Here is a 72089-nt window from a genome sequence, read left to right on the forward strand (position 1 = left end):
ACATTGAATATTTTTAAGGAGCGGTAGATCGATTCTTGTTAGAGAAGGGAATCAAAGGCTATCGGGATCATTGGGAATGTGGAATTCAAAACACAAACAGATCAGCTATGATCTTATTGAATGGCGGAGCAGGCTCAAGGGGCCGAATGGCCTACTTCTGCTCCTATTTCGTATGCTCGTATGCTATAACTATGCTGTGCCCTAGTCAGACACACCCCTGGATGTTATGCCCAGCTTTGGCTGTCAACAATCACAACAACTTGCATTTATATAAACTTTGTGTTGTGCCTTTATTGTTAAAAAAAAATCCCAAGGTGCTTGATAAAGGCGTAATTAAAGGAAAAGTTGAGTGAGATAGAGAAGCAGAGGGCTCTACTGAAGGAGTTGCAGACCCAGGCTGAATAAGCTACCATCAATTGGGGAAAGCGAGGGGGGGGGGAATGGACATGAGGTCGGAGTCAGTGCAATGAAGGATTCAGGGGGTGCATGTTAGACTGGAGGAAATTACAGACAACAGGAAAGGTGAAGCCATGAAGGGTTTTAAATTTGAGACATTGAAGGACAGAGAGCCAATATAGATCAGCTGCAAACACTGTTCTCTAGCCACCAACTCCATCCCATTCCCTGGCAACTGTTTGAAGCTGAACCAGACTTTTGTAATCTTGGTGTTGTACTTGACCCAAAGATAAGCTTCCGACCAAATAGCTATGCCAACAAAGCCATCTACTTCCATCCCCATAATCTCAGCCGTCTCAGGTACACCTCAACTGGTCAGCTGCTGAAATCCTGATCCATGCCCTTTGTTTATATCTATTCTAATGCACTCCTGGCTGGTCTCCCACATTCTACCTCCATAAACATGAGGCCATCCAAAACTCTACTTCCTGTGTCCTAACCTACATCAAGTCCCATTCACCCATTCCAACCCCCTGCCCCCCCAACCCTGTGTTCACTAAACTACACTGGCTCCTGATCTGAGAACGCTCCAATTTTAAAATTTTCACCCTTGTTTTCAATACCTCTATGCCCTCACCACTCCCTATCCCTGTAACCACATTCAGTCCTACAACCCTCCAAGATCTCTACATTCCTCCAATTTAGCCTCCAGCACACCCTTATTTTAATGTCAATGGGCAGCTATGCTTTCAGCTATCTAGACCCTAAGCTCTGAAATCCCCTACCTAAACCTGTCAAGCTTACTCCCATCCTTTAAGATGCTCCTTAAAACCTACCTCTTGTTGAAGCTTTCACAGATTCACAGAATTGTTATGGTGAAGAAGGAGGCCATTTGGCCCATCATGTCTGCACCGGCTCTCTGGATGAGCAACTTGTCTGGTACCATTCCCTCACCTTCTCCCCATATCCCTGACCATTGTTCCATTTCAAATAACAGCCTAATTCCCTTTTCAATGCTTCAGTTGAACCTACCTTCACCACATTCTCAGGCAGAGCATCCCCTAACCACTCGCTGCATAAAAACGTTTCTCCTCAAATCACTTTCCCTTCTTTTACCAATTACTTGAAATCTGTGCCCCCTCATTCTCAACCCTTTCACGAGTAGGAACAGTTTCTCCGTATCTACTCTGTTCAGACCCCTCGTAATTTTGAATCCCTCTATCCCTCTCAGCCTTCTTTTCTCCAAGGAAACCATTCCTAACTTCTCCAATCCAGCTTCATAACTGAAGTTCCTCATCCCTGGAGCTGTTCTCATGAATCCTTTCTGCATTTTCTCCAGTGCCTTCACATCCTTCCTAAAATGCAGTGCCCAGAACTGATACTGCAGCTGAAGATCATCTGTCCGAACGTCTCCTTAGGTGCCTCAGTGTCAAAGTTTGTTTGAGAACCCTCTTGTGTAGTGCCTGGGAATGTTTTATTAAGTTAAAGGTGTATTTTAAATAAAAGTTATAACAGTCTAATCCAAAACATGAAACGATTGAATCATGAGAAAAGTGAAAAGTGCAATGAGGTGAATTCCCTTGAAACCTCTGTCCCTCCAATGCTGTAACTTCAGTGGAAAATTGTTGGAATTACCATTCATTCTTTCCCACAATGAATTTATTCAAGTTTATCACAGTAAGTACAATGTGAACACAAACTGTACTTTTATGTGTCCGTGATCAGCTTATTCTGCAGTGACCATCTTTCTCCAGTGCTTAAAGCAGTGACATAGCCACTACTTTTCCCAGATTCCAGCATTTTCTGTTTTTGTTTCAGGTTTCCAGCATCTGCAGTATTTTGCTTTTATCCTATCAGTTAATGTTGACACAAGGCAGAAATGCCTTTTTGACAAGACCTAGCAATCTTCAAGATACAATAAAAATACACCTGTCAAATTGCATAAAAACATTCAATGGTCTACCATCATCACCTGAACCATGCATTAAAAAATAACAAAGTCCTTATGTTGATCATAAATTCTCATCTTCAAAGTTAAGATTGTTTGCAATCTATTCAGCACCAGGGATGAGTTTCAGTTCCCCTTTATCTGATTTTAATTCGTTTTTTTTTGCATTTTGGGTAAGGATTGGTGCTATTATCCCAACTGCAATGTGCTCATCCTTGTACCTGACCTTCACAAATTGGAGTCCTTAATAACTATGGCTGACAATTTCCTTAATATCACAGGCAGTGAGTCGATGAGGTTTACCTGCACCTAGGTCATTACTCATCCACATCCTTACGAAGTACCAGGTTCCTGTTGGTGGCCTCTCTATCAATCTATTCTTGCTTAATTCCATTACCATTGCCATCTCTTGCCAGTATCTATTGCTGCCTTGCACATTTACCCCAATTCTAAACTCCCCTGCATAGTTAGTTTCAATCCACGATAGGACTCACCCATTCTGTCCAATTGCTTAAATCCCAGGGAGTTCATTCTCATCACCAAATCTCTGAAGCAGCCAGTATGAAATGCTTACAGTCTATTGCAGACCCCTATGTAAACACATAACTACTTTGAGATCTTAGCTGCCCCACAGGACCTGTCTGAGTCTCTGATTCCTTCCAGCACTGCATCCTAGTCTCCAGCTCCCCCAAGCACTCCATTATGAAATCCTTGAAGTCTATCCTGTGTTGGACATGCTCAGAGAGTGCCCCAGTTCCCATTTTTGTCAGCGAGATACTTCCTGTTTTTGAGTTTCCTACTAATCTTACTCTGTGCACAAGTGATTAACATATTTGACCAGAAAATTCTAGCTATTTAATCATTGAAATTTGCAACACAAAAGATGATTCAGCCGATCAAGTTCTTACTGGTCGTAAAAGAGCTAATCAGCCTAATCCCGCTTTCTAGCTCTTGGTCAATAACCCTGTAGCTAATAGGACTTCAAGTGCATATCCAGCACTTTTTTAATATGGTGAGAGTTTCTGCCTCTACCACCCTTACAAGGCAGTGAGTTCCAGAGCCCCATCATCCCCTGGGTGTAAAGACTTTCCCCCAGCACCCTTCTACCAAATACTTTAAATCCAGGCACCCTGGTTATTGAACTCTGCTTAGGGAAATAAGTCCTCCCTTTCCAACCTATCTAGGCCCCTCATAATTTTATCTACCTCAATTAAATCTCTCCTCAGCCGCCTTTCTTCTAAAGAAATCAACCCCAGTCTACTCAATTTTCCTTCATAGCTAAAATTCTCCATTCCTGGCAACATCCTCGTAAACCTCTGCAACTCTCTAATGTGATCCCATCCTTCCTGTCATACAGATGAATGATTTCTGAAGATTATGAATAGATATGACAATATCATTCAATGTTATCTAACGATAACAAAATGATGGCTAAATTTTATATTCTTCAAAACAAAAACAAAATTAGGAGCTAAGGCACCACTTAAAGGTCTATTCAGTCAAAACCAATTTTTCTTATTTCATTTCTGACCTGAGTTGAGTATCTTAACTTCATTTGAAAAACATGTTGTATCGTTAAGTAAAGTAGCTATTTACAGCACAAATAAAGGATGCAGAGGATATCTGATGACCTAGGGAGTTTCAGAAAATTAAAAGCAATGCATTTTTTTTTTTAACTCATTCATGAGATGTGGGCATTGCTGACTAGGCCAGCATTTATTGCCCATGCGAAGGCAAATCGCCTGAGGAAAGAGTCAGCCATGTTGCTGTGGAGTCACATGTAGGCCAGACCAGGTGAGGACAGCAGATTTCCTTCACCTAAAGGGCAAACCAGATGGGTCTTTACAACAATGATTTCATGGTCATCATGATTTTATTGGTTGAATTCAAATTCCACCATTTGCCATGGTCAGACTCCCACCATGGGAAATTCCACCATTTGCCATGGTGGGATTCGAACCTGAATCCCCCAGAGCATTACCCTGGGTCTCCTGAATTAGTAGTCTGGTGACAATACCATTATGCCACCACCTCCCCACCTGTAGTACTGTTGGCAATGATTTCTTGCTTCGTTAGTTAACAAATCTATTTTCCAAAATTAACAAATCTTTATGCAACCAGATTGTTTTCCATTGTTTCTATTTCTATTGTTCCTCCTACACCCATTTTCATTTAGTCAGTCCTCCCAAGGAGCCCTGATCATGATAGAAAGGTGTCGCCCAAAGCATTGGTACATTTTTGTCTGTGGGGTGCTGACTGACCTATTATGTATATCCAGCATTTTCTGTTTGAACATGACTGGCTTCATTCTTGAGATAATTAAGCATATACACTAATGCCTTTGTTGGTTCTGAATTATAGCTTTTGAAAACAATAACATTTATATTGAGCACCTGTTGACTATAATATTAACCCAGGAGACCAACATAAGCAAATAATACATGTGCAGCATAGTTGTGAGTATTTTTCAACACTTGATGTATATATTTGAATAGATGTTAAGAGTGGGTTTCTGTTCAGGTAATCAGTATTTACAAATAGTGTTAAAATAATTTTCTTTAAAAACAAGTGGTAGACTTTATCAATGCTTTGTAATGTCAAGTAAGAACAGATTATTTAATGTCTGGATTTCCTTGGTAGCAGTGTGGTTGTCATGGTAACATGCCTGCAACAGTGCAACTCACAAAGTCTGTTCTGAAGTGCTTGGAATTTAAACTTTGCTCACAATCTTTGTAGTTTTCAATAGCAATGCCAGCTCACAATTACATGAATGGAACAATTACACCACCCTTTTCTTCCTAAGAATAAAAGCAATGCCTCCATTTTAAAATTCTCACCATAATTCTCAAATCTCTCTGCACCCCCTCCACCTGCAAGAGTTCTCCATTCTTGCAAATCTCGCCCCTTGTGCATCCCCCACTTCCTTCACTCCATCATTAATGGCCATACCTTCAGCTACCTGGGACCTAAGCTCTGGAATTCCCTCCCCAAACCTCTCCACCTTTCCACCTCAGAAAATGCTGGAAATACTCAGCATGTCAGGCAGTATCAGTGGGGAGAGAAACAGGGTTAACGTTTCGAATTAAATATTTTTTAAAAAAAATAATTAACTAAGTGAGCATTGGTCCTATAGAAAGTGAGTCTGGAGAATTGATAATGGAAAACAAGGAAATGACAGATTAATTGAACAGTTATTTTGCATCAGTCTTCACGAAAGAGGATACAAGTAACATCACAGAAGCAGCTATAAATCAGGAAATGGGAGGGAGGGAGGAACTCAGGAAAATTACAATCTCCAGAGAAATGGTACTGAGTAAATTGTTGGAGCTGTGGGCTGACAAGTGCTCGGGGGTCCTGATGGACTTCATCCTAGAATCTTATAAGAAGTGGCTAGTGAGATGGTTGATGCATTGGTTTTAATTTTCTGAAACTCCCTAGATTAGGGAAAGGTTCCATTAGATTGGAAGATAGCAAATGTAACTCCATTATTCAAAAAGGGAGGGAGACAGAAAGTGGGAAACTACAGGCCAGTTAGCTTAACATCTGTCATAGGGAAAATGTTAAAGAAGCTATTGCAGGGCACTTGGATAAGTTCAAGGTAATAAGGCAGAGTCAACATGGTTTTGTGAAAGGGAACTCATGTTTAACCAACGTTTTGGAGTTCTTTGAGGAAGTAACATGTGCTGTGGATAAAGGGGAACCGGTGGATGAACTGTACTTAGATTTCCAGAAGGCATTTGATAAAGTGCCACATCAAAGGTTATTGCGGAAAATAAAAGCTCATGGTATAGGGAGTGACATACTGGCATGGATAGAAGATTGGCTGACTAACAGGAAGCAGAGAGTAGGCATAAATGGGTCTTTTTCAGGTTGGCAAGGTGTAATGTGTGGTGTGCCACAGGGATCAGTGGTGGGTCCTCAACTGTTTACAATTTATATAAATGACTTGGATGAAGGGATGGATGGGATAGTTGTCAAATTCGCTGATGACACAAAGATAGGTAGGAAAGTCAGTTGTGAAGAGGACATAAGGAGGTTACAAAAGATATAGATAGATTAAGTGAGTGGGCAAAGATCTGGAAAATGGAATATAATGTGGGAAAATGTGAAATTGTCCATTTTGGCAGGAAGAATAAAAGAGAAGCTTTTTATCTAAATGGTGAGAGATTGCAGAGCTCTGAGATACAGAGGGATCTGGGTGTCTTAGTGCATGAATCGCAAAAGGTTAGTCTGCAGGTACAGCAAATAATTAGGAAAGCTAATAGAATGTTATAATTTATTGTGAGGGGAATTGAATACAAAAGTAGGGAGGTTAAGCTTCAGTTATACTGAGCACTAGAGAGACCACATCTCGAGCACTGTGTACAGTATTAGTCACCTTATTTAAGGAAGAATGTAAATGTGCTGGAAGCAGTTCAGAGAAGGTTTACAAGACTAATACCTGGAATGAGAGGATTGTCTTGTGAGGAAAGGTTGGATTGGCTAGGTTTGTATTGAAAACATATAAGATCCTGAGAGGTCTTGACAGGGTGGATTTGGAGAGGATGTTTCCTCTTGTGGAAGAATCTAGAACTAGGGGTCACTGTTTATAAATAAGGGACACCCATTTAGAAAGGAGATGAGGCAAATTTTTTTTCTCAGAGGGTCGTGAGTCTTCGGAACTCTCTTCCTGACAAGGCAGTGGAAGCAGAGTCTTTGAATATTTTTAAGGCAGAGGTGGATACGTTCTTGGTAAGCAAGGGGGTGATAGGTGAGATGCAGATTTGAGGTTATCAGATAAACCATAATCTTATTAAATGGTGGAGCAGGCTCGAGGGGCTGAATGGCCTACTCCTGCTCCTGTTCATATGTTCATCACCACAGGGCTGCCATTCCACATCAAGCCTGGTTGACCAGCAGACTCTCTCACCCTTACCACCTACCATAGGCATATTGGAAGGGTTTACGGGTTGATAATCAACCTGTTTTAACACATTATGAATACACTTTCCATAGCTGTCAAATGCCTGGGATGGAACTGAAACCCAGAGTTTCTACCTCAGAGACAGGGACACAACCTAATGTACCACAAGACCTCCTCACATTATCTCCATATTAAACTCACCCAACTTCAGTTTAAGCATTATGGATTTGAAAGTTGAAGTCATAGAAAAAAAAAATTGAATGGGATGAAGAGGAGGCTGTTTCCCTATTGCCTGTTTGGTGCTACTGCCAAAGACCAATTTTACACTCATTGTGGACCCACTTACACTATAGTATATCTTGTACAGTAGTGTCTTAGGCCCAACCAACTTCAGCTGCTTCATCAATGACCTTCTCCCATCATAAGATCAGAAGTGGGGACGCTCCCTGATGATGGCACAATGTTCAGCACCATTCACAACTCCTCTGATACTGAAGCAGCCTGTACCATATGTAGCAAGACCTGGATAACATTCTTGGGCTGATAAGTGCCAAGTAATGTTTGCACCACACAAGTGCCATGCAATGACCATCTCCAAAAAGAGAGAACCCTACCATCTCTCCATGACATTCAATGGCATTACCATTGCTAAAATCCTCCCACCATGTAGTGGTATTGTCACTGGACTAGCATTCTGGCAGATGGTGAAATTTGAATTCAGTAAAAATGTAATGACCATAAAACCATCGTTGATTGTTGTAAAAAGCCTTCTGCTTCTCTAATGTCCTTTAGAGAAGGAAATCTGCCATCCTTACCTGGTCTGGCTTGACCTACATGTGCCTCTAGACCCACAGCAATGTGGTTGACTCTTAAATGCCCTCTGAAATGGCCTAGTAAGCCACTCAGTTGTATAAAACTGCTAAAAAACCTAAAAGGAATGGAACTGGATGGACCATCTGACATCGACCTAGGCACCAGAAACAACAAAGGCAAACCCAGCCCGGCGACCCTGCAAAGTCCTCCTTACTAATATCCGGGTGCCAAAATTGGGAGAGCTGTCTCTCAGGCCAGTTAAGCCTGACATAGTCAAACTCATGGAATCATACCATACAGATAACGTCTCAGACACCACGCTCACCATCCCTGGGTATGTCCTGTCCCACTGGCAGGACAGACCCAGCAGAGGTGGTGGCACAGTGATGTACAGTCAGGAGGGAGTTGTCCTGGGAGTTCTCAACATTGACTCCAGACCCCATGAAGTCTCATGGCATCAGGTCAAACATCAAGGAAACATCCTGCTGATTATCACGTACCACACCCTCCACCCCCCAACTTAGCTTATGAATCAATACTCCTCCATGTTGAACACCACTTGGAGGAAGCCCTGAGGGTGGCAAGGACACAGGATGTACCCTTGGGGGCACTTCAATTACCATCACCAAGAGTGGCTCAGTAGCACCACTACAGAACGAGCTGCCTGAGTCCTAAAGGACATAGCTGCTAGACTGGATCTGCGGCAGATGGTGAGGGAACCAACATGAGGGAAAAACATACTTGATCTCATCCTCACCAACCTGCCTGCTGCAGATGTATCTGTCCATGACAGTATTGGTCAGAGTGAGCACCGCACAGTCCTTGTGGAGATGAAGTCCCGTCTTCACGTTAAGGATACCCTCCATCATGTTGTGTGGCACTATCACCGTGCTAAGTGGGATAGATTTCAAACACATCCAGCAACTCAAGACTGGGAAAACATGAGGCACTGTGAACCATCAGCAGCAGCAGAATTGTACTCGAACACAATCTGTAACCTCATAGTCTGGCATATCCCCCACTCTACCATTACAATCAAACTGGGGGATTAACCCTGGTTCAATGAAGTGTGCAGGAGGGCATGCCAGGAGCAGCATCAGGCATATATAACAATGAGGTGTCAACCTGGTGAAGTTGCAACACAGGACTAGTTGCATGCCAAATAGCATAAGCAGCAGGTGATAGACAGAGCTAAACGATTCCATAACCAATGGATCAGATTTAAGCTCTGCAATCCTGCCACATCCAGTCGTGAATGGTGGTGGACAATTCCAACTCACTGGAGGAGGAGGCTCCACAAATATTCCCATCCTCAATGATGGGGGAGCCCAGTACATCAGTGCAAAAGATAAGGCTGAAGCATTTGCAACAATCTTCAGCCAGAAGTGCAGAGCGGATAATCCACCTCCTACAGTGCATCTACAAGATGCACTACAGGAACATACCAAGGGTCCTTTGACAGCATCTTCCAAACCCACGACCGCTCTCATCTAGAAGGACAAGGGCAGCAGACACATGGGAACACCACCAGCGATACCCACATCCTGTGAATGAATAAAAAAAAAATCAACATCCTGGGAGTTACCACTGACCAGAAATTGAACTGGACAAGACATATATAAACACTGTGCCTACAAGAGCAGGTCAGAGGCTGGGAATCCTGTGGTGAATAACTCACCTCCTGACTCCCCAAATCCTGTCCACCATCTATAAGGTCAACAGTGTGATGGAATACTCTTCATTTGCCTGGATGAGTGAAACTCCAACAACACTCAAGAAACTCAACACCATCCAAGACAAAGCAATCCACTCGATTGACACCTCGTCCACAAACATTCACTCCCTCCTCCAGTCGCAAAGGCAGCAACACACCAAGGCTCCTTCAATTGTAACTTCCAAGCCTGTGACCTCTACCACCTAGAAGGACAAGGGCAGCAGATACATGGGAACACCACCACCTGGAAGTTCCCCTCCAAGCCACTCACCGTCCTGACTTGGAAATATATCGCTGTTCCTTCACTGTCGCTGGGTCAAAATCCTGGAACTCCCTTCCTAACAGCACTGTGGGTGTACCTACACCACATGGACTGCAACGGTTCAAGAAGGCAGCTCGCCACCACCTTCTCAAGGGCAATTAGGGATGGGCAATAAATCCTGGCCTAGCCAGCTATGCTCAGTTCCCAAGAATGAATAAAAATAATCTCATTTGATTAATTTTAAGTGGCTTGACTTTGAAATGATTTGTCTTCTTTAATCATTGAACAGTTATACATCAAAAAGCACAAAAAAGATTACTTGATTAGACAGCAAAATTGCATTTACCAAAATGGGCTAGCTTTGTTGCTGTAGTTTATCTGAAACTCGTGCATTTGGTGTTTGGCAGAAAGAAATGGACTTAGTAAATAAAAATTACAGTGAGGCAGAAAAATAGAATGATGTTATTGTCGCTGCATAGCTTCACTTTTACCTTTCTGCACAATATCTCGTGATCAGAAGTGTGATTTGACAAGTGTGATTGTATTTGAAAGAGGACAAAAACTTGTCAACCGGCAAGACATTATGCAAAATACACTCACTAATTCCAAGTGTTTGCACAAATTCAAGACGAGGAGACATTTCATTTAATTTGTAAAATGTTTCATCTGTGTGTGCACAATAGGTCTTTGGATTTTCCGAAATTACATTTCCACTTCCCGCCAAATCCCTGTAACCATTTACTTACCTTGACACCCAATCACCTGGGCTTTTATGTAACTAAACAAGCAGAACTACACACAATCCGTCAAACCTTTCTGATAGGAAGGTGAGGAAGGAAGAAAGGTGAGGAAGAAAGGAAGGCAAGAAAGAAAAAGGCGAGATAGAAAAAGAAAGATGAGCAAGGTAAGAAAGAAAGGAAGAAACTTCTTAAAATGTACCAAGATGCTTTACTAACAATGAATTACTTTGAAATACAAGACTGTTGTCTAGGCAAATGCAACAGCCATTTTGCACAGATCAAAATGCTGCAAACAGCAATGAGATCAACGACCTGCTTTTAGCAATGATTATTGAGATCGGACTACTGACCACATTGCCAGATGGAATACTACTCCTGCAGCAAACTGTGCCAGGTGTTTGTTTAACATCTGCCTGAATCAACGTCTCATGTGAAGAATCACTGATAACGGAAACTTCCCTCAGTACCGCTGGCCTGGGTTAGGGACCAGAGTTCCCTCTGTCTGTCGGAAAGGCAGTGCAGAGGGGATTGTACCCCGCCTTGACCCCATCGGAAACCCGATCCATTTTCCTGTGGTGGGCCTTATTTGTCCTGGCGCAACGCTCACCAGCACGGGGAGGAAGGGAACTTGCTGTGTAAGTGCACTGCATAAAATTCTGCAGCTGCTTAAAGAGGAAGGCATATTCGATCCTGCATATTGAAGCAAACTCTCCTGTTTCTGCCTCTGCTTCTGCTTTTATTGTGTCTGAACTAATATCTGTATTCCGCCAACTGTTATATGGGTAGTACTTGTTAATCCAGCCATGACCTGCTGAAATGGAAGCCCTGATAGCGAAAACAATAAAATGGGAACAATCTAAACATGGGTCATCTTGATGATTTCAAGTGATGAGGCTGTGACTATTTCCTTTGGCAGTTTGTTTCACTGGGATTGTCCTTGGAAAGAAAAATTGTTGATACACTGTCTTGGAAACAAATGGTCTTTGTAGTTTGTGTGGATGGTTACCTCATGTATTGTCATTGCCAGAGGGCATGTTTCTGTCAATTCTCACTGTTTAGGTTTTGAAATGCAACAGTACTACATGTTCTATCTTGCTTGCCATAGTCAGGTGACCTCTGCCATGACACAATCTCTGCAATCTGCCAACTTAGAGGCAGTTCAATAAAGACCTCTCACTGAGAAGATACTGTTGAAGCACTGCTGTCTTTCAACACGAAACATAGTCTCGGGGTGGATATAAAGTAGAGTTTTAAAACCTTGGAACTGCTACAGAGAAGTCACAGCTCAGAAAGGCACACAGAAATATTAAAAGCTGCTGAAAAAAGGCAAGGAAAAGTGAACACAAATGGAAGGCTGCAAGTAAAATACTGAGTGAGTTAACATGGCTGCTGTAAAACGTTCCCCAACCCAGCTCCTGTCAAAATTAAAGGTAATATGTGGAAGAACTGGCAGCATTGCAATGTACAATGGCAAACCTACAAAACTGCAATAGATTTAAATAACAAGCCAGAGCTGAAAAGAGTAGCCACACTTCTAACACTGCTTGGGAGGGGCTGCTACAAATTGTATGCTCCCCTAAATCTACCTGACAAACAAAGGAAAAAAATGACAGAGCTTTTGAATGCCTTCAATGCACAATTTGAATCCCGAGTGAACATTACATATGAACACTATGTATTCAAAACTAGAGCTCAAGGTGCAAACGAGACCATTGATCAGTATGTGACTGCAGTAACACAGCTTACAGAATCATGTGAATTAGCGCAGTTAAAAAATGATCTGATTATAGATCGAATAGCTTTAGGCCTACGAGACCCATCAGTAAGAGCAAGTCTACTGAAAAAGGAGAAACCTATGCTCAGGAAAGCAATAGTAGAAATTCGGAGCTTGTAAAATGTCAGTTAGAGCACATGTATGACAAACGGACCAGGAGATACACAATGCTGAGAGACATTCCAGGCTGAAAGAGCTGAATGACAGCGGACAAAGGGCAGGATGCAAATACTGCAGAAGAAATCATACAAAGGGAAAGAAGGATTGCCCAGCATGGGGAAAGCAGTGTTTTAAATGCAAGAAGCCAAATCATTTCGCACAGAGTGTTTGGCTAGAAAAAATGTGAAAATAGATTTAAAATATATATATTTTGGGGAATATTGTTATTCGGTAAAGAAGGCTGGGTGTGTGTGTCTGTGTCTGTGTCATGTGTCGTGTGTGTGTGTGCGACTTCATTAAACTGGACAAGCGGTTGATAGGTGTCAGGCTGCCTGGGTGTTTTGGAAACATGAAAAGGTCAAAGGTGTTAAGTTTGATGTTCAAATAAATAGGTTAGATCTAACATTTGTATTTTAAGATAAGTTGAGGAGTTGTTTGAATTTCAAAGGGGAATCAGAGGTAACAAGGCAAATATTTGCATCTTGCAGGAGTCCACAGGCAAATTGTGTCAGGGACATTACATTTTTATTAACCCAAAAGCAAAGACAAGACGGAAACATGAAAGATCTTATATTTGGAAGGATTTGAGTTTCAAAGGGGTGTGAGACCAACTGGATTGAGATGAAAGGGAAAAAAGTATATTAGAGTCGCAGTGGATAGCTCTTTTTTAGCTATTGAGCTGGATAGCTGTCAAGACATTAAGCTGGAAATAGCTGGAGCTGTTGAGAAGTCTTAGGCTGCAGCAAGCAGTTTGATTCCAAAGTGAATTCCATAGCAAAGTGGAAGAGGGTACCTGTCATGTGATACACCTTTATTGAAGCTACAGTCTGCCTTGTGTAATATTACTGGATTCCATATTTAAATATCCAAAAGGAAGTGTTGCCTGGTAAGTGTTTATTTGTGGGTTTGACCAAGTCGAGAGTTTAGGGGAATGTTTTGGAAGACTAACTTTAATTGTGTAACTGTAATCTTGTGTGCTTAAGTTTTCTTTTTTTTTTGTTAATAAAACTTTTACTTTTAATTTTTCAAAACCCAAAAGTGTCATTGGACCTCATACTGCTGAGATTGGTACGTCTTCTTCTTGTTATTAGAGTATGAAAAAAGGTTGTGGCCCGTAAGCCAAGTTTCCCTCTGGCATTTGGCTTGCGTAGCAATTAACACTGGCTGTGGTCATAACAAGAAGAAAAGCAAGCCTGTACAGATGACCACTGGAGAGATATCAGCAGAATAGTCTGATGAAACACTACACCCCATACAACAGGTTAGTTCTGTCAAGTCTACAGGTGACAAATGGTGTGTGATTGTTACATTGATGACCACAGGAGAGCATCAAGCCAAATGAAGTGTCAGATAGACATGGTTGCATCAACCTTCACAGACCTGTGCAAAGTAGCTCAACATGGCGATCCAAAATCAAAGCCCTCGAAAGTAAGGTTGAGGCTATATGATGGCACAATACTCATACCGACAGGAAAAATTAGACTGACAGCCCAATGCAACAGCAAGAATGAAGATCTAAAGTTCCAGGTCATAGATGGGAAGCAACAACCACTCATCTTAGCTGCAGCAAGTCTAAAGCTTGGGCTGGTAACGCGAAACAACCCGACAGAGATTCAATGTGAAGCTCGACATGCTCTGGAAGTCATCAACCCAGCAGAGACATTGAATCTGACAGACAAGTGCCTTGCTCAAATCAAGAGAACTACCCAACCAGATGTAACTCTCCAAGTGCTACAGGAAGTAGTGATGAAAGGATGGCCTGAGAATATCAAGGAGACACCTGTGGTCACAAGCGAATATTGGGCATACTGAGATGAATTGACAGCCCAGGATGGCATCTTAGGAAATAGAGTTATCATCCCTAAGAAGATGAGCAGAAATATGCTGAAGTGATCCATGCAAGACATCGAGGAAATGAATCGAGTCTGAGGAAGGCAAAGGAAGTGCTCGACTGGCTAAACATGAGCAATGAAACTAAAGACCACCTCGGCCAATGCGATGCTTGTAATGAGTACCAAACTGAACATCCCAGACAGACCATGGATGAAGCTAGGAGTGGACCTCTTCACTATAGCAGGAACTGATTATCTTGTCACTGTGGACTATTATTCTGACTACTGGGAGGTAGACCAGCTGACTTCAACAACGACAGGAGAGACAGTCGAATGTCTGAGTGCACACTTCAGTCATTACGGCATTCCAGACATTCTGGTGGGTGAAAAGGGCCCTCAGTTCATGAGTGAAGAACTCACTCACTTCACAAAGGATTGGGAGATTCAGTATCATTTCGGCACTATCCCCGGTCGATTGGAAAGGCTGAGGCGGCAGTGAAAACCACCAAAGGAATTTTCAAGAATTTGGGCAAATCTAGCACAGATGTATACAAGGCGATCCACGAGTGGAGAAAGATACCGATTGAAGGTATGGAAAGTAGTCCAGTCCAAAGACTAATGTCTCGCCAACCCAAACAACTCTTCCAATAGCAAAAAAGTGACTGAAACCAGAAGTAGTACCAGGCGTGAGTGAAACAAATCAAGGTGAAATGGCAGAAAGCCAAATTTCAGTTTGACAAGACTGCCAAGCCATTGCCAGAGCTGAACATTGGAGACCCAGTCAGGGCACAAATGTTCAATGCTCTCAACAGGAGTCAGCCCATGTGGAAGCTTGGAACATGCATAGAGAAGTTGTCATCTCGATTGTACACAATGGAAGTGTACAACCAAATATACTGGTGCAATTGCAGGCATATACACACAACTAGTAAAGCTGTTCCTTCACAGCAATTGGCCGGTCAGGAAGAAGGGATCTCACCAGCGGTACTAAGTACAAAATGACCATCAACCCCAGAGGACCATGTGTCCCCAATAACGGCAATGGAACAACAGTTGCCACATCAAAAAATGTCATGGGAATGACACACCCTGGGGAGGGAACATCATTCAAATGAATAGGCAATGACAACATGCATGCATACCAATAAGAGATCTGCACGATTTAATGACTATGTATGCAATGCAGGTGCAGAGTCTGACCAGTAGAATAAACAGTTAATAATGCATGAGAACAGTGGGTGGGGAGAATAGTGGGTAACTTGGGTAACTCAGTTACACATGATTATGCATGCAAATTTATCTTTTGTTCAGTAGGAAAAGGGTGATGTTTGGGTCTTTTGTTTGTTATGAAAAGGGGGATGTTTGAGTTTTGAAATGCAATAGTACAACATGTCCTATCTGGCTTGCTGTAGTCAGGTGACCTCTGCCATGAGGCACTCTCTGCAAGCTGCCATCTTAGAGGCAGTTCAATAAAGACCTACAATGAGAAAGCTTTGCTGTCTTTAAACATGGAACACCCACCAGTCCAGTCCATACTTAAAGAATGTCTTAAACCTTTGAGATGAGATGTGAGAATCTCCCTTCATAAAAGCATTCCATTTGTTGCTCTCCTAGGTGTTGCTGAACAAAAAAAATGCAAGGGCAACAACAACTTATATAGCACCTTAAAAGTAATGCAATGTCCCAAGACAGGAGCATTATAAGACAAGGTATGACATTGTGTCACAAAGGAGATATTCGGGCAGATGACCGCAAGTTTGGTCCAAGAGCTAGTTTTTAAGAAGAGACTGAAAGGAGGGAAGTGAGGTAGAGAGGTGTATAAAGGGAGGGAATTCTAGAGCTTAGGACCTAGGCAGCTGAAGGCATGGCCACCAATGTGGAGCAAATGTAATTGGGAATGCATAATTAAGACGCCAGAATTAGAGGAGCACAGATATCTCAGAGAGTTATAGGGTTGGAGAAGATTACAGAGGTAGGGAGGGACGAGGCCACAGAAGGATCAAAGAAGAATGAGAGCTTTAAAATCAAGACGTTGCTTGACTGGGAGCCAATGTAGGTCAGTGAACGCAGGATGAAAGGGGAATGGGACTTGTTGCGAGCTAAGACATGAGCAGAGCTTTGAGCAGCCTGGTAACACCTGGTAACTCCTGCAGCAGCTTCACCAACTCGGGCTTGGCACTTATACTTATTCAAGCACCAGCATAGATGCGCATACTCAGGAGCAGTAATTAGCAAGTCAGAGGGAACAACATGGGGATGAAGCACAGAGAACCAATGAGCAGGAGTACCTGCCAGCAGGGGATGAGGAGCCAGCTGAGTTTCACCAGAGGATAGACGATATATGGCTGCTCTCTATGGGGATTCTGTTCTCAGGAGCCCAGGCGATGAACATTTAGTGGAAATGTGACTGTGTTGCTGGTTGTGGATAAATGGGAAGACTACAATACCTGTATTCGCAGCGCAACGAAGGTCAACTTTAGGCCATGCAAACTACCCAAATGTGTCTGATCAGGGCAAACCTGCAGCTGGAGCAGTGAAAGGTTAGAAGCACGACTTAGTAAGGTTTTAGGCACAAGGGGTTGATAAAATGGTAAGATGTAAAAGGGGATTATAGGGATATGCGAAAAATAATTTAGGCATTTGTCTGCTGAAGCTGGTTGTGTGTTCTTCCTCAGAATCTGCAGAAAGCTGTTCATCCATGTCACTGTGAGGGGGGGAATGCTCCCTGAATGAGGAAAAGAGTTGTGTAAAGGAGGGGGCACATCCAAAGAAAAGTGGTCTTATACAGGCCAGGTTTATTGGCCCAAAAACTCTTCTGCTCTTTTGATGGACCCCGACTACAACTTCGGCAGCAGTGGAGTGGAGTGAGCAGCTGGGGACCTTAGACTGGGATCTGGAGATGCTGGGACCCAACTGCAGGATGATGTTTCCAGGATGGCCTTTGGAGGTTGCAGGGGCTGGGGCCAGAGCAGGGACTTCTTTACTCAGGAGACCCCATGCAGTGGCCTTGGGCAGAATTCATCATAGGTGCAGCCTGATCTGACCAGGTACATTTTGATATGGAACCCATTTGGGGTCAAGGCATACCAGGTTTGTCAGCAATGTTGAAGCTCCCAAAAAGACCTTCTGATCAAAGGAAGGAAAGGAACCTGGAAAAGGTCCTATTAAGTGAAGTTAAGAGTGAGGGGCAGAGAGAAAGGCTCCAAGCTTCAGATTTAAAGAGACAAAAGCTGCAGAAAGCGGATTTAAAGCCAGAACAGTTTGCAAGAGGCAAGAAGGTCCAAAGAGATAACTGAAGGTCTGTAACTCTTTGCTATGGGCATGTGAAGTGGTGGTGTACTGTTGACAGCTGAGTTAGTGAGAGGGAGTGTGTGGAAGACAGCTTGAATGCGTGTGGTGACCCAGGGAAGAGGAACGCCTGAAGGAGAGTTTGAACCCTGGAGGTGAACCCTTGCAGAAGGCATGTGAGAGAAAGCATCAGTTTGAAAGAAGATTCCAAGGTGAGTTCTTGGACAGTGGAGATTGGAAACCCTCATGTGAAAGACAGAGTTCAGTGAGACTGGTTGGCTCACAGTGTGACAAGTGTCTGGGGGGAGTTGAGGAGAGATCCATAGCATCTGGTTGAGGTGACATCTGTCACTTGGTTTCAGAGTGTGGAGTGTCTGACCACAGGGTGCTTATTGGTACATGGACTATGTACTTACTGTGGACATTAGAATATAAGATAGCATTTGTAACTTATGTTATCCTTACACAGGGGAGGCGGTGGCATAGTGTTATTGTCACTGGACTAGTCCTCCAGATACCCAGGGTAATTCTCTGGGGGCTGGGGTTTGGATCCCACCACAGCAGATGGCGAAAGTTGAATTCAAGGAAAAATCTGGAATTGAAAGTCTAATGATGACCATGAAAACATTGTCAATTGTTGGAAAGATCCATTTGGTTCACTAACGTCCTTTAGGGAAGGAAATCTGTCGTCCTTACCTGGTGTGGCCTACAATGACTCTAGACCCACAGCAATGTCATTGACTCTTAAATAGTCTAGCAAGCCATTCAGTTCTCAAGGGCAATTAAAGATGGGCAGTAAATGCTGGCCCAGCCAGCGACACCCATGTTCCATGAACGAATTAAAAAAAAAAAAAATCTGTATGTACCTGTAAAGGTATAGTTGTGGGTGAAGGAGTATAGTTCATCTTTTCTTGTTGAATAAATGTTTTATTCTTTTGTTAAAAATTCATCAGCTGATTCGTGTGACTCTGTTCAGTAGATACTCTCCACATATCCAAACAAACAAAATAAAAGTTAGGATCTATCAGGCTGGGTTCCACCCTGGGATCAGGCCTGTCCAGAGGTAATCTCAGCTGGGGAACATAACAATTGTTATAAGTAGAGGTTGCCTACAAGCTTGATGACTAGGCCCTGCTCTGGATGATCACCTAGGACAAGGCATGTCAATTCATCAAGGGCAGTTTCAGATCCTGGTGTGCCCATAGTGGTTCAAGTGCAGACATGAATACCTTTTATAGTGTTTTACCGCTCCACAGTACTTCATGGAGGATTGCACTAATGGAATCTAATAAATCTCAAAGTATGTGTCTATGTAGGATGCCTGACAAATCTGTACACTGAGTTTCAGCTGATTCCAACAAAACATCAGCAGGTTCTTCAAGCCCTTCATCTAAACAAGTGGCTGTGATTATATTATCATCATCCAGAATAGAAGCTGTCTTACGAGCTTTAGCCATATTCTGGTGGTCTTGTTTTGGCAGAAAATTACACTTGCTGAGGAAATGTTTATCTGGTCAACCCGCTTGTTAACATAATGGGCATGACACCTATCGTATGCATGAAGGGAGTTCCAGGATATGGCCTTGTTAGGCAAGGGTGAAACTGTCCGGTGCTTCTGGAAAGAGGAAGTGGCAGTGCAGAGAGTTTTGGCATCAGCAGATTTGTTAATCTCATCTAACAACGTATTCAAGGCTTGGGATATCTCTAGCTTGACAGATGCCAGGGTGCGCAACCAGAGCTTGGTGCAATACCCCTGCTTTACTAGACGTGGTAGGCTAGGATGAATGAGTTGTAGTCAATGTAGGACCACTGTGTTCTCCAGTGAAGGTGACATCTCCTCATTCTTGTCAAAAGGTAGATCACGATAACTGAGCTGCCTTTTCAGCAACAGGTTATCCTCAAAGAAGGCTATCAGACATTGATATAGATCTTCATGCTTTCATTTTATTGCATTCTAAAATCAGTCAGGTCTAAGAGATGGGCACCCTTGGCCTGGAAACCTTAATGCAGGCGGATGGCGAGCTGTTTTGGAGCAAGGATATTGATGCTTTAACTATAGAGGCACATGATATAATAGGGCAGTAATTTGCTATTTGCCCTAGCATTATGCCCATTAGGTTTTCATCTTTTGTTGAGTGGTGAGTCCTGGGGATGTCCCATCACTTTTTGTCTCTCTGACTCCATGAGGAGGGTTAGTCTTGGTTCTTCTCCCAGGTGAAACTTGGCAAGGAAGGGGGCAAACTAGGATCAAGTGTCAAAGTGTAGATTAGGTTCTGATGCCAATCATCAAATGAGTTGAGTGTCTCGATCATCACTGCTTCAGTACCCAATGTGTGGCTGCTGTAGTTTCCACTGTTACTGTACATTAATACGGTGGACTAAGTAGAGGTCAATATCCATCTGTATGTGCCACATAAACTCACGAATTTCCTTTGATGAGACACGCGAAAATGTTCCAATGCTGCTGAAACTGAGCTAGAAACTGAACTGGATTAGCCATAGAAATACCATGCCCACAAGAACAGGTCAGAGGCTGGGGGTTAAGGTCACAATCTCGGTCTTAGAATCATAGAATGATAGAATGATTGCATCACTGAAGGAGACCATTCAGCCCATTGTGTCAATGCCTGCTGTCTCCAACAGCTACACAGTTAGTGCCAGGCCCCTCCTTTTTCCAGTTGCCCTGCAAATATTTCTCTTCTGATAGTCGTCCAACTCCCTTTTGAAAACCAGGATTAAATCTAATAACATCACACTCTCAGGCAGTGCATTCCAGACCCAAACCACTTGCTGCAGGAGGCTGCGTTTATCTTCAGGATGGATCACAATATCAACAGTGTTTAGATGAAAACATCAAGCTTTAATGCAACTACAAAATCAAACCATGGAATAAGCAACACAAAATGGCCACCTTCCCCCAATGGAATGGGCTTCCAGCCACTAAAGGTTATAGTATGTAATGCTGCTGGGCTTAATAAAATAGTGTCATAGAGTACAAAAACAAGGTAGTTAGGGTAGACCTTTATAAAACACTGCTGTGGCTTCAACTGAAGTATTGTAGTTAATTCTGAGCACTACACTTTAATAAGGATATGAAGGCACTGGAGATGGTGAAGAAAAGATTTACGAGAACAGTTCTGGAGATGAGGAGCTTCAGTTATGAGGATAGAGTGGAGAATTTGGGACTGTTCTCCTTGGAGAAGAGAAGGTTAAGAGGAGATTTGATAGAGACGCTCAAAATCATGAAGTGTCTGGACAGAGTAGATAGGGAGAAACGGTTCTCATTGGTGGAAGAGAGTTAGAGGACACATATATAAAGTAAATAGCAAAAGAACAAGAGGTGACATGAGGAAAACCTTTCTTTTTCTGCAGCGAGTGGTTTGGGTCTGGAATGCACTGCCTGAGAGTGTGATGTTATTAGATTCAATCCTGGTTTTCAAAAGGGAGTCGGACAACTATCAGAAGAGAAATATTTGCAAGGCAACTGGAAAAAGGAGGGGCCTGGCACTAACTGTGTAGCTGTTGGAGACAGCAGGCATTGACACAATGGGCTGAATGGTCTCCTTCAGTGCTGCAATCATTCTATCCTTCTAAGACTGAGATTGTGACCTTAACCCCCAGTCTCTGACCTGCTCTTGTGGGCATGGTATTTATATGGCTAGTCCAGTTCAGTTTCTAGTCAATATGGTGTCCCTTAGGTGTGCCCCCAAACTGCCAAAGTCTCACTACGTGTAGCCATTCCCCAATTCCCATGAACTGTGGCGAGGTCAGCAGTGGAAGCTGTGATGGGGGGTGGGGGGGGTGGGGAGGGGGTGGGGGTGTGTGGAGTGGGGTGGGCGCAGAAATCCATTCTAGTGGAGACTACTGGGGTCGTTGAAAACATTTGCTAATAAATTGTTGGATTCGATCTTGGAGCTGGATTTCCTCGAATCGCTCATCTCCCTCCTGGGCACCCTCTGCACATTCGGGTAATGCCGGATCGCTTCCTTTCTCCTCTTTGTCTTTTCTCATCTGCCCTTTTCCAATTGCAAAGATGCGCAGGCCACAATTATTCTGCAGCCCCTTGCCAGGGTACATTGCACCACCACATCTGTCACGATGCCTGAAATTAGACTTCAGTACCCTGGCTGTCTGTGCACTCTCAATTTGAGTTGTTCCAAGGGCTTCCTTCTACCTCTGGTCCCCTGCTGGGTGTCGATGCTGTAAGAGGTGGCATCAGCCAGGCCTGCAGAGATTTAGCCCTGGTACACAGTCAATCAACCTGATCCAGTATTTTGTCTCATCAAATCCAGGGATGAATCCTGGCAGCTACCTGGGGAGCAGGCACTGATATGTAAAATTATGTGATTGGCATCATCCACTAGCTGCACATTAATTGAATGGAACCCTTCTGGTTTATAAAATTGAGAGTAATTATCATACAGGGCTCTCAGTGACACATGGGTACAAGCAATGGCACCCTGTACCATTAGTTAGTCTGTAAAAGTTGACTGCTCACCCTCTTTGCTTTGTAGGGTCCATTGGGAACGTAATAAATTGAGATGGCTGCCTTATCTCAGCACCCATTACCTCCTGGTCAATTCGTGCATTGCTGACTGAACTGACGGCCTCCTCTTGGCCCCTAGAGCCCAAGCTGGCAAGGCAAGAGGCCCAATTTGGATTGTGTTCAGACCGATCTGCCTCTGGGGGTGAGGATGGTGTGTCGGGCACTGGCAGCTCGTCTCAGCTAACACAATGAGGCCCAAGGATCCATTTCGGGCAGCCCTCCAATCTCCAGGTGCGGGCACGTGCTGGGAGCACTCTGTCAGTGATGAGTCTGAACATGGACTCTAACCAGTTGATGGCCCTTTGGAGAAGCAACAAAAATGCTCATCCCAGTGAAAGGATGCAGATGTTTTGATTGTTGTGACCGACAACAGTGTGGCTGAGGGCGTACAGTGAACCTAAAGCCTTCAGTGTAAAAGGTAGCAAAAGCTAGAAAGGGAAATTACTTCGTGCTGTACTCATTTTCTGTACAATATCCTGCTCTATTAGGGCTCATTGTTGTAAGGGGAATTTTCATTTGTACTCTTGGCCATCGAGCCACTCATCTACATTTCTATATTAACTGATTGGAAAATTGTTGCCTTTGAAAAGATACTATGGGGTTCCTGCAGATGATAAGGTGATGTTAATATATCATAGGACCAGAGAACAAGTTTATGACCATTATTATAATGTTAAAACTGAGTCCTAAATGCAAGCTGCTGTGAATAAAGAAAATAACTCCTAAGACATTTAGGAATGATGTTCATGAGCTATTCACAATGTAAGAGTACTTCGTCTCAGGGATGCAATATGTGAAATGAGGGACGTGATTTCATTAAAGAGTGTGACCATGAAAAGACATCAAACCCTATCCTTCATTACCCATAAACTCACTAATGCACTGGCTCCTTAAACTCTTCACAGACATCGGGGGGGCAAGGGGTTGGGGGAAGTGGGTTTTAACCCCTTCCAAAAAAACAACATGTTTGGGTCAGCTGTGTGGGGGTGGGGTAGCGACGTTGGGGGGGTGCTTAAAAAAATTATAAGCCTGAATCCGACCCCAGCCCACCGCTGGTTTTCATGGGGGTGGGGCAGTGGGGGGTTGGGTGACCACTTTAAATGTTACAGTTTGTGTTCAGGGCCTGAGTTTTTCCCTCGTTGGGTGCACGCGATTGGCAGGCCCGGGAGTGAACGGGAAACAGGCCCCTGACCGCGATCGGCCCCTGACCATGGTTTCACACGGGCTGGCCAATTAACCGCCGGCCAGCGTGAAATGGGCACTGCCCAGGGGATGGGGGGGCAAGAAGAAGGCGGGCGATGACATCACCGCGGGCGTGGGTGAGCACTTCCACTGTGCTCCCTGAAGACAGACAGCTGCCTGAGGGAGCTGCGGTCCTCCAACTATTAAAATAAAGCACAGAAAAAAGCGGCAAAAAGCGTCCATGCACCTGAAAGCAGATCTCATAAAAATGCCGTCCCCAGGTATTTCTTTTAATTTTATTTCCTAACGGAGATTTCATCCCGCCCTTGGATGAAGTTTCATCCAAAAAGTAGAGGCCGCCTGGCCGATTGGCCTGCCCGCCGACAGTGAGGCTGGACGGGCCACGAGAAATCGCTGACAGTTATGCTGTTAATGGACTTAATTGCTCGCTTAATTGTCGGCGGATGCTCTTCCAACTGCTGAGCGAAATATCACCCGAGCGCGTGATAATGTTGAGACGCTCACCCGCCGTCATCTCGCGCGATTCAAGTCGGGCGTGTGCCAGCCCGCGGAGCGTAAAACTCTGCCCCGCCATTTGGAGCTGGACGTTCCTGACCTCGGGAAACCCAAGTCAGCTGCATTGAGGCAAGGTTCTGCTGGATAGAGAGGTAGGTGCCTTGCTACACACCTACTGGATCCAGCATGCCTGGCCAACCCTCCACGATCGGACACCCCACGCCCCCCCTCCCCAAAACTTCTGATGTCCCCCAGATCTCCTTCATGAGGCCTTCAACCTTTCCCCAAGGCCTCCAATTTCATTCCCCCCCCACCGACCTGTTTCCTTGCCCAGCCTTGGGCTCCAACTCAAACCACCCCTCTCCTCTCCCACCTGCCCTCCCACCTCCCCTCAGGTGTCGGTGAAAACTAATGCGATTACTGGAGATGAACTTAGTTACTTGCAGCAATACCTCCGCTGCCTGCTATGATGATACACGACAGCACACAAAACTATTTACCTGAAAGAAAAAACCAACAGCTTTCACAATTGCGTAGCAAGAAAACTAGAAAGAGATGCAGCTGTCTATTAACATGAACACGGATATTTTTGATGGGCAGGGAAGAGCTGATCGAGTGTTTTGTTTCTGCAGAGAATGCAAATTTCCACATTTTTATTGTATTTATATTGAGAAATTGGAGCAAGCAATCATCATAGCTCTGTAACTCGCTGCTGAATTCAATCGTCTTCAGGGCAAAATCAACCCATCTGTACAGCAAGCACAAGTGTGAGACTTTCATTTCGGGGGGATAAGAGACGAGTGGAAAAGTAGCACTGCTTTCCATAACCAAACTAGACATTAATGTACAAATACATAAAGGGCTGACTTTAACCCATTGCTCACACAGGAACAGGGGCAGGTTGTTGATTATAGTTGGAGAGAGGTTACCCTTGCGTTCTCACATCCGCACAATTTTCAGAGTCATCCGAGGCACCCAAAGACGAGTGGAAGGCCTTGTGAATTCATGCAAATTAGCATCCATCAACACAATTAGGACCCCAGAACCATTTTAATGCAAAATGTCAGAGATACTGCCCAGTGCCCAGTGAGCAGGATTGGCCTGTAAAGAGGCCCTGACCTGGCAGTAAGTGGATTATTGAATCTTTCTATTGTGCTGTTTCCCTCTTCCAGCGTTTCTTCCTGATTTTTTTCTGCCTTACTCAGCACTACCTCACCACTGACTCTTCCACTGTTACTAAATTGTCTCACTGCTTGTCTGAGATCCAGTGCAGGATTAGCAGAAACTTCCTCCAATTAAACATTGGGAAGGCCAAAGCCCATTGCCTTGGGTCTCTGCAACAGCCTCCATCTCCGAGCTACCAAGTCAATCAGTCTCCCTGGCAACTCTCTGAAGCTGAACTAGATTGTCCACAACCATGGTGTCAGATCTGACCCTGAGATGAGCTTCTGACCATTAGTGGGACCACCTCTTTAGCAGTGCCTGGTTCCACCTCTATCTCAGCTTCTTCTTGCATAGTGATATCTTGCATTGTCACAAGTCTAAGTCCAAGTTGGACAGCTAAGTCACAGCATTGTGTACTATTCGGTGGATTGCCTTGATTCCTGCAGCAAATTTTCTTAGACAACATTCAATCACAATGTGGTGAACAGTCTGATCCAGCTCATCCACTGCTGAAACCCTCAACCGTGCCTTTGTTACTTCTAGACTATGCCAATGTATTTCTGACTGGCCAATCACATTCTACCCTGTGTTAACTTAAGGCCCTCTAGGACTCTGCTGCCCATGTCTTAAACTTGTAAAAGTCACATTTCCCCTATCACCCCTGTGTTCATTGACCTGCATCGGCTCCCAGTCAAGCAAAGCCTTAATTTAAATATTCTTATCTATGTTTTCAAATCCTTTCATGATTTCACCCTTCGCAATCTCTGTAATCTCCTCCAGCCGTGCAACCATCTGAGATATCTGTAATCCTCTAAATCTGGCCTCTTGAGCATTCCCTATTTAATTATTCCACCATTGGTGACTGTGCCTTCAGTTGTCTAGGACCCAAGCTCGAGGACACTTTCCCTGCTGCCCTCCACCTCTCTACCTCATTTTCAGCCTTTAAGACACTCCTTAAAACCTTACATTTGACCAAGCTTTTGACCAACTGTGTTCACATCACCTTCCATGGCTTAGTGTCTAACCTTGCTTTATAACACTCCTGTGAAGCCCCTCGTGAAGTTTTATTACGTTAAAGATGTTATATAAATTCAGGTTGTTGTTCCTCATTACTCACAACCAGGTATCACCACTAAAGTACGGACAGCGTAAATGTAAATTAATGCCTCACGTGAAGGGCCTGGGACAATGGTGTAGGATAAGGTGAGTGGGAAGGAGGTTCAATGAGCCGTGCTTGCCCAGGAAGGTTTTGGGGAGGGGCAGATTGAAGCAAGGTGAAGGAAAATGGTGCTGGGGATCGGGAAGGGGTTTCGGAGGTGACGTGCTTGGTGGTGGGTGGCAAAGGTTTGCATAAAATGTGTTCAGTAAAGACAATCTCGATTCCTACCTTTCCCGGTGTTTTTGTCTCAGGAGGTTATGTGCACTCCAATTTGGGAGCGTGATGCATTTGGGAAGCTTTGCGGATGCATTCATTGCAGATAATTACCATCTGAACAAAATTCCGGTCTTCCGGAATGAGGAGATGTGGAATCTTGGGAGAGGATTTTCCCCTCGTCGGATGGGCCTGGGAGCAGCCGACCAACGGTTTGCCACCTGCGATCGGGCCCAGACCGCGATTTCACGCTAGATGGTCAATTAACGGGCAGCCAGCGTGAAATGCGCGCTGATAACCTCAGCACTGCCGGGGTGGGGGTGCAGGAGGAGGGCGAGCACTGAAGTGTGTGCATGTGCTGGGGTGCGCTCAGTGAAAGCTCCCTGAAGGCACAGGGCTGCCTCTGGGAGCTGAAGATTTTTAACATTACAAATAAAGATTTCAAAAATAAGGAAAACATGTCCTCACTCATGTGACTCGGTCACACGAGCAGGGACACGTTAAACGTGAGTTTTAAAAACTTTTATTGCTTTGTTGATCACTGTTCGAAGCCTCATCCCACCCGTGGATGAGGTTTTGCAAAAAAACGCAAAGGCCGCTTGGCCTATTCGCCCGCCCGCCAACCGTAAGGTTGGACGGGCAACGAAAAATTCGCTTTAGTGCTAGAATAGGCTCAAAGGGTCTGTTGCTATGTTCCGATGTCAGAGCACAGCAATGCAGTGGAAGAAATCCCGCCCTTTCAAAATCTTCCAAAGCAGATAGATGGGAACACCACCACCTGCAAGTTCCCTCCCTCCCTCCCTAACAGCACTGTGGGTGTACCTACATTACATGGACTGCAGCGGTTCAAGACGACAGCTCACTACCACCTTCTCAAGGGCAATTTGGATGGACAATAGACGCTGGTCTTGCCAACGACACTTACATACCAAGATCAAATAAAAATAACTATTCCTCAACTGGTCATTATCACATTGCTATTTGTGGAACTTGGCTGTGAATAAATTGGCTACTACATTTTCTGCATTTCAACAGGGACAACATTTCAAATGTTCATCATTGACTGTAAAATTTTTTGGGACATCCTGGGGTCATGAAAGGTGCTATATAAATGAAGGTTTTTTCTTTACCTTCTTTCCATCTTGCTGAATTGTGCTTTTTGCCCCAGTGAACTGTACTTACTTTTGACATTTCATAGTCCGTTTCTACGCAAGAACAGAAATGAACAATGTTGGGGGTCATCATTTCCTATTGTTCACATATTTTCAAAGCAGCTATCAAACAATGCTTTTCCCTTGCGCACTAGAAACATATTGATCTAGGAAGCCATTCTGGAACATGTCTATAAGATGTTCCCTAATCTGACCACATAAATCTAACCTATCTTGGAATAAAGTCTCCAAAATTATTGCCCTATTGTACTACATATCTCTCTGATCTCTCCCTCTGATGGTCTGTTATGCACACTGAGAATTGTTCGGTTTTTCTTCCTATTTCTTAGCTCCATCCATATAGTTTCTGCCTTAATGCGTTTCCTTACATAGGGGTGCTGTGATACAATCTTTTACTGACAGTCCCACCCACGAGTTTATGCCTATCTTTTGGGTGAGATATTAAACTGAGGTCCCATCTCCTCTCTCAGGTGGATGCAAAAAAAAAATCCCATCGTACTCTTCAAATAAAAGGATGGGAGTCCTTCCCAGTGTCCAGGCCAACATCTATTCCTCAATCAACAGAACAAAAACAAGTTATCTGGTAATTATCACAATGCTTTTTGTCGAACATTCCTGTGCGCTAATTGACTGCCACATTTCCCACATTACAACACTAACTACCCTTCAAAAGCAAAACACTGCAGACGCTGGATATCTGGAATAAAAACAGAAAATGCTGCAAATGCTCAGCAGTGTGTCAGCATCTGTGGAGAGAGGGTTTCTCCCTCCACAGATGCTGCTGGACCTGCTGAGTATTTACAGCATTTTCTGTTTTTCCTTCAAAAGTACTTTGTTGCCAGTAAAACACTTCGGGATATCCTGAGGTTGTGAAAGACATTATATAAGTGCAAGCCTTTCTTTCTCTCAATTACTTTTGAAAATGTTGTAACCAGGGATATTAATGACCCAGTGAGTGTGATGAGAAACAACCATGGACACGTAAGATGTAAAGATGAAAGCAACAATGTTTCTATAAAGTAAAGGTATCTAATACACAATCTAAAGAAAAACTAAAGGAAATAACGACTGCAGTTAGATCAGGTAAAAGGAGAATGGAAAAGAGGATTGTAGACATTTGTGGAAGTATTGGAAAAAGCTTTTTCAGCTATGTAAAGGGTTAAAGAACTGTCAAAGACTATCGGATTATTGAAGGATGTTCAAGGACATGTTACAAAGGACTCACTGGGTATGGTAGAAATATTAAATGAGTGGTTTGCATCTGTCTTCACTTGTGATGATGATGCTTGACTTTAAGAATTTAATAATGATGTTAATCATGAAACTAATAATATTCATTCTAAAATTGGGAAATAGATGGAGCAGTCAGGCCAGATGATATCCGCTTTGGGAGTAGAGACATGTGCTGTGCAAGCCCCTTGTCCATGTTTTGAAAATATCACTGTGCTCTGGAACGATTCTCCTCAACTAAAAGGAGGATAAGGTAGTCACCGTCTTTAAAAAATGGTGACAAAATGGGTCAGGTTAACCACAGGCCCATTGGTTTGACATCAGTAATAGGAATCATGGAATCATTAGGCATGTAAAACATGATTACTTGGATGGAGAGGGACATATTAGGGACACACAACATGGCTTCATGAAACTGAAGTTATATCTTACAAATCTGATAATTTTTTTTGAAGAGGTCACCAAGTTGGTAGATTAAGAAAGCCCAGTAGACATTGCCGAACTAGATTTCCAAAAAGGTCATGATAAGGTACCACACAAGGGGCTTTCCTTGCAAGTTCAAAGCCTTTGGCATCGCTGGTAATATATTGCTCTGGACTGAGAACTGGCTAGGAGGACAGGGGCTGAAAGTAGTTACAAATGGATTTGAATCTGCCTAGAGAATGGTCCCCAGTGCTGTCCTGCAGGGGACTAAATACACAACAGGTCTGTCAGCATCCGTGGAGAGAAACAGAGTTAATGGGCGGGTAATTGTCACCACGGCGGGTGGGACTGGAAAATCCCCCCCAGCGTTTCAGGTCGATGACCTTTCAGAACTTGATGAAAGGTCATTGAAAAGTCATTAACCTGAAAGTGTTAACTTTGTGCCTCTTGCCACAGATGCTGCCTGACCTGTTCAGTATTTCCAGCATTTCAGTTGTCATTTCAGTTTTCCCACATGTGTAGTAGTTGCCTTTGTCTCAGTGTTGGGACTGTTCTTCTTCATAATTTTTATTAATGATCTAGATGTAGATACAGCAGGGGCAGGGGGCCACAATCTGCAAATTTGAAGATGATGCAAAGGTCTGTGTGAGTGTTAGAACTGTAGGCGATCAGGGAGAAATCTTTCCACTGGTTGGAGTCATACGTGGCACAAAGAAAGATGGTTGTGTTTCTTTTCATGGGACGTGGGCATTGCTGGCTAGGCCAGCATTGTTATTGCCCATCTCTAATTGCCCTTGAGAAGGTGGTGGTGAGCTGCATTCTTGAACTGCTAAAGCGGATGTGGTGTAGGTATGCCCACAGTGCTTTTAGGGACGGAGTTCAAAGATTTTGACTCAGCGACAGTGAAGGAACGGAGATATAGGGCAGAATTTTCTGCCTGTCGGGTGGGCAGGCCCAACCCAATCGCCGGTGTGAGCGGAGCCGATCGCTGCCAGCGAAGCGAGCCCCGCCGCCATTTTACGTGGGCGAGCTAATTAAGGCCCGCCCAGCGTGACATCCGCCAGGAAGCGCCATGTGCTCCCTGTGCAGGCAGGGGGGAGTCCCTAAAAGCGAGAGTGCGCTCTTTTGCGCATGCGCATGCACACGAAAGAGCGCACTTCTCCCTGAGGCTAAGTGCAGCCTCAGGGAGATCGCTTCGACTTTTAAAACTATTAAAAATGGAGAAAAGAAAAATCCACTACATGTCCCCTCATGTGACAATGTTCATAATTTACAGAATAACCTTATTACAATTTTTGAAACCCTGCATGAAACCTCACCCTGCCGCTGGATGAGGTTTCATGTTTTCTCTATTTGCCGCCAGGGCTCCTGGCCTGCCCGCGAACCTTAAGGTTGGACGGGAAGGTCCTTTAATTATTTAAATGATCCTGTCAATGGCCTCAATTGGCCATTGACAGGTCGACGGGCCTGCAGCTGATTTAGCTGAGCCCCCGCCTTCTTGAAAATTTAAATGGGGCAGGGTGACGTTGGGGGTTCCGCCCGACACCATCCCGCGTCATTTTATGCATCGGCGAGCAGGCCCCGCCCCCTGCTCGCCGACGGCAAAATTCTGCCCATAGTTTCAAGTCAGGATGATGTGTGCATTGAAGGGGAACTTCCAGGTGGTGGTGTTCCCATGTGTCTGCTAGTTTGTTGGAGGTCAATCATTTTAGTCCCAGGACATCACTGCAGGAGTTCCTTGGGTTAGTGTCTTGTCTTCAGCTACTTCATCAATGACCTTCCTTCCATCATAAGGTCAGGAGTGGGGATGTTTCACTGATGACTGCACAATGTTCAGCACCATTCTACTGCATTTGCTACTCCCAATGCGGTCTCCGCTACATTGGGGAGACCAAACACAGACTGGGTGACCGCTTTGCGCAACACCTTTGGTCTGTCTGCAAGCATGACCCAGACCTTCCTGTCGCTTGCCACTTCAACACACCACCCTGCTCTCATGTCCATCCTTGGCCTGCTGCAATGTTCCAGTGAAGCTCAACGCAAACTGGAGGAACAGCACCTCATCTTCCGACTAGGCACTTTACAGCCTTCCATACTTAACATTGAGTTTGGCAGCTTCAAACCATGAGCTTGTTCCTTTATCTACACCCCTTTTTATCCCTTTTTCAAAATTTATTTTTATTTTTTATCCACTTATTTTTTAATTCATTTTTATTTTCATTCATTTATTCATTGGTTAATCCCACATTTTATCCCCCCTTTTTATCCTATTTTCGATTCCATTTTCCCCACCACCGCCCCTCCCCCCACCCCCACCAGGACTATCTGTCACATGTTCATGTTGTTCTTTCCAGAGTGCTTACCCTTGTCCTGCTATTACCACATTCTGCTTTCTTACCTTAATGCCACTATCAGCACCTTTTTTAGCCCTTACCACTACCATTAACACTCCTTCTGTCATTACATCTTTGTCAATCTCTCCTTTGCCTCCACTTATCGCTGGCCTTATGTCCAGCTTCACCTGCTCCATCCCCCTTAAACATTATAAATTTTATCACATTTCTACTTCTCTGTAGCTCTGAAGAAGGGTCATACGGACTCGAAACATCAACTCTGTTTCTCTCTCCACAGATGCTGTCAGACCTGCTGAGATTTTCCAGCATTTTCTGTTTTTGTTTCAGATTTCCAGCACCCGCAGTATTTTGCTTTTAAAAAAGTAAAATGTTATTTTTGTCACAGAGGTGGACACAGTGAGGGTGCAAAGTGAGATTTAAACAGGCCTCCAAACAACAAACGAAGTCCAATAAAGTCTACAGTGAGAAGAGTCAGGAACAACCAATTCTGACATTTATTCATTATTCAACATGACAGTTGGGAAGACAGAGCCAATATTTGTTACAGGGCAACTGAATGGTAAACCATTAAAAATGGAAGTAGACATGGGTGCTTCTACCACTGTAATGGGAGAACACACTTTCAGATATTTAAATAAAAGGTGATCAACAATTAAATTTGGAACAAACATCTGCCAAGTTGAAAGTGTACACAGGCGAAGAAATCCAAGTAAAAGGCATCAGCAGAGCAACTGTTCATTATAGACACCAATCGGCACAGCTACCAGTGACGGTATTAGAAGGCAGAGGACCAAGCCTCCTAGGTTGAAATTGGTTGAGGGAAATTAACCTTGATTAGCCAGTGAGATTTCAAAAGGAAACAGGAAAAGTTCCTGAGTTGGAAAAGGAACAAGGCAAAGTACTTCAGAAAGAGCCTGGGGAGTCCAAGGACTGCACTGAATGAAAAACGAGTGTGTAAGCATTCAGCAGCCTAAAGAAACAAAGATTGTTTTAAACAACGATATGGAAGAACAGCAGAAGAAACCCAAGGAGACTCTGCTGAATGACAGAATTCAAGATTAAGTGAGTGATCATCACAAAGTAAAGGAAAACCTGTTGAAAGAACTTCACACACAACAAGGATCCCTCAGGTCAAAGTTGTGCCTCTAAAAAATTATAAAGAGAAACAGGAAGAATTTAACATCTCTCTGAACAAACTGAAGAAGCAGTTGGCAGAGAAGATGCAGCAATGTTCACATTTCCAGGAGGAAGCCAACAAGAAGGAGACAGAAGAGCTGAAGAATCAGCTGAATGAAGCTGAAGAGGTTTTGAAAGCAAAAGTTGAAGAACTTTCCATGATGCGAATAGATAATGAAATCATGGGTAGCTCAACTACTGAACCAAGACAAGTTGAGGTTGCACCTGGGAGAATTTTGGCCAACAGTGAAGTCAAAAAGAAGGACAAACCTAAATTCTGTGGTAGAATGAAGACGACAGGTAGAAAGAGGACACAGAATTACTGATGAGGCACCAGCTTTTAAAAAAAATCAGACTGTGTGGGATTCAGCATTGCTCAACATCTTGATTTTGTGAATCATTCTAGAAGTCTGGATCAGAGGCAACCCATGAATGCGCCATTTGTTCACTTGCAACTACTGGAATTACCATACACGAATGCTGGTCAAACACAGGTCAATCCAGCGATACAAGTGCCAGTTCGCATAATTTTCTTACCCAGGAGTTCCAAATATGCCTCTATCTTTTCATCAAGGCGCCGTCTTTGGACAAGACTGAGCCTAATGTTTCCCAATTTGGAGGGGAAGGTGGAGAAAAGTCAAGGGACCAAAAAGTGACTCGTGATTTGCATAGTCGTGAGTGACAATTTACTATTGGAGAAGCAGTATATGTAAAGTATTTCAGCGGAGGACCGAAGTGGTTACCTGGAAAAGTAAGTTCAGTGACCGGACCATTGCTGTACCATGTGGAAGTGGAGAGCTGGATCACCTGTAAACATGTGGATCATTTACGAAAAAGAGAGATACCCCAACAAAATGATGTTCCACCTGTAACTATTACTGAACCAGTGGTTCCTGTTGAAGTTGCTCAACCAAGGACAGATAAGCCCGATGTCTCTGTCAGAGTGGAAGACACTGAACTGCCTAATGAGGTACCTGATGTTAATGCAGTTCCAGAGAATGTGTTTCCTACAAAAGAATCAGGAGTCGTGGAGCTGCAATGTTCCACACGGATCAGGAAACCACCTGAAAGACTGAACTTGTAATTTCATGACCTGTGTAAGTATTATAATGTCATGAGATAAATATCCTTGGAAATACAAAATGTGCAAAAAAGTTAAAGGAGGAGGAATGCAGTAATTATAGTTTTAGGAATTGTAGGACTGTAGCATTAAGAATAATCCTGTGTTGTAAGATCACATGATCTGTGTAAACCAATGTGTTAACAGCATGGGGAACCTCTACAAGAGAGTTCTTCTTTAATTATGGAGTTTGGTGCACATGTGTAGCTGCTGCTGTCTTGTAAATAAAGGTAAATGTTTCCACTAAGAAAAGTTGTCTGAAGATCAACTCTATAACACTCATATATATGTTTCTGACTGGATACTGGATGGTCATTCTTATTTCTTGGAGGTATCTATTGTGTACGGTCTGTTTGGATCAGTACACAGCTCCTTGTAGCTGCATTAGCCTTTGCTCTAGTGCACTGCCGCTTCCAATGGCTTTTTCTGCCATGTGCCTTACAGAATTGCTGGAGAGCAGGACTTTTCCTTGGTGCATGCAGAAGGCCACACATTCCACACATCTTGCTAGATTTGGTTCTGCTAGTGAGCGCGTCAACAATCAGGCGTTTAGGACCTGTAAGCTTCGTCAACCTGCCAGGATCACTTCATACTTACATCCAACCTTGAGCAGCTCTCCAATACTGTATGTTCTGGGCTTGTCTAGCAGATCTCTCTGGAATGCTTCCATGGGAATGGATGCGATCACCAGCTCAACAACTCTGTCTGCTAGCTTTGGTTTGAAAAATCCCAGTATGTACCCTGTTCTCTGCATCTGTTGATGAAGCGGTCTATGGATTCTTTAGGTTGTTGTTGAAACGACATGAACTCTAGTTGATGAATACGGAAGTTTAACCTGATTCTGAACCGGTCTTCCAATGTAGTCCATATCTTTTGGGGAACCTTTAGCTCCACTACTGTTAATCCTGACATATTCAGCCTGTGTAGACCTTTATTCCCAATTTGTAGGTGAATTTTTATGGCTTGTCTGTCTTTTTCAGACACACTTGAATCAAGAAACCATAGCTCTGTACGCTGTTTAAACATTTTGAATTCAGATACTGGGTCAGCTGCACCCCAATATAAACTGGGGAATTTTGCGGTCATTTTGACAACATCCCTTTGAAAATCCTTCTTGTTTTATTCAATTTATTGTTCAGCAACTCCCAAAGTTACCCATTATAATTGCATCCTTCTCTGACCCGATTTTTATAATGGCTTTGTTTTTTTATGCTTGACTCTTCCTCGCTCGCTATTGATATGGCCCACACTCTGGTCACTCACCTTTCCTGACTGAGCTAACCCGGTGCTCATCCTCTCCCACTCACCTCAAGGGATCCGCCTGCTTACCAGCTCTTTATTTGAGCACTGTGTCTTCAAAGCTTTCCTGTGCAGTCACCACACTGAAATTTCAACACTCTCTGACGTTGCGGCTTCGCTACAGTCTGACCAACATGCCACAGGTCGCTTTACATAGCACAATCTAAAGCACTTCACCATGTTGTACCTGTAATTAATCTTGCTGCCATACTGCTTGACCACCGCTGAACACCATGTTGTGCTTTGATAATGATATACAGACACCAACCACTGATAAGGGATTGGGCAAACACGTTGCATTGTGTGATGAGAAAGGAATAATTGGCAATCTAGTTGTGCAAGGCCCCTTGGGGATGACCAACCATAATATGATAGAATTCTTCATCAAGATGGAGAGTGGCATAGTTGATTCTGAGACTAGGGTCCTGAATCTTAATAAAGGAAACTATGATGGTATGAGGTGCGAGTTGGCTATGATGGATTGGGAAACGTTACTTAAAGGGATGATGGTGGATAGGCAATGGCAAACATTCAAAGAGGTCATGGGTGAACTGCAACAATTGTTTATTCCTGTCTGGCGCAAAAGTAAAACAGGAAAGGTGGCCAAATCATGGCTTACAAGGGAAATTAGGGATAATATTAGATCCAAGGAAGAGGCATACAAATTGGCCAGAAAAAACAACAGACCTGAGGATTGGGAGCAGTTTAAAATTCAGCAAAGGAGGACCAAGGGATTGATTAAGAAGGGGAAAATAGAGTACAAGAGTAAGCTTGCGAGAAACATAAAAACTGGCTGTAAAAGTTTCTATAGGTATAAAGAGAAAAAGATTGGTGAAGACAAATACAGGTCCCTTACAGTCAGAAATAGGGGAACTTATAATGGGGAGCAAAGAAATGGCTGACCAACTAAATACATACTTTGGTTCTGTCTTCACAAAGGAGGACATAAATAACATATCAGGAATGTTGGGGAACACAGGGTTTAGTGAGAGGGAGGAATTGAAAGAAATTAGTATTAGTAGGGAAATGATGTTGGGGGAAATTGATGGAATTGGAGGCCAATAAATCCCCGGGGCCTGATAATCTACATCCCAGAGTACTTAAGGAAGTGGCCCTAGAAATAGTGGATGCATTGGTGGTCATCTTCCGAGATTCTATAGACTCTGGAACAGTTCCTACAGATTGGAGGGTAGCTATTGTAACCCCACTATTTAAAAAGGGAGGCAGAGAGAAAACAGGGAATTATAAACCAGTCAGTCTGACATCGGTAGTGGGGAAAATTCTAGAGTCCATTATAAAAGATTTTAAAAGCTGAGCACTTGGAAAACAGTGGCAGAATTGGACAGAGTCAGCATGGATTTACGAAAGGGAAATCATGCTTAACAAATCTATTGGAATTTTTTGAGGATGTAACTAGTAGAGTTAACGAGGGGGAGCCAGTGGATGTGGTTTATTTGGACTTTCAGAAGGCTTTCGACAAAGTCCCACATAAGAGATTAGCGTGTAAAATTAAAGCGCATGGGATTCAGGGTAATGTATTGAGATGGATAGAAAACTGGTTGGCAGACAGGAAACAAAGAGTAGAAATAAACGGGTCTTTTTCCGAATGGCAGGCAGTGACTAATGGGGTACCGCAGGGATCGGTGCTGGGAACCCAGCTATTCATAATATATATTAGTGATTTAGATGAGGGAACTAATTGTAATATCTCCAAATTTGCAGATGACACAAAGCTGGGTGGGAGGGTGAGCTGTGAGGAGGATGCAGAGATGCTTCAGTGTGATTTGGACAAGCTGAGTGAGTGGGCAAATGCATGGCAGATGCAGTATAATGTGGATAAATGTGAGGTGATCCACTTTGGTAGCAAAAACAGGAAGGCAGATTATTATCTGAATGGCTATAAATTGAGAGAGGGGAATGTGTAACGAGACTTGGGTGTCCTCGTACACCAGTCACTGAATGTAAGCATGCAGGTGCAGCAGGCAGTAAAGAAGGCAAATGGTATGTTGGCCTTCATAGCGAGAGGATTCGAGTACAGGAGCAGGGATGTCTTGCTGCAATTGTACAGGGCCTTGGTGAGACCACACCTGGAATAGTGTGTGCAGTTTTGGTCTCCTTATCTGAGGAAGGATGTTCTTGCTATAGAGGGAGTGCAGTGAAGGTTTACCAGACTGATTCCTGGGATGGTGGGACTGACATATGAGGAGAGATTGAGTCGGTTAGGATTATATTCGCTGGTGTTCAGAAGAATGAGGGGGTGATCTCATAGAAACCTATAAAATTCTAACAGGACTAGACAGGGTAGATATAAGAAGGATGTTCCTGATGGTGGGGGAGTCCAGAACCAGGGGTTAGAGTCTGAGGATACAGGGTGGACCATTTAGAACTGAGATAAGGAGAAATTTCTTCACCCAGAGAGTGGTGAGCCTGTGGAATTCGCTACCACAGAAAGTAGCTGAGGTCAAAACATTGTATGTTTTCAAGAAGGAGTTAGATGTAGCTCTTGGGGCGAAAGGGATCAAAGGGTATGGGGAGAAAGCGGGAGCAGGCTATTGAGTTGGATGATCAGCCATGATCATAGTGAATGGTGGAGCAGACTCGAAGAGCCGAATGGCCTACTCCTGCTCCTAGTTTCTATATTGTGGGTTTATTTAAATAAAAGCAAAATACTGCGGATGCTGGAAATCTGAAACAAAAACAAAGAATGCTGGAAAAACTCAACAGGTCTGACAGCATCTGTGGAGAGAAAGAGTTAACATTTCGAGTCTGTATGACTCTTCTTCAGAGCTGAAGCCGAAGAGTCATCTGGGCTTGTAACGTTAACTCTGTCTTTCTCTCCACAGATGCTGTCAGACCTGTTGAGTTTTTCCAGCATTTTTTGTTTTTGTTGTGGGTTCATTTATTTAGACTAGGCGCATGAGAATAGATTTACACAGATAGAAAGCTTGGCCAGGATTTTACACTCCCATCGTGGCATGTCTTCCCCCACCCATGGACGTGGCAAGCCATTTAAGTCTCCATTCAGTTCGGCAGAACGGTAACATCCCACCAAGCGGAAGGGGCTGTAAAATCCAGGCCCTTGAAAACATCAGCAGCAGAGCTGTGTGTGTGTGTTCTGCTCACAGGCCAAAGTGAAACTGAGACTGGATCACATGACACACTTCCCCTTTAGTGATGGCAAACTGCTTTCCATTAAAGGAAAATTACAACATAAGGGAGAGGAATTTCTCAGACTTTTACCCTCAAATTGGTCCGGATTTTCCTTTTTTTTTTTGCCTCTCACAGAGGAGCACATGGTTTTCGGAAAGGTGGTGGGGAGTATATATAGTGTGACAACACAAGGTACCACAATTGTGTGGGATAGGCTGGGTGCACCCAAGGATCTTTTCCTGTCTGTCATTGTTTAAATGTCACTAAAACCAGGGCACATCTCCGTTATAGCAACAAGATCCTACCCCTCGGGCTAGGGCTATCTGTACCTTGCTTGTCCTGCTTTCTACCCTTAATTAGTACATTCCTTAGATAATATCACCACCTTCAACACCTCTTTGTCTGTGACATCTTTTGGTTATCTCCACCTATCACTGGCCCTCTATCCAGCTCTGCTTGTCCCACCCCACTTAAACCAGCTTATATTTCATCTCTCTTCTATTTTTACTTAGTTCTGTTGAAGGGTCATTCGGACTCGAAATGTTAACTGTGTTCCTCTCCGCAGATGCTGCCAGACCTGCTGAGTTTTTCCAGGTATTTTTGTTTTTGTTTTTGTTTAAGATCCTACCCCTCAATAGTTATTAATGATTCTAATTCTCCATTTGAAATGTGGGGACTGTTGCTCTTTAGAAATACACGTCAGGTCATCTTTCTCAACAGCATGCCACAAAGAGCAATGAAATGAACGACCAGTTCAGTTTCGGTGGTAATTATTGAAGGAGGTACATGTAACAGTGCTCGATCCCGAAGGACTTCCAGCTCGGATAATGCCAAGGGACCTGCGACATTCACCTGAGTAGGCGTGTGGAGTCTTGGTGAAGCAACAGTGTAACTACAAGAAGCTTCAAAATTGTAACCAGCATTTCCTCACTTGTCTTAAACAGTAGCTGTACCTTTAGGGGCTTTTGCACCATTGCACCACTAATAGCATGCGAAGCAGACACATTTCTCTAAATCACTTTTAGATTAAGGCGTGCACTAACAGATAGAGTTCTGATTGTAGGAAAAGAATTCAATCTTGACTAACCTACCACAGCGGACTCTTTGCAGCTTGTATCACTTCTACTTCGGTGCACTGATGGTGGAAAAGCTTTTTTTCATGGTTTATTTAGCAGAAAGTCATTTTGATTAGCAAGATGAGTAATACTTTACAGCTGTTTGCAATTACTCGCATCTGTTCTGTCAGCAGCCCTCGTTATTGGACACTACACTGGCAGAGAAGAGAAGAGAGATAGAGAGTGTGAAAGGGCCAGGAGTTTGAGCATAGCCCTCTGCAGGTCACAACTCAATGCCTTCATGTGAAATAACCAAGCTCTCGCCAAAATTTCAAAAGTTGTTTATTACTGGATGCTTCCTCCCTAATTACCACAACTCTGGAAAAATTGCCCGATCAGTTTGACATTAAGTTGGTGCACGTGCGCATTTAAAAGGTGGATCCAATTCAAGGATGGAATCACAAGGACTGCCAGGTTCCTGTGTAACTCTTTCAAGTTATCAACAGTCACAGATTGTAACTCTTTCGAGTACATTCACAGTTCTTGGTTTCCGGGAGTGGGACATGAACCCACAACCTTCTGATTCAAAGGCGAGGGTGCTATGAACTGAGCCACAGTTGACACCTCAGGTTCCTGTGTAAATAGCCACAATTTGGAACACATGTTTATCAAAGCACGTTTTGTCGGCGCCACCATCAAACTATAAGCGCCGAGCATTCACTGCTGTGGAAAAAAATGTTTTTTCAATAGCTCTGTGAAAGCAAGAAGAGATTTGCATGCTTTATTTCCAATTATGTCATTCACTTAATCAATTAATTTACTTCTCACAGTCCAAAAGCTGCTATTTAAAAAGCCTGCCCGGATGCATTGCCCTGCCTACATTGATTCTTTTCCAGTAAAAATATCAATAACTGTATGGATCTGGACCTTAAAAGTTACTTACTCATTGATCGAGACTGATCCTTGGAGTGAGCAGGTGGTTTTTGTAATGTGCCATAACTATCTAGTGCAGAGGGTACTGCGTGGTCAAAAATGTTTCGACAGGCAATTTATGGTTGGTAAAACACCTGTCAAATAGAGATGACTGCCCTTCAAAACACCACCTTGATCCCCTGCAAACTCCTTTAACTCTGAGCGAGAATGCACATGCTTGTTTTTTTTGCCCCAACGATGACCTAGTCGGAACAGTGATGTTGAAAGCAGGCAATCCACGCTCACGATCAGTAAAATGCACCTGACTCACTTTGAAAGGTCATGTTGCTATGATATGTACTTTTAAAAATTAATTTTAAAAGATCAAAATCAGTGTTTGAGTTTCATTTCATCATAAACACTGATATATTGCCTGTCCCTTTATCAAAAAAAGCTTTACGTTATTTGAAAGAATAATCAGAAGTGAGATTTTACATGCATCTCCATGTTGCTACAAAATTGCAGACCCATTCAAAATATCACTGAGAAAAGTATGTCAATATGAATAAAATTTCCTCTATTCTTGAGGCACAGAGGATTGCAGCCTATACCCTCTTTATGATACACCAGAAACTCTTTCAAGTTATCAACAGTCACAGATTGCAACTCTTTCAAGTACAATCACAGTTCTTGGTTTCCAGGAGTGGGACATGAACCTACAACCCTCTGATTCAAAGGCGAGGGTGCTATGAACTGAGCCACAGCTGACACCTCTAGGATATACCAGAAAACCTGACATAGTATTGCCCACGGTTAATAAGGCAATTAACCTTATTGCCTGTTGGATTATTTTCTTGTGCTCATTTAATATTTTCTTATTGTACGTCTAATTTTACACAAGTGAAATGGAAGAGGTAAAAATATATCACTTTAAATCATGTCTGATGTGGCAAGAAGGTCAGGAACCAGAGGACGCAGGATTAAGGGAATTGGCAAAAGAACCAGGGGAGAGATCATTTTTAAGGTAGAGAAGGGGAGATGGTGGCATTGTGGTAATGTCACTGACCTTGTAATCTTGAGGCCCAGGCTAATGCTCTGGAGACATGGGTTCAACTCTCACCACTACAGCTGGTGGAATTTAAATTCAATTAATAAGTCTGGAACATAAAGCTAGTCTCTCATGAACCATCGTCAATTGTTGTAAAAACCCATCTGGATCACTAATGTCCTTTAGGGAAGGATATTTGCTGTCCTTACCTGGTCTGACTGACTGACCTACATGTGACTCCAGACCCACAGCAATGTGGTTGACTCTGAAATGTTCAGTTCAAGGACAGTTAGGGATGGGCAACAAATGCTGGCTTTATGTTCTATGAAAGAATAAAGGGGAGAAAAAAATGATATGGAATGTGTTGCCTGAAAGGGGGTTGAAAAAAATTCAGAATAGAATTGGACAAATACTTGAAGGAGAAAATTTTGAGACTGGGACTAACTGTTTCCAAGAAATGACATGGGCTGACTGTTCTCCTTATGTATTCTATGATTCAATGGAATCTACTTATGACAGAGATGCTTCTTACTTTAATTCACAACGTTGAGATGATAATTTCTCAAATACTTTATTACATAGCCAGGAATATTTAATAGATTTACCCCACCAAATGTTTCTCTTTCCTTTAAAGAAAGTGATGATACCTGGACAGCCCCATGGACGTTGCTTCCCCCTCAGGTACCTGTTGGCCTAAACTCATCAAGATGTCACCCGTGGATCAGTGGGTAGCACTCTCTCCTCTTGAGAGTGTTTGGGACCATATCCCATTCCAGAGACTTGAGCATAAAATTCAGGTTGACACTCCACAGTGCAGTATTGAGGGAATGATGCACTTGCAGAGGTGCCAACTTTTGGATTAGGCATAAACCAAGGCCCTATCTGCTCTCTCAGGTGGATGTAAAAGATCCCAATTAAGTGTTTCAAAGAAGAGCAGAGGAGGTTTACCTTGTGTCTTGGCCAATATCCATTCCTCAATCAGCATCACTAAAAATCAGATTATCTGGTAATGTATTTCATTACTGTTTGTGCCCCTATTCACCAGTCCTGAGTGTGATTGAATTTCTGGGCTTTTGTATTTGGAGTGCTCAGAGATGGTATCAGTGAATCTCTCTTCTTAATAAACTCAATGCCAGACTCAACCACCAAAATGATCATTTCTGTGTTTATAAAAAAAAGTGAGCAATTGGTGCACCCTCAGCTTTCCAATCAAAGAGTATAATCCCAGGGTCTACTTGACTAGGTAACAATCTAATGAACCCGAGTTCAAATCCCGCCAGTCGTTTGAGAACTTGGTCTAAGGGGCCACGAGGCTGTCAGGTTGTCCCAGCAGGTTCACTGTTGTCCTTTAGGGAAGGAAACCTGACACTCTTCACTGGTCAGGACTGTATATGACTCCAGGCCCACTCCAACGTGGCTGAGTTAACTGCCCTCTGAAGTGGCAACTTTTTCAGGAAGATGACAACAAAGGGTGGACGTTAAATGTAGCCTTGCCAATGATGATCGCATCCTAGGAATAAACTAAAAAAAATGAAAATTAACTGCTCAATGTTAGATATCGCATCAAACCGTCTGTATCCACTTTCTCCTCTGGGTCTTTTGTCATTCCTCAATGTTTCCTTGTAAAAAGCCTAATTTACTTGTAACTTCTCAAAATGCATTGATTTGATTGAAACTGTAACAGTTATATATTAGACCCTTGTAATAATGAAGCGACAATGGGAGTGCTGTACCTTGCTATAGAGGACAGACAACATGTGGGAAGAACAGGGATCAACCTTACATCCAAACTGTGCCTCCTAAATTTCAATTTGTTGAAATTTCGTTCATGTTACGGTGCCCTCCTGTCACCGTTTACACTTTTGGTTGTGAAACAGATAGGCAGTCAGATGTTGAAATCAATTCCCCTGTTTGCAATATCTTTGGAAGTAATTTGATGTGTGCCATACAATCATTTTACTGTTATTACTCTCATGTGTCAGCATTGTTTAACATCTCAAATGAAACATTTCTACTTCACATTTTTCTCCCTTGTCCAGCTGTCATGGCATTCAGTTAAATTCCAGTTTCCTTCATGTCAGGAAACATCAGCAAACAGAGGGCATCCCACATTCCAGGCCGGTACCTGACATGACCAGGGTAATACCTGCTCGCGTCAGGGGAAACCAATCCCAAAAGCTAACCTCGCAAACAGTAGCTTATCAATAACTTAATAAAATTACAATTTTACAGGAAGCTACAAAGGGAGGGTATGGAGAATAAGTGAGCGGGCAAAAGATCGGCAGATGGAGTTCAGTGTGTGCGAAGTGTGAGTTCATTCACTTTGGATCTGAAAAATCAAATCCGGATATTTTCCTAGTAAAATAAGAAATAGGAGACAGAGTAGGCCCCTTGTGCCTGCCCCACAATTCGATAAGGTCATGGTGAATCTTTTACATCAACTCCACTTTCCCGTTCTCCTCCCATATGCCCCAATTCCCTTTGTGCCCCACAATCTAGCAATCTCTGCCTTGAATATACTCAATGATTAAGCATCTACCGCCCTCTGGGTACAGAATTCTAAAGATTCGCAACCCTCCAACTGAATAAATTTCTCTTCCCCTCGGTCCTAAATGACAATCCCTTATTCGGAGATGACACCTATTTCCCGGCTTTCCAGCCAGAGGAAACATCCTCACAGCAGCTACCCTGTCAAGCTCTCTATGAATTTTATACTTATCAATGAGCTGTGCTCTCATTCATCTACTAATAGTAAAAGTTTAGGTATGTGGAAAGGAAAAGGTGTTGATTGGGTTGTCCCTGTGCACAGATCATTAAAAACTAGTGCACAGGTACAAAAAAACCTTTAAAACACTAATGGATCACAGTCTTTATCTCAAGTGGGCTGGAATTCAAAAGTAAGGAAGTGATGCTTCAGTAGTACAGAGCCTTGGTCAGACCCGGTCTGTAGTACTGTCTTGGTCAGATCTGATCTATAGTACTGCCTTGGTCAGACCTGATCTATAGTACTGCCTTGGTCAGACCCGATCTATAGTACTGCCTTGGTCAGACCTGATCTATAGTACTGCCTTGGTCAGACCTGATCTATAGTACTGTCTTGGTCAGATCTGATCTATAGTACTGCCTTGGTCAGACCTGATCTATAGTACTGTCTTGGTCAGACCCGATCTATAGTACTGCCTTGTTCAGATCTGATCTATAGTACTGCCTTGGTCAGACCTGATCTATAGTACTGCCTTGATCAGATCTGATCTGTAGTACCAACTTGATCAGACCCGACCTGTTGTACTGTCTTCAGTACTGAACACTAAACATGAGGAAAGATACAAAAGCAAAGTACTGTGGATGCTGGATCCCTGAATTAAAATATGAAAATACTTTGGAACTACCTGGCAGGTCAGGCAGCATCTGGAGAGAGAGAAACAAAGTCAGTGTTTCAGGTAAATGACCTTTCGTCAGGTATACTGACCTTGGGAGGGGTCAAGCACAAACTCACCAGAATGACACTCGAGTTTAAAGGGTTAATCTATGAGGATAGATTATATTCCCATGAATTTAAAAGGTTAACAGTGATCTGATCGATAAAATAGAGGAAGTCTGGAGCTTTCTCTCTCGAAAGACTGTGAATGCTGGATTAATTGAATCTTTTAAGAGCGATAGAATTTTGTTCAGAAAGAGCATCAAGGAATAAGGAACAAAGGTGGATAAATTGAGTTAAGATACAACAGATCAGCCATAATCTATCTAAGTGGCAGAACAGGTATAAGGGGGTGAGCGGTCTCCTCCTGTTCCTGAACTCCAAACTTCTTGAATTCTAGCTAAATAAAAACATTGTATAAAATATTTCCATATTCTTTGAAAAGGTCACGAATAAATTTAGTCAATGGAAATTTAAGGGCACAGTTTGACCATAAGATTAATGATCTTGTCATACAATCCAGTGCCCAACCTCAATGACAACTTACTGAATTCCCGTTCTCCAATTATTGCATAATTATTGGATGGATCTGCAGCATCGATACAGGTCTCACAGCTTCAGTCAAAGCAAAGCATTTTTTAAGAAGTTACACGCATAGCTTGTTTATTTTTCAAGGAAAAGAATAACAGTTTGGAAACAAATATCCAGGGAAGAAATTGTACATTCATCTTACCATGCAAAGGTTCGCTTCTGGTTGAGCAAATTAACTAAAAAGAAAGCCAATTACTATGAAAATGATAAAACCCTGGGGAATGAAATAATGATTAGCCATTGCCTGCTCTCCAATGGAGAATCTAATCAATGAGTTGGTCTAGGTGGATAATTGCTCCCTCTATTTCCAGTGTATAAAGGAATCAATAGAGACAAATATCTGGATTAAGGAGAAAGCTGTGGGCTCATGGATTCCAGGCTCTTTCATCTAGGCTGAGGATACATTTATTTATTCAGCTATCAGAAATACGGTGTGATTGTCTTGAAAAATATTGTTGTTTCCATTAACTGTTTCACATACATAGTAAAATAATATTCTGCGTTATGCAAAATCAACTAACATGCTCTTGCCATTTTTTTTTTCCCTTTCCCAAAGACTTTAATGCTTTGCTGCTACAACCCATTTGCTCCATTGCCCTTTGATGCCTTGTCCAAACTGTCCATCAGTCATGTCCGAATCTTTTATGGTTAGCATTGGCAAGTTGTTCTGTCACCAAGGGAACCATAGCTGAATCCCACCCTGCCCTCACCCGACAGCCAAATATGCATATTTCCAAGACTGCAATCGTCGGATAGTGATCAGGAGTGGGTGGGAGGGAGCCATGGATCATTTCCTTAGCCCAGCAGGGATGCTGAAGTCAATTGTGGCACCCACATCACCAGCCTGGATGAGCCCAGCAAACTCAACACAGACCGAGGACAGAAGCTGTGGCATGGAAGAGCCCAGCAGAATAAAGGATGAACTGTGAAATCCTGATTTTTGTTTGATAGGAGAAAGGCTGATGTAACTCAGAAATGTCGCAGTGTGAATGAATTAGCCAATAGCTCCCAACAAATAAAATCAGACTTGGGATTATTCCACATTTTGTCTGGAAAGCTATATCACCCTTGGGCTGGTATATAGATTTCACAGATGACAATACCACACCATGGAATAAAATACATTTCATATTTTCCATTCTAACTACTTTATAATTGAAATTCAGGAGTTGCGTATCAGTTCAAAAAAAGTATTACTTGGGAATGCAAAGAATATTTAAATTCAATCCTAAAATTTTGCAGATCGTTAAACTCCATCATCACAATAGCTTTCAAATTCATAATCTTTTCTGTAGACGGCTTATCGAATGATTCGTGTCTTAGTTTATTTTTACTGAACATATACAGCTTTAATGTGTAGATGCAAGCATTTACAAATGGTTACTGATCAAACCTGGCACCACCTCCTCAATCCGTGCACATTATCTGCTCTTTATTCAGCATATTAATCACCATTTTCTTCTCCCTGGTTTCAAGTTGAATTAAAGTTTCATGGAATGTCTACAAGCACCACTGATAATTTAGCTGTTCTCTATTATGACTCGCAGCTAGACAGATATTGCTTGGCTGGTGCTTACATATTTTGTATCCAATCCTCCAAAGCAATATTCATTGCCTTAAATTTTTATGAACAAACCTTTTCTCTTCCACAACATGAAGTACACTGCCTGAAAGTATAAAACCCACTATGTGCACTTTAGCATTCATCATTATTAATATATTCATTTCACGATCCTTCTGTTTGTGGAACTATTCCTTTCTACAGCTTAACACTACATACTGGCTCTATCATCGCTGCACCTTGTTTCTAATTATTGTCAACACTTTGAACCATCACATTTTATTTTTTTTCAATTGTTTTCCCTTCCCATCTCCTCCCCTGAACCCTCTTTGTTGGGATTTGAATCCACCAGTGATTGGTATCAAGGTGCCCGTTATTCAGGCGTGAGGTATGGTGTCAAGCGTTAGGCTATCTTAGTGCAGTGTCTATAGTAGCAGAGGATAACCCAGAGGTTACAAGTTCAAATCTCTTAATGGTAACTTATGAAATTAGTGATTTGTGAGCTAGTGTGAACAAATAGGCCAAGAAAACTGTTGATTTGTCACAAAAACCCAACTGATATACTAATGTCCTTCAGGGAAGAGAATCAACCATTTCTACCCGGTCTGACTTATCTTTGACTCCAATCCCACACTCATGGCTGACTCTTAATGCCTGCTGTCAGTGTGACCTGCATCCCAAAAAAATAATATTGATGGTCTACTAACCTGTGGAAGCTGAGGTCTGGTACTCGCAGAGACCAGGAATGGAACTTGGGATCTTTCTGTTGTGTGTGGCTCGGTGATTCATGAATATTCTTGCTAAGCTATCAGAGGAGTCTAAACACTTGGATCATCTAATAATGTACAAGTTTGGTGCTTGGTATTTAGGAACAGCTGTGCAAACAACTTGCAGGATACAAAATGAATTACCACATTTGTACAGGTTTTCATTTTTCAAACCTTTTTGTGTAACCTACTGTTTAAAATGGTGGTTGCAGCTGTTGTAGGAAACTTGATTTGATGCTCTTCCAGTTCGAATGTGTTTGGTGGTGAATACTCAACTGGACAGAAGACTCAATTTAGAATGCGCAGCCTAACGAACTGAAAAAAAGCCTTTTCCCCTATTAAATGCCTCAGTGCAATTGTCAATAGTCTTAAAAAGTGTAATGATTTCTTATTAGTGTATGAATGAACCATGAAACTACCTTTAGAGATATTGACATTTCCACAGATATAAACACAGGAATCCTTTCCTCTTCATATACAAAGTGACAGCTCTTTGCTTCAAACTGTATTATTGTTTAGCTATTGTGCGTAGGCCAATATACTTAAGAATATGTGTGCTATTATTCTCTCCTGCAGGTTTATCACTACCTTTCTGTTAGATATATTTTTGAAAGATAATTGTAAAATAATCATTTAAAAAATATTCCTGGAAAGCCAATGATATTTCATATGATGCAGTGTTCCGAAACAGAAATTCTATCAGTTTCTGTTGCAAGTAAGACTTATTAGTGATTTGTTCATCAGATTTGATCTAAGCCAACTTTTCCAATGTTACTTGAACTGCTTTTGGTGTAAAAACAGAAAATTCTGGAAATACTCAGTGGGTCCGTCAGTGCCTGTGGAGAGAGAAACTGTTAATGTTTCAGATAGATGACCTGTCATCAGAACTTGGGAAAAGTTAGAGAAGTAATCAATTTAATTTATTTTTATATAAGTTGGTTTTAACATTTCAGCTTTCGAGACAAGAAAGTGTTTCATAATGGTGGCATTTTGTAAGCTAAATAATGTTAATACTGGACTATATGTGCAACATTAGAGATATGTAACATAAGAGATTCTGAGGCACACTTGTAATCATCTTATCTTCCTCATCACTCAAGATAACAAAGTACATGTGGCTGTAGAAGACCCTTTGGTTCATCTCAGCCTCCCCCATTTTACTCACTGTATAATTGCAGTATTTTTTAATGATAATATTTTGGTCTAATGGCCAGAATTATATTTCTGTGGCCTGAATTTTTTGTTGGTGCTAAATTACCAAGAGCAAATATAGTGGTGCTTGTGACTGAAGAGTCTTAAGACTTAAGAGTCCTGAGAGGGAAACTCTCAACTCACAACTGTCCATTTTGCCCACAGGCAGCAAGAGCTAAAAGTTAGGGATGGGCACTGTTTTCCCTAAATCCACACCTAGGCCTAATCAATCAAGCACAGTGAGCATCCATCATAAACAGACTCAAATAATCCAACACAGAACAATTGAACACAGCAGGGGGGGCACCTTGGTACTCCCATTGATGCTCAAGGCATGTCCAATGCCATTCAGGCAAGTCTATAGGTATAAAGCAGCTTTACTATGAAAATCCAGGTCTGTCACTGGTTGTTGGATCCTTTCTTCCTCTGTGATACTTAACACATTCAGATAAATCTTTGTTCATGATGTTTCAACTTAGATCTGAGCCCATATTATATAAAAGGATGCTGTGTTAAAATAGCACAGGCAGTAATTTATGTGAAACATAAATTGCTAAAAAGCAATCCGGTTGTGTCAATTCTTGCTGAATCACCTTTAAGGACCAGGTAGTTTTATACTCCAGGCCCATCCCCACTAGGGACAAAGTAGCTTTCCCTCCATAATGATGGTCTAGCAGCTGTGGCCACTTTTTATTTTAACATTTTGAAGATTCTTCATAGGGTGTCTTCATCTTGAGACACTCTCTCTCTTTCTCCTAGCTGCATCAGCAGCTCCCACCTCTGACAGTGGGACTGCCGATCTTTTAGTGCTGGAAGGCTCCCTATTGTCCCATCCCAATAAGTACTGAACGGTTTCATACTCCAGGTGGAGGTAGTGACATAGCGGTAATGTCACTGGACAAATAATCTAGAGATGCCCAGGCTAATGCTTTGGAGATAGGGGTTCAAATCCCACCATGGCAGCTGGATGACCCTGTTCCGCCATTCAATAAAATCATGGCTGATCTGTTTGTATTACTAATTCCACATTCCCATCTATGCACAATAACCTTTGATTCCCTTGCCTAACAAGAAACTACTTCAGTCTTGCAGATATCCAATGGCCGCGCCTTCACTGCATTCTGAGGCAGAGTTCCAAAGTCACAACACTTCTCCTCATCTCTGTTCTAAAAGGGCAACCCCTAATTTTAAAACAGTGCCCCCCTAGTTCTGGACTCACCCGCAAGAGGAAACATCATTTCCGTGTCCACCTTGTCAAGGCCGTTCAGGATCTTGTATACTTCAATCAAGTCACCCCTCACTCTTCTAAACTCCAGTGGAAACAAGCCCAGTCTGTCCAACCTTTCCTCATAAGACAACCCGCTCATTCCTGGTATCAGTCTAGTAAACCTCCTCTGAACCACCTCCAATGCATTAACATCCTTCCTTAAATAAGGAGACCAAAACTGCACAGTATTCGAGGTGCGATCTCACCAGTGCCCTGTATAACTGAAGCATAACATCCTTACTTTTATGTTTAATTCCTCTTGTAATAAAGGATAGAATTCCATTAGCCTTCTGAATTACTTGCTGTACCTGCATACTAACATTTTGTGACTCATGCATTAGAACACTAGATCCCCCTGCACCTCAGAATTCTGCAGTCATTCTCCATTTAAGTAATACTCTGCTTTTTTATTCTTCCTGCCAAAGTGAACAAATTCACATTTTCCCACATTGTATTCCATTTGTCAGATTTTTGCCCACTCACTCAACCTATCTATATCCATCTGTAACCTCCTTACGTCCTCTTCACAACATACTTTCCTACCTATCTCTGTGTCGTCTGCAAATTTAGCCATCATGGCTTTACTCCCCTCATCTAAGTCATTGATATAAATTGTAAAAAGCTGAAGACCCAGCACAGACTCCTGTGGGGCTCCACTAGTCACAACCTGCCAATCCGAAAATGATCCATTTATGCCCATTCTCCGTTTTCTGCCAGCCAGCCAATCTTCTATCCATGCTAATTTGTTACCCCCTACACAATGAGCTTTTGTTTTCCATAATAACCTTTGATGTGGCATTTATCAAATGCCTTCTGGAAATCCAAATGCAGTACATCTACAGGCTGCCCCTTATCCACTGCATAAGTTACTCTGTCAAAGAACTCCAATAAATTGGTTAAACATGATTTCCCTTTCACAAAACTGTGCTGACTCTTCCCAATGGCCTTGAGTTTCTCTAAGGGAAGGAAATCTACCATCCTTGCCTGGTCTGGCGTACATGTGACTCTTAACTACCCTCTGAAATGGCAAGCCATTCAGTTCAAGGCCAACAAATGCTGGTCTTGGCCAGCAACAACCACGTCCCATCAAAGAATTAAAAAATGGTCCACCCCCACCCAGGGACCATGTTGAAACTGCTCAGATCCAACTTACTTGGGATCTTCATCAGCAGATGACAGGGATACATTCATCCCACACGCTGCAGCATCCAATAGCCTGCTTTCCCTATACCTTCATTGGAGGGAGGAAAATTGAGCAAAACACAGTCTAGTCCATCAAATGCTGAAATGAATGGATAATATCAATGCAAGCGGGTTGCTTACTTTGGTGTGCATATGTAGAATCAATGCAAATAAGTATAAACATAGAAATCCGTTGAGACGAGGGAATGGTTGAACCTCTCCTTACAAAGTAGATGGATATTTGGAACAGTCCTCTCAAGTGGACATAAACGATCCCATGACACTATTTGGGAGAAAGGCAGGGGAGTTCTCCCCTTTCTCTTGGCCAATATTTATCCCTCAGTCAACATCACAAGAACAGATTATCTGTTTATTATCACATTGCTGTTTGTGGGAGCTTGCTGTGTGCAAATTGGCTGCCACATTTCCTACATAATTCTGTACAACTACCATGGACTATGTTATATTTATGTTGTCAAACTACAATGTTTAGCACACATTTCTCTACCTTATTGGGCCACATCCTGCTGGACTGTAGTGCCTCAGGACATGGTCATTAGTTAGGCCTTTTCCTGCACCTTCAGCTCAAATAATATTTGCACATGACTTGCTTTAAGTGTGAGCTGCTAATGGCATGGTGGTGGCAATGGGACACTCTGGGACCTCTGTGAACAAGGAGAAGATGATGTGACTGGTGCTTGGGTGATATTAAGTTCACTGGCTGACCAAACATACACTGAACTGCTTAAAAAGGCCTTTTAAAAACATGGAAGGATGCTGACTAAAGATGACTGACACAAGTCACCTGATGTATGGCATTGCCAGTGACCATTTTTGGGAAAGTTCCAATATGGAATACAGTTCAGACATGCATCCTTTTCTGGAATTTCATACCTCAGGATGTCAAGAACCACTTTAAAGGGATCCACTGAAATGTCCTGGGCACAGTCTTTACATTTCTATAAAACTACTTCTCCAGTGGATTCAGAAAGTCTGTTCAAACAATGGTTCTGTATGGAGATATGTCCTTCTCAAGATGGATAATGATGCATTCAGGGGGTTAATGTTGGGACATTACAGAATTTACTCATACCGCACCCCCCCACCCCCCCCCCCCCCCCCCCCACCCCCCACCCAACACACCATACATAAAGTAAAAGCTCCATTGGTTCAGACATCAGATAAACAAACACCTTCTGAAATGATTATGGGGATAGAGAGAGGTCATGTGACTGAAGTAATATTTTGAAATCTCTTTAATACAGAATGCAAACTGCAAACAGTGTGGGATAGTTCGGAAAAGCTACCAATGGAGCAGTAGGAGCTCCCTTCTCTCCTCTCCCAAGTTAAGACCTTATCTCTTGCAGTTTAAAAAATCCAACACAGAGATAGTGAATTTTCCATTGAAAGGAACCTCAGGTGCAAAACTCATCGACTACTGGAAGAGACGAATTACGGTTTAAAAAGAAACTGTCCCTGGAAATTGCAGTTACACGGGCTTCAACTCAACTCCTGGAACCTAAAGGAACTTGGAAAAATCTCTGCCGCAGTCACAGTGATGCAGCCAAGGACCCATAAACAATGAACTTTCAATTTCTTTATCTTCCAGCATTGAACTTTAATTTGGCTAAGAAAGTAACAATCTACAGTATAATTTGTAAACTTTGCGTGCTTATGTATATGCATGTGGGTCAAGGATGTTCGAGAAGTGTGTGTTAAGCTTTTTAAATGTTTTGTTATTTTTACCTGGGCGAGTTTTTAACTCAATAAGATCTAACTCCTTTTTATTTTAAACCTCAGGAAGCCCTATCAAACTTGTTTCTTTGCAATCTGTGCATAAATGGTTAAACACAGACATTGAGTAAAATACCTTCATCCTTCTAAATTCACAACAAGCCCTGTTATGGTCAGACTTGGGGATGATATTATAGGGGAGTCAATTTTACCCCTCCACACATGGCTGTAGCAACAATGGGACCAACGGTGTTCAATAATGAGATTTAGGGGTTGAGAAAGAAATGGAGCAGAATTTTTAGGCTGACGTGAGGGCGCACACCCAACCCGATTTGGACACGAAATTGCGTGAGATGACATCGGGTGAGCATCCTGATGTCATCCCGCGCTTGCGTGATATTTCGGTCACCAGGTGGGCACGGGTGTCAGAGCCACACCCGTCATCAATTAGGAGGCCAGTTAAGGCCTTTAAAAAGGCAACTGATACCGATTTTTTTTGTTGCCCGTGTGATTTCGCGCTTGTCGCAAGGGCAAATCGGGCAGGCGGGCAGCCGACAATTTGCAAAGCCTCATCCAAGGGCAGGATAAAAAGGGTCAGTTTCATTGCCAGTGTGAGTAGCAAGGAGTTTGGGAGATAGTTTACTGCTGGTTGCTTATTGGTACTTGGCAGCTCCATCTCTGTTCGGGGCTTCATTGTTAGCATTTCCAGGCTTCCTTTCCGGACTCATTGGTATCTCCAAGGCCCCCGGAGGATTCAGACTGTGTGGACTCTTCCAGGTATCACACAGCCTTCTGTAACCCTGGTAATGGGGATTGTGGTCTCCGCTGGAGGCACCTCCTCTGAGGAGGAAGAGAGGGGCAGAAGGGAGAGGAGGCCGGGTGTCCCCAGTGCAGCTTCTAGGGGAGGGACCTGTGGGAGGAGAGGCGCAGGCACAAGGGGCGCAGGGCCAGCAGGTAGTCCAAGGTGGACGGGGCCGCAGAAGACACCACTATCCTGCTGCCAGGGTTTACAGGCAACGATGCAGCTACCTCAATATGTCCAAGGTGCAATGCCGAAGGAGGCTTTGTCTCTCCAGAGAGTCTGTGACCTCCATTTGTCATATGGTTGGGCCTGAGATCACCTCCAACTGTATGGGTGGACACCCCATGCCAGTGGCTCTGAAGGTCACAGTGGCCCTCAACTTCTATGCCTGCGCTCTTTCCAGGGGCCAGTTGGGGATCTGTGTGGAGTCTCCCAATCAGCTGTCAAGCTGGTGACTGATGCTCTATTCAAGTGGGTATTGACTTTCATGCATTTCCATATGATGAGGCCAGCCAGGCTGAGCGAGCCGGAGGCTTTGCTTTGATTGCTGGGTTCCCCCGTGTTCAGGGTGCATTCGACTGCACACATGTGGCCATCAGGGCACCAGCGGGTCAGCCGGGTGCCTTCGTCAACAGGAAGGGCTTTCACTCCATGAACGTGCAGATAGTGTGTGACCACAGGATGCATCTTCTGCAAGTCTGGGCAAGGTACCCTAGCAGTTCCCATGACACGTACATCCTGAGACACTCCCAGGTGCCGAGGCTCTTCAGCGTTCCAGCCCGGCTGGATGGATGACTGCTGGGTGACAAGGGCTATGCGTTGAAAAGGTGGCTTACGAGGCCTCTCTGCCACCCAAGAAGAGGCAGAGCCGCATCATAACAGAAGCCATGCCTCCGAAAGGGCGGTGATAGAGAGGACTATGTCATCTGAAGATGCATTTCCAATGCCTGAACCATTCAGGGGGCGCACAACAATACCCCCCCCAGAGTGGGTCGCACTGATCTCACTGATAGTGGTTGCACACTGTGGTCTCCACAATCTGGCGCTGGCAGTGGGGGGACCCACTGGAGGAAGAGGATCTTGACACAGCTGCAGAGGCCACAGAGGATGAATCCAATAGTGAGTCGGATGTGGAGCACAGTGAGGAGAACACTGAGGGCATGGAGGCAGGCCTCTGTAACCTCTAGGGAGGCAGGGACACCCGGACGCCTTGATCCAACGCTCCTTCAGCTAGGCTGCCAAATAACCACTTCCACCTCATGCCAGGGCTGCCGCCCCATCCCGGGATGTCTGAAATGACCCTTTCATTGGACCCCAAAGTCCACTCAGTGCCTGTGCAATAGGGTTTAGAGCCACCCACGTCCAGCATTACACACTGGCGTACTCTGCACCACATTAAATAAAAAAGGTGAAGTATACTCAGGTCATTACGGAAAAAAAAATTAATCTCATTTTGACAGTCCAAACAAATTATCAGAACCTTCTGTGGCCTTCAACCCAGACCAGTAAACATAAATAAAACATTGCACAACAAAAGATCACCCATGGCCAGTCCATATCGTGCTCACGGTGCCTTTAAATTACATTTCCGAGTGCTACATCTGGGTGCCCCCACCTCACTGGCACCGGCATTGGAGACAGCTGCTGACTCTGGTGTCTTGTTGGCCTTGATGACCTTGGCGGTCGTCCTCTGGCCAGTGGAGCCTGTGCTGGCCTCGCCTGGGAGGGAGCGGCCAGTGCCATGGCTGGCATCTCCCAAGTCGTCGCAGCCTCTTCGCATGCCACGGTCACTGGCGGAGGGGCAGAGGAGCTGTTGCTGTCACCAGAGCACCCCTGAGAGGAGCCCGCAGAGACGACAAGCAGCTTGTATGCCAATGTGAGGTCGCTCTGGACCTCCCTGCTCTCCATTGATGGACGGCTGCTAGCTGGGATACTGGGTATCTCATCCATCTCCCACACTGACACTGCCCACCTGTGGTCAGTGACTGTGTGAGGGCTTGTAGGTCCGAGCACAACCTCAGGAACCCCTGATTCTGTCCCTGGAGCTGCCTGACGGTGAGATATGTTACTCTCTCAATGGAGGAGGCAGTGCGCTCAGCCATGAGGGTCAACACAGTGCTGATGCTCCGCATGGACTCCTCCATAACAGAGACCATGGCACACATACCCTCATGGATCTCCACCAGATCCTCCCGCACATCTCACTGGGCATCCAGCATTTGTCGCCTAATAGACGACTCCTGAGGCTCATCATCTGCCTTCAATACAGCATCATCCTGGTCTCCAGCAGCCTTCTGACTGCTGGTGCCTTGGGCACTCTCTGCCTCTGCCTGCACCTCAAGCAAGTGTGAAGTGCCCTCACCCCTGTGCACCAACATTCTAGCCGAAGATCTAATGCCCACCGAGGTGTTGGTATCTGCGCTGGTGCCTGGTTCAGAGTGACACAAGGGCAGCTGAAGCCTGGCGGTCCTCTGGCATCAGGGGTGGCTCTTCGGGGTCCTGCGATTGAGTGCGTGGTGGTGAATCTAAGGAGAACAAGAATATGTTATTAATTTAAGTCATCACATTGTCACTGTGCATACCAGGCACCCTGGTGAGACAGTGGAGATCTCCATCATGGTGCCATCATCTTTCAATGATCAATGGGGACTCCAGTTTTGAGGCTCCCATCAAGGATGAGACCACACAAGAATGTTTGCACCATCCGAAACTCTCACCTCTGTGCACTGCGCTCTTACCTTCGTCTGACACCCCAGCCTCTCTGCGACCAGCTGACCGAGGTGCGTGCTGGCTCTCCATCTCCAGGACGTCCTGCTCGTACCTGGTGAGGATTAGGAGGTTTTGGGGGCCTCCGCCAGTCTGCGACCTTTCAGTGCTGTTATGGGCCGTCTTCTCCTGAAAGGACAGTGGAGCATCGATTAGTCCACTCTCTACCTGCAGCCCCATTTCAGCCGGAGGAGCACCTCAGAAGGGCACATCCGGGTCGTGGCCCTTGAGCTGCAAGGCACTCAGTCCAAGCAGCTGGGCTCACCTGCTTCACCAGTTCTGGAGTCATTGACGGTTGGCACTCAAACTTTAACACCCCTGATGGCCAATCCTTAACACTTCAACACAATGATCCAGGCCAAAACGGCACTCACCCTTCCTGAGTGCAGCAGGTCATTAAACCTCTTGCGGTGCTGGACCCAGGCGCGCCGCACAACACCATAGCTGCTGACCAGCGCTGCCAACTCCTCCCAAGCTCTTTTGGTAAGGATCCTCCTCCTCCCATCCCGGGGGACAAGGGTGTCTCTCCTGGCAGCCACCTCCTCCAGGTGGACCGCGAGGCACTCGTCCAAAAACTTGGTGGGGGGGGGGTGGGGGGCTGAGTGCCCCCCACCCGAGCTGCCCTCCAGCCTGGCACCTGCAGCCACACTTGATGCCAATAGCTTTGGGGTTACAACGCTGAAGATGTGTTCATCGCTGGCAGCCTTCCTGGGGTTGCCTGTGCCGTCTTTAAACCAGGAGCTTTAAACCAGGTCGCCATTGGCAGCTGACAGACCCCCCCGCTCGGACCTTCCCAGCCATTGGGGAATCGCTTTTCACGCCAGGAGGGCCTTAACTGGCCTTAATCAGTGTGAATTCGCCGATGGCGGTCAGTGGTCCGTTTCCTGGGCGCTCCCGGGCCCCCCGATCTCGCCCGCACTCTGACCTAAAAATTCAGGCCATGGAATGTGGAGTAGGAGAATGAATGGGAGTCAAATCAGGCACAGAAAGAGAAAGGAAGAAAGAGAGAGAATGATTGAATTGAGGCAAAAAAAATCAGAAAAGTAATTTCTAAAAGTTCATTTTTTTTAAAATCTCTAAGAATTTACAACATGAAGGAATGAGACTCAACAGATTAAATTGTTTAAAAGCAAAATACCATGGATGCTGGAAATCTGAAATAAAAACAGAAAATGCAGGGAAATCTCAGCAGGTTTGGTAGCATCTGCGGAGAGAGAAACAGAGTTAACATTTCGAGTCCAATGTGACTCTTCTCCAGAGCTTTGATTAAATTGTTTCCTTTCCGGTATTGTGTGAATGGCTATAAAGTTATTAAACGGGTACTAACACTGTTAATTGCGAACCCAAACTTTCTGTGGCCTGTTTAATGAGCAGTTAATGTTCAAACTCAGCAAGTTGTTAAGAGCAATGAGGAGCCAAGGGCAAAATGCTGTTTGTGTGTAGTAAATGGCAGAGCCATATAAATTGGTCAGGAACTTGTAGAGGTTCACAACTCACAATGTATCTCTCAATCCCCTGATCGTTTTGTGCGTTAATGGTGGTGTGTGTCATTAACATGCTGTTACTTTACCAGGAAGACCTGGGCCTTTAGAAGAGCAATTGCTATGGCAATAATAACAAACTGATCATTACACCCAGTAACAGATTGCGCATGGAAGTTAATGTTCCCCCAGCGGAGGGTTTGGAGGCTGGAGGAGGCAATTTAATCGAGTGGGAGGGTGTAGGGTGGGGCCTTGCTGCCTTCTTATCTCCACCTGATTAAGTCTAGGACAGGAAGGCTTGTAGATGGCCTTCCTGCCTAGATGCTAACTGAGACTAAGTGGGTAATTAATGCCCAATTAATACCCACTTGGCTCAGTTCATAGCACCCTCGCCTTTGAATCAGAGGGTTGTGGGTTCATGTCCCACTCCTGGAAACCAAGAACTGTGATTGTACTCGAAAGAGTTGCAATCTGTGACTGTTGATAACTCGAAAGAATATCACCGCTGGTATTCAATCAGAGGCAGGTGGGAGAGTCGCCACATGGGGAGACTGCCCAACAAATCCTGCCTGATCAAGGGACCTGGCATCGGGAAGTGTGGGGGCAAGGGCAGCTGAGAGCCACCCCCCCCTGCCCTTCCGTCCAACCCCCTGCCACCCCGCCTAGCCAGGGACTCCCTCCCTACAACCCCCATCCCGCCTTCACTCCCCTGTGGCTTCTGGTGGGTGCATTGTCAGCAGCAACCACCACTCCCAGTGGTGCTGATGGGTAATGGAGAGAGCTGCAGGCCTCCGATTGGCCAGCAGCTCTCAGGGGGCAGGATTTCCGTCCTTGGGGTCCTGAATTCGGGGGAAGGCCCGCCGCTGGCCAGTTAAATGCCTGATGGGCGCTTAATTCCGGCTGGCCTTCCCCAGCATAGGCGAGGCAGGGCTCTGGCCAGTTCTCCAGCTGGCAGAGAACCCCATTGCCAACATTAAATTCAGCCCGGTGTGCCTTAGTGTCATATTTACAGGAAGTTTGAAGCATTGTCTATTGTTAAAACAGTAGAGAAAGGAATGTTTTAAGGATGCACCGAATTTTCACCTTTTAAAAATTAACAACAGTCATCTCTAGGCGACAAAGTCTGTACTCCATGGAATATAAGCACTTGAGCTGATAGTATATATGCCAGGGAGAGAAAGTTATTCAGAGAAAAAGAGACATCTTAACTAAATAAGAGACCTTATGTCAAGTAACTTAAGCTGTGGGAGCTTAGGTAGAAAGTCAAATGAAAATAAATTAATTATCCAGTACGGTAATTGTTATTGTGTAGAGGAACAAGCAGTTATTGATTAATGAACCTGTGCAGTAAGCGCTGGTAGGAATATTAATTAATTTCTAATGCACAGAAGGAGTCATTAAAGTGGCTGAGGAGAACTCAACTTCAGCCCCCTCTCCCAAATGGACAAACGGAGGCGACTAGGCTTTTGTGAAACTAGTTAGGAATTTTCAAACATTTATGGTCATCGGTGATTTTGCTGCTTCTTCAGAAATCCTTGAGTGGCTGGGCCGTCATGTCAAGTACGTGCGTGAAACAAGTGTTACTGTTAATGAGATATCAAAGGCAGTATCATGTGGATTTATCCTTCTGGTTAATTTAGATCATTGCTGCCGCTTCTGCTTTTCGGGAAATTGGGAAGCCTTCCGAACGGACATTTTGTAAGTGAGGCATGGGGTCAAAACAACATGTACCTCACATGGAATACTCCCCTGCCATTAGTTCTCCACTCTAGTCTCAGTGCTGATCGCCCTCTTGTCCATTTTACATTGTAGGGTGACATAATTGTCCCATCTTGCACTACTCCGACAGCAGGAGACTGTGCTACACTTTGGGATGCATCAAGACAGCAAAATCACAAAAGCTTGTTCCATTAGACTGGAAGATATGTTGCAGTCCTGCCACAATTTTGCTGGAATTCCAGCTGGTAACATGATGTACAACTACCTGGATGGCTGACTTCCACAGTTCAACATCTTTTTAAAAGAGTCTCACCTGTAAGCTAAGGAGTAACTAACAGTAGATCCAGTTATGTGTATCTCTGACAGCGATGGTCTACTCCCTATCAATCACAGAATGGTTACAGCACAGAAAGTAGAAGTAGGCCATTCAGCCTGTCATACCTGAGCAAAGCACCTAGTGCCCTTCCCACATCTTCTTCCCGTAACCCTGCACATTCTTCCTTTGCAGATAATAATTCAATTCCTTCTTGAATGCCTCGATTGAACCTGACTCCACCACGCTCTTAGGCAGTGTATTCCAGATCCTAACCACTCGCTGTGTGAAAAAACTCTCCCCTCATGTTGTCTTTGCTTCTTTTACCAGTTACCTTAAATCTGTGTCTCTCCTTTTCAATCCTTCCAACAATGTGGACAGCTTCTCCCTATCTACTCTGTCCTGCCACACCTCATGATTTTGAATAAATCTCCTCTTCTCCAGGGGGAACAGTCCCAACTTCTCCAATCTACCTGCAGTTCCTCATCCCTGGAACCATTCCTGTGAACCTTGTTCAGGTCAAGGATATTTTCATTCTTGTGAATGTTTCCTGACCCTTTCAAATGCCTTCACATCCTTCTGAAAGTTGAGGCCAGACCAGTACATCTTTTTTTATTTGTTCATGGGATGTGGGTATCACTGGCCAACACTTATTGCCCATAGGGCATTTAAGAGTCAACCATGGGTCTAGAGAGTGACATGTCAGCCAGACCAGGCCATTAGTGAACCAGGTGAGTTTTTATGTCAATCATCAATGATTTCATGGTCACCATCAGACTTTTAATTCTAGATTTTTATCAGATTTAAATTTCACCATCTGCCTTGGGATTCGAACCCAGATCCCTAGAGGATTACCTTAAGTCTCTGCAGTATTTGTCCAGTGACAATACCACTATGCCAGCACCTCCCCCTAGGAGTAGGGCTTTATACATCATGTTATATAGCACCAGTTACGAGGAAGGGTCATTGACCTGAAACATTGGGCGGAACCCTGAGGTAGTGTCGAGTGTCCCGATGGCAGGACTGGAAGGAAGTGGAATTTTCGTTAGCAGGCGGTACGATTGGCCACGCGCAATCACACAGCGGCCAGCCAATTAATTATTCATAGTCCAGGGACCTGGCCAATTTTGCAGAGGGGCCAGGTCGCCTCTCGCTGAACCTGCCATCACCTCACAGGGTTAAAGGTCCATATTTAAATGTCACCTGGACAGGCACCCACTCCCTGCAGCATCAGTCTGGCTGTCTCAGACATGGATATTAACCTTGAACACCTATCACCCCCCTCTCCACCTGCCAGCCTTGGATCCCTGAAGCTGCTGCCATCCCCTCTTCACCTGGGGATCCCAATCACCCGCTGTCACCTCATACCAAAGCAGACAAATGTCTCAGCGCAGAGGATGAGTGGCCCTGTGGTTCAGTGAGGCCTCCCAGCAGACTCTCCCCCAGGCTGTCTGGGAGGATGATACTGCCTTTGATATCTCAGGAATGGCAGGAGGTCCTGTTTCCCAGTAGTGGCAACAAGAGCCCCTCCCACCTGGCCCAGGCGGCCTGGATGGAGACCGAAGAGGAGCTGAGCAGCTATGGGATCCACAAGCAGAACCTGGTGCAATGCCAGAAAAGGGTTATTGAAATGATGGGCTGAATGGCCTCCTTCCGTACCATAGCAATTCTGTGTTTCTGAAAGAGTAAGTGGCACATTGCAGGTTAGGCAAAGTGACTCCCATGAGAGAGCATTAAGCAATGGATTTGTGCTAGTGGGGAGGTATTCCAGGTAGGGGTTAGCGTTTAAGGCCCTGGCACCAGATGGAGCATGAAGACTGAATGTGTGGAAGCCACTTCACGCTGTGAAAGTTTTACCAGTTGCAGGACAAGGACAGTGCATGTGGGGAACACATACCTGGGTAGGTGCCATTCGTTGTTATAGGGCTGCATGCTCATAAAGGGAGTGCATAACACTAGGGAGTGCTCGATGATGGATGGCGGTGCCCCTGACATCCACATTTTGACTCCTGCAGAGGAGGAAGTGGTCGAACTGATTGGGGAGCAGGGTGGACACTCAGCTGCGACGGCGAGGCTAGAGTGCCAAGGCCAAGAGAATGAGGATGTCTCAGGCCTGGTATCGAGGGTTGGTGAATACAGGGGACACAGATGATACACTGCTGGGAAGCAGGATTGTCATTTGTCCCAAACTAATTCTTTGTGTTCTCCACACCTCGTTTTCAGGAGGAATGTCAACTGCATTTGCACCAAGGCAACATGCCCCTTTGAGGGTGATGACATGGGCTGGTCAGAGAATGCATCGTCACATCATCCACCCGTGCCCTCCACCAGTGCAGAGATAGTCACCAGCTGGGAATGTGTTCACGATTAGGATCGGGGTCCCAGTCTGGTGAGGTTTCAAACAGATCAGGAAACTCAAAACCGGGCATCCATGAAGCACTGTGAGCCATCAGCAGCAGCAGAATTATATTCTGTACTGTAATCTCATTGTCCAGCATTCCCCCCCCACTCTACCATTACCATCAAGCTGGGGGAATCAACCCTGGTTCAATGAAGAGTGCAGGAGGGCATGCCAGGAGCAGCACCAAACATACCTAAAAATGAGGTCTCAATCTGGTGAAGCTAAAACACAGGACTACTTGCACAACAAACAGCAAAAGCAGCATGCAATAGACAGGGCTAAGTGATCCCACGATCAACGGATCAGATCTAAGTCTACAGTCCTGCTACATCCAGTCGTGAATGGTGGTGAACTATTAAACAACTCGCTGGAGGAGGAGGCTCTACAAATATCCCCATCCTCAATGATGGGGGAGCCCAGCACATCAGTGCAAAAGATAAGGCTGAAGCATTTGCAACCATCTCAGATGGATGATCCATCTCAGATGGATGATCCCTCTCGGCCTCCTGCTGAGGTCCCCAGCACCACAGATGCCAGCCTTCAGCCAATTCAATTCACGCCATGTGATATCAAGAAACAGCTGAAGGCACTTCTTGGTGCAAAGGCTATGGGCCCTGACAAAATTCCTGCAATAGTACTGAAGACTTGTGCTCCAGGACTAGCTGCAGCCCCAGCCAAAATGTTCCAGTACAGCTACAACACTGGCATCTACCCTGCAATGTGGAAAATTGCCCTGTCCACAAAAGCAGGATAAATCCAACAAAATTGCACAAGAGAATCCTGATTAGCACCAAATCACACTTATTTACATAAATTTACCATGTGCAATGATTCTGTCTATGGACTGGAACACCCATGCATCTGAGCTAAAAATACTGTGAAAATACCAGCACGTTAAATGGAAATAATTGCATTAAAAAGACTCAGATCAGAATCTGCTATACTTTTTACTTATTCATTCACGGGATGTGGGCTTCACTGGCTGGGCCAGCATTTATTGCCCATTCCTAGTTGCCCTTGAGTGGGTGGTGGTGAGCTGCCTTCTTGAACCACTGCAGTCCATGTGGTGTAGGTGCACCCACAGTGCTGTTAGGGAGGGTGTTCCAGGATTTTGACCCAGTCACAGTGAAGGAATGGCGATTTATTTCCAAGTCAGGATGGTGAGTGGTTTGGAGGGGAACTTCCAGTATTGGTGTTGCCAACTATCTGCTGCCCTTGTCCTTCTAGATGGCAGTGGTCGTGAGTTTGGAAGATGCTGCCTAAGGAGCCTTGGTGAGCTTCTGCAGTTCATCTTGTAGATGGTACACACTGCTGCTACTGTGCATCAGTGGTGGAGGGAGTGAATGTTTGTGGATGTGGTGCCAATCAAGTGGGCTGCTTTGTCCTGTCAACTATGGGTCCTGGTAACACACTCACTGCAGTAGGTTATGAGTTCCTGGAGACTGGAACATATAATTAACTTCACAATTCAATGCAGTAGTCAAGGAGTGTGAAGAATTGCCCAGTTATTCCCTGTCCACAAAAAACAGGACAAATCCAATCTGACCAACTACTGCCCCGTCGGTCTACTCTCGATCATCAGCAAAGTGATGGAAAGTGTCGTGGACAGTGCTATCAACTTACTCAGCAATAACCTGCTCACTGGTGCTCAGTTCCGCCAGGGCCACTCAGCTCCTGACATCATTACAGCCTTAGTCCAAACTGAGAGAAAAGAGCTGAACTCAAGAGGTGAGGTGAGAGTGACTGCCATTGACATTAAGGAAGCATTGAGGCATCAAGGAGCCCTAGCAAAACTGAAGTCAATGGGAATCGGGAGAAAACTCCCCACTGGTTGGAGTCACACCTAGTTGTGGTTGTTGGAGGTCAATCATCTCAGTTCCAGACTTCACTGCAGGAGTTCCTTGGGGTAGTGTCCTAGGCCCAACCATCCTCAGCTGCTTCATCAATGACCTTCCCTCCATCATAAGTTCAGAAGTGAGGATTTTGCTAATGATTGCACAATGTTCAGCACCATTTGTGGCTCCTCAGATACTTGCTGTGATATGATGTGCATGCAACTTTAAGGAATCATATCTTAAGCATTACTGCCAATGATTACTCACCTCAACGGGATATGGTGCATTAGTTGCATGACTTGTGGACAGTTTGCATGCAACAGGGTAGAGATCAGTTATATAATACTTAGTCTCCTAGTAATTCTATCTATATACAGCCTTAACTTCAAATTAAGAACCCACATTATTGTTTCACAAATCCCTGTGTATGATTTGTACATTTACATCATAGAAACGAAGAACATAACAGTACTGAAGCAGCACATGTCCAAATGCAGCAAAGAACTGACAATATTCCGGCAATAGTGTTGAAGACTTGTGCACTGGAACTTGCCGCACCCCTAGCCAAGCTGTTCCATTACAGCTGTAACACTGGCATCTACCTGGCTATGTGGAAAATTGCCCAGTTATATCCTGTACATAAAAAGCAGGACAAATTTAACCCCGCCAATTACCATCCCATCAGTCTACTCTCCATCATCAATAATGGAAGGGGTCATATCAACAGTGCTATCAAGCGGCACTTGCTTAGCAATAACCTTCCCACTGATGCCCAGTTTGGGTTCTGCCAGGGCCACTGAGCTCCTGACCTCATTACAGCCTTGGTTCAAACATGGACGAAAGAGCTGAACTCCCGAGGTGAGGTGAGAGTCACTGCCCTTGACATCAGGTCACATTTGAGTGAGAGCGGCATCAAGGAGCCCTAGCAAAACTGGAGTCAATGAGAATCAGGAGGAAAACTCTCCACTGGCTGGAGTCATACCTCACACGAAGGAAGATGCTTGTGGTTGTTGGAGGTCAGTCATCTCAGTTCCAGACATCACTGCAGGAGTTCCTCAGGGTAGTGTCCTCGGCCCAACCATCTTCAGCTGCTTCATCAATGACCTTCCTTCCATCACAAGGTCAGAAGTGGGCTGTTGGCTGATGATTGCACAATGTTCAGCACCATTTGCAACCCCTCAGATACTGAAACAGTCCATGTCCAAATGCAGCAAGACCTGGACAATATCCAGGCTTGGACTGACAAGTGGCAAGTAACATTCATCTCCAACAAGAGAGAATCTAACCATCGCCCCTTGACATTCAACAGCATTACCATCACTGAATCCCCCACCATCAACATCCTGGGGGTTACCATTGACCAGAAACTGAACTGGACTAGCCATATAAATACTGTGACTACAAGAGCAGGTCAGAGGCTAGGAATCGTGCGACAAGTAACTCACCTCCTGACTCCCCAAAGCCTGTCCATCATCTACAAGGCACAAGTCAGGAATGTGATGGAATACTCCCTACTTGCCTGGATGAGTGTAGCTCCCACAACACTCAAGAAGCTTGACACCATCCATGACAAAGCAGCCCACTTGATTGGCACCACATCCACAAACATTCACTCCCTCCACCACCGACGCACAGTAGCAGCAGTGTGTACCATCTACAAGATGCACTGCCGGAATTCAACAAGGATCCTTAGAGAGCACCTTCCAAACCCACGACCACTACCATCTAGAAGGACAAGGGCAGCAGACACATGGAAACACCACCACCTGGAAGTTCCCCTCCAAGTCACTCACCATCCTGACCTGTAATTATATCACCGTTCCTTCACTGTTGCTGGGTCAAAATCCAGGAACTCTCTCCCTAACAGCACTGTGGGTGTATCTATACCACATGGACTGCAGCGGTTCAAGAAGGCAGCTCACCATCACCTTCGTAATAAATGCTGGCTCAGCCAGTGAAGCCCACATCCCATGGAAGAATAAATAAAAATAAAGAAAACCTGGACAATATTCTGGCTTGGGCTGATAAGTGGCAAGTAACATTCACACCACACAAGTGCCAGGCAATGACCATCTCCAACAAGAGAGAATCGAACCATCACCCCATGACATCCAATGGCATTACTATCACTGAATCCCCCACTATTAACATCCTGGTGGTTATCATTGACCAGAAACTGAACTGGACTAGCTATATAAATACTGTGGCTATAAGAGCAGGTCAGAGGCTGGTATTTCTGTGGTGAGTAACTCACTCCCAAAAGCCTGTCCACCATCCACAAGACACAAGTCAGGATTGTAATCGAATACTCTCCTCTTGCCTGGACGAGTACAGCTCCCACAACACTCAAGAAGCTCAACACCATCCAGGACAAAGCAGTCTGCCTGATCAGCACCCCATCCACAGACGTAAACACTCACTCCCTCCAGCATTGACACTCAATGACAGCAATGTGTACCATCTACAAGATGCACTGTAGAATTTCACCAAGGTTCCTTTAACAGCACCATCCAAACTAGTGACCTCTACCATCTAGAGGACAAGGGCAGCAGACACATAGGAACACCACCACCTGCAATTTCCCCTCTAAGCTACACAGCATCCTGATTTGGAACTATATTGCCGTTCCTTCACTGTCCCTGGGTCAAAATCCTGGAACTCCCTTCCTAACAGCACTGTGGGTGTACCTACACCACATGGACTGCAGCAGCTCAAGAAGATGGCTCACCACCACCTTCTGGAACACAATTAGGAATTGGTAATAAATGCTGGCATAGCCAGCGACACCCACATCCCATGGAAGAATAAAAAAAAAAATCACAGACAGTTGCAGCAGCTGATGTTGGATGAGGCAGTCAAAGTCCCTGATAGTTGGCATACTGTTGGAGATCAGGCCCATGCTGAGCCACAGACTGATGACGGGCCTCTGGTAATGGCTACAAGAAACCAGAGACAGACAAGGGAACATCTGGCGGAGATGCCAGAGACAGATGCCAGAGGCTATGCACAGACCTGCAGCAGTCTATCCAAGCCATGAGTTCTGCCCTGTCTCTGGCGTGCGGGTGCATGGCTTCCTCCAGGGAGAGGTTGGCGACTGCTATGGAGAGCCAGGTCCAGCAGACCACTCAACGGATATGCGCTCAGACTTGCATTCTGTCGCTCTGGCCACGGGCTCTATACAGCTCCCAGTGCCCACTTTACAAAAGTGCTAAGAGAATTGAGAACTGCTCTGCAAAATTGCATGAGGGAATCCCGATTAGCACCAAGTCACACTTATTTCCATAAATTTACAGTGTACAATGATGCTCTCTTATGGACTGGAACACCCATGTATCTGAGCTAAAATACTGTGAAAATACTGGCATGTTAAATATAAAAAGTTGAATTAAAAGGACTCAAATCAGCACCTGCTGTGCTGTAAACTATGGGTCCTGGTAACACTCTCACTGCAGAAGGTCATGAGTTCAAGTCCTACTCCGGAGAGTGGAGCATATAATTTACTTCACAATTCAATGCAGGAGTGAAAGAGTGCTACCCTACTACAGGTCTTTCAGATGAGATACCTTGTCTGCCATGTTAAATAGATGTAAAGAATCCTGCAGCACTGTTCAAAGCTTGAAAAGAGCTTGCCTGGTCTCCTGGCCAACTTTAATCCCTCAATCAACAACGACAAAAAACAAATGATCTGGTGATTTATCTCAATGCTGTTTGTAGGTCTGCCACAGTAGATCAGAGACTACACTTCACTCGTGCCTCTTTTGCTGTGAGATGGCTTGGCACTTCTCGTGGATATGAAAAACGCCACATAAAAGGTTCGCACTGTCACCGATTCTGGTAATGGCACATTTTCACTCACCATCCATATAAATTCCATGTGTTAGTCTGCAACTTCAGCATCATACTCAACCTGACACATCCGAGCCATTTGCTAAGTGAGTACTTCCACCTCAGAATCTTCATCTATCTTTGCACTGTTTCACCTCCACTGCCACAGAATCCTTCATCCGCACCTTTGGATTTGACTTTCCCAAAACTCTCCTGAACTCTACCTTACACCATTTCCTGCTCATCCAAATCTCCGGGACCTCATATTCTAACCACGCACTCACCTTTTTTTTTGCCTTGAAAGAGAATGTTTTTCTCTTGGGGTGGAGGGGGGGGTCCTGAGTCTTTGGAATCTCTTCCTCAAAAGGCAGTGGAAGCAGAGTCTTTGAATATTTTTAAGCCAGAGCTAGATAGATTCTTGATAAGCGAGGGGGTGAAAGGTTATTGGGGCAGGCAGGAATGTGAAGTCAAGGTTACAATCAGATCAACCATGATCCTATCGAATGGCGGGGCAGGCTCGAGGGGCTGGGTGACCTACTCCTTATGTTCATTATGTACTTAGATTTTATAATCCTTATCCATGCCCTCAAATTTCTCCAAGGTATTTCCCCATTCCTCTTAGGGTTGCCAACTGTGATTAAATGTATTCCTGGAGATTTCATCACATTACTTGCCCCTATGCTCCAGCCATTAGCTGGTCAACACATCCTTCCTTGTGATGTACTGCCTTCCTACGCCAATTGGAAAGCAAAAAGATCATTACCCAATTGGATGATGCTTGACTGTCAGCCAAACAACCTTTTTTTCCTATTTTCAATATTTTTTTATATCTTGTAAAGAGAAACATTCAAAGACAATTTTTTAAAAAAATTATCTTTTTAAATGTCCCTGTGGTTTTTCTCCAAGATTGCGCACAGCAGGATTGCACGCACAAGGAGATTGACCTTCAATCTCTGGAGACTCCAGGCCAATCCAGGAGGGGTGGCAACCCTAATTCCTCTCGCTGCAAACTCCTCTAAATCCCTATCTATATCTCTGCTCTTCCAGCCAGTATGCTGCACATTATTCCTTCCCTCTGCTTTCCCATCAGTGGCGGATCCTTCAGATAACTTGCCCCCACTGTCTGCAACTCCCTCCCTAAAGCCTTTTATCTTGTTACCTATCTCTCCATGTTCAAAGGCCTCCTTAAAACCTACCATTTTGCCTCGCATTTTTGACCGCTTCCCTGAATCCTCCTGCTCCAGCTCGGGTCTGACCCATTAATCTGGAGCGCCTCAGGAAGTCTGTGTTACATTAAAGGTGCTGCATATATGCTTAGTGTTGTTTCATGTTAACTTCTTATTAAAGTAAATGAACAAATTATAAATCAGAAAAAAAAGTGACCTGGATGTGATTAGTATTAGATAGTGACTTTAAAAATAAAAGAAAAAAACTGTTTGACAGATGAGTTGTGGCCAGTCGAAAGCAAATCACCAATGCTCCAGATAACAAGGCCTCTGTAGAGGAGAGTGTGGACTTATTACCATGGCAACACAGATCAAAACAGAATTTTTTTTAAGTGAGATTTTCTTGATTCGCTGAAGAATGATGCATGAATCTGGTACCTCTGTGTCATTCTCCTGAGCTTGACTAGCACTCCATCAACTTTATTGCAGGGGCTTTTGGCTTCTGTTTTAATACAAGTCATTAAGGAGGCAATGATGGGAAATGGAAGGAAATAGTAGGCTTTCCCACATCTTCTGGGCTTAATGTTAAAAAAAAGCAAAAAATTATAATAAGCAATGCTTTGATTTAAGCTGCGTATGTTGTTTTAAACAATCATAAGAATGGCAAGGCCTTGTGCATTATTGTAGTAACCCACTGTCCCAAATTCCAATTCATCTCAAACAGATGGGATGAAATTTTCTTGTCTCTGATGGCTGCTAAGATCTTAAGTGAAATTAGTTTAGACATGTTCAACCCAGGCCCCGGTGGACATGCTCTACGGTACAAACCTGCCCCAATTTGGCTCTAATTGGCACAAATTCAGCAATCTAGCCCCGAGTGCTGGGAGTATGGAAAGCACAGATGCCCTGCTGGGGTACTGTTCTTGTACTTCTGAGGTTGAGACCGAGATGAAACATCAAAAGAGCGTGTGTTTGTGTGTGTGTGTGCGTGTTTGTGTGTATGTGTGTGTGTCTGCCTGTGTGTGTGTGTGTGTCTGCCTGTGTGTGTGTGTGTCTGCCTGTGTGCGTGTTTGTGTGTATGTGTGTGTGTGTGTGTCTGCCTGTGTGCGTGTTTGTGTGTATGTGTGTGTGTTTGTGTGAATGTGTGTGTGTGTGTCTGCCTGTGTGTGTGTGTGTGTGCGTGCGTGTCTGCCTGTGTGCATGTTTTTGTGCGTGTTTGTGTGTGTTTTGGGGTGGACTTAGATTTCATCTGGCTGCAGCAATAACTGATTTGGGAGTGTTGACGACCTATTGGGTGTTCATATAAATATAATAAAATCATGTACACAAACCCTTTAAGGCATAGATTATTTCCAGCTCTACATTAAAACTCAGTTCAGTGAACCCACTGGAGTTTTCAGCTGTGCTATTAAGCTCCATGTATTTATTTATATTAATTTAATCAAAGTATCTGATAGCAGCAATTAAGCATTTTGCACTGCAATGTACATCTGGAGACTGTGTTTACTTGTGTCTAAACAGAGATGCATAAGACAAAATTGGCAATGTCAACAATATTATTGTGTAATGGTCTACAGTATACTATCCTCATCAAGAATTCTTATTTTGAGAAATAGGGCAACATAATCATTTCCTTATCGTTCACACAAAGTGGCAACTACTCAAAATAACAATGGAAATGAAATTTGACTGAATTTCAGAACAAGTTATATCAATGCAGCTTTTACTTGTCATCCTTACAAATACTTTCCTAAAAATTACAATTTTAAAATGTAACCAAACCACTGTTTATTAAAAGACATACTCGTCCTACATTAAGACAGTGATTACTCTTCAAAAAGTACTTCACTGGCTGTAAGGTGCTTTGAGGTGTACAGTGGTCATGAAAAGTGCTAGATAAATGCAGGTCTTTCTTTCTTTCCTATCCAACAGTCTTTTCAAAATGCTTTGCACTGGAGCATGCAATAAAAAAGATATTTCTAAAGCTTGGTCTTAACAGAACTGCGCAGTAATTTTTATCTTTTATGAGGAAATTCAAGTAATAGTTGCATGGTTACATGTTGGCCACATCTTATTTTGCACTGTTGAGTAGAGAAGAAGAATATAATTATTAATACCCTGGCACTTCTTCCTACCTTGACCTAATACTACACTGTACATCTCTACCAGCCACACTGAATCAGCCACTCTTTGGATACAGCCGGTCCAATACATAAAAAAACACATTCAGTAATACAATAGGCTTATTGAATTAATATTAGTGATGTGTGTGTGCTCAGGAACTTAATAATTAATTACAGTGAAGGTAGTAAAATAACTCAATTAAACTGGCGTGTTCCCAAGCACATTTCAGAAAATACCTTTATATTGTACATAGAACAATGCACCCTTGACAATGCATTGCAAAGGGTGTCTCACTTATACAAAGGGCTTGCCACAAGGTCCTTGTAATTGGAGAAGATTTCCAGGCAAGGTATTATTGCTGCTGTATCTTACCTTACTTTCCACCTCTGTGCATCCTG

Source organism: Cetorhinus maximus, chromosome 17 (genome assembly GCF_964194155.1).
Source record: "Cetorhinus maximus chromosome 17, sCetMax3.hap1.1, whole genome shotgun sequence".
NCBI lineage: Eukaryota > Metazoa > Chordata > Chondrichthyes > Lamniformes > Cetorhinidae > Cetorhinus > Cetorhinus maximus.